A 71,801-nucleotide genomic window follows, 5' to 3' on the forward strand; every position below is an offset into this window, starting at 1 on the left:
TAATGATCAATGGGCTATTGCAAATAGTGAAACTTATTTTGCCTCAAATCATTCAACTGACATATGTCCTGCATTTCAAGATGGTCTAAGTGCTCCAATCGATACTTTTGAAAATTTTTCACCTCAATATCAAACGTGATATGACCCTTATTCAAACAGGTATGATCAAGGATGGTGGGATGATTCCAATTTTAATTATGAACAAAGGCCAATAGATTTTCAACAGCTAGAACCTCAAGAACCGTCATCCATGTTAGGTATGTCTCTTGAAAAAATAGTTGAATTAATAGCTACTAACACATCAATTTCAACAAGAAGCACATCAATTTCAACAGGAGACACATCAATTTCAACAGGAGACACAAATGATGATTAAAGAGATAGAAGAAAGAAGGCGTGAATAGGCATCTACAATGAGCAAATTGATTTCTCCAATTTATGAAGAATTGCCCTCACACACCATCAATGATCTTAAAGAAGATGAGAGTACAATTATCCTGACAAATGACATGGAATTGCAAGAGTCTCAAGAAAAAGAATCTAAAGATGCAGTTGAAAAGGGAATTGAATTACAAGAAATGGAACCCCAATATCAAATGGTTCAAGTGAATGAATCCAGTGAACAATCTCCAAATGCGGTGACATCACCTCTATTCCTTGATCAATATTCTCCTGACTCTTATTTTTCAATTTCTGTTAGTGAAATTGATTTTATTATCCCAGAAGATTTTGAGTTTCATAACAGGAATAAGTTAAGAGCTGCGATGGCAAAAGATCTCGAACCAGTAAGTGTTCGTGATGGAGGAGTGAGTGAAGAATTAAAATCCTTGTTGACTTGTTTGGCGCCATCTACTAGTCCATGGAAGACCGTAGATCGTGTGCTCAAGAATTACTCTATTTACGAGGGCTATCAGGATTACATAGAAGATGAAGCACTAAAACGAGCTACACGATTTTATCCTCCTTGAATAAATATGGCAATGTCTAGCCAAAGATATTAAAGAAAGGCGCTGCTTAGGAGGCAACCCAAAACCTTTATTTTAGTTTTCTTATGTTTTTGAAGTTTTTGTTAAGTGTTAGTTGCATTTAGTGATTTATTGCTTTTGTGGCAGGAAGCTAGCAGTTAGATGTGCCCACGCTAGATGGTCACGCCTAAGAAAGGAAGTTTTAATTTGGCGGACAGAAGACTACCTAGCAGTTAGGCGTGCCCACGTCAGATGGTCACGATTAAGGAAAGCAATTTTTGTCTGTAGTCAGAAGATTCTATAGTAGTTAGGCGTGACCACGCGATTTCGATCAAAATGAAACTAAATTTAGGTAATACCTTAGCTAAATATGCTGTAAACATTCAAATGATGTTGTTGGGTAGTCTTACATCTTCCCTTTATGCTTAGCACAGTTCCACGGTAGTGACAAGAGGTCATTGCCCACAAGGTAAAGCTTTTATAACACTTTGTACATATGTGAGAGGTGTGTGAAATTTGCTAGTTTGACCCCAAAAAACAATCGTCACCACCATAAATTTGGTTAACTTATGGATCTTTGGTAATGTTCGTGTTTTACCATTCATGTTCTTTGTCTCTTTTTTTTCCGGAAGCGTTAAGAGATTATATTGATAAACCATAGTAATTTTACAAAAGTATGGGTAAAGACCCAAAGACACTATACATAGTGTACGAAGACAATAAGGAAACAAACGTTCCTCATCTAACTGAATGTCTATAGCATATGAACTAATCTATCTACTTCTATCTCTTTGTTCATCTTGGAGCAGAAAAATTGAGCATTGCCTAAACATTGATCTGAGGCTATTAATGTCCTCCACATGTGCAAATAATCTGATATCCTTGGATCTTCTTGACAGTAGTTGTCTTAGCAATTGTTGATCCGTGATTCCAATCCTTACAATTGACCAGTGTTGAGCTCTTGCTCTGGCCATTGCCAGTTTCACTGCTTCTGCATAGTCCAAAAGACAGTTTCCCGTGCTCCTTTCTCTCATGGCCCATGTAACTTTTGCCTGGCCGTTGTTGTCTGTTGCAATGACTCCAAACCCAACCACCTGCCCATCATCTTTGTGTGATATAGCTACTTCTACATTGATACCCTCCTCCTCACATGTGTTTAAACCAGACCTGTCAAGTGCATCTAGTGTTTCTAGAATACTCAGACTCCCGTTCCCTTCTATCACCGTCAAGTGTTCCACCCATTCTTGTATGGCTTTCTGTATTACTTGTAATGGTTGCTTTTCCTTTTCTTGGAAAACTCTCTCATTCCTTGCTTTCCACAGCTACCATAGTATGTTGACCGTAAGGCCTATATGCTCCAAACCTTCAAGCCTGTATCTTGCTCCTACTAAGACATTCCACCATTTCTTGAAACATCCTCTCTGATCCTCGATCCCATCCCATTGTACAGGTGCTATATTCCACACGTGTTCTGCCTTTTTACAATGAAAAAATAAGTGTTCCACTATTTCTTCTTCTTCTCCACACCCTGTGCACCTGGGATCTCCCATCTTAGTTCTGGCAAAAATTAGCTCATTAACTGGAAGTGCATTGTTCAAACCTTTCCAGTTAAAAACTTTTAACTTTTGTTTGACCTTCAACTTCCACAGCTGCTTCCACCCTTGCCTACCATCATAACACCCGCTTGAGCTGTCTTCTCTCCTATTGCCACTCCTCTCCTGATCCTGTTTTTTGTTCAGTTGTTTGTGTGCTGATCTCACAGTGTATTGTCCACACCCATTATGGATCCAGAAATTACCATCCTCTCTTCCTGTTAGACTAATAGGAATCTTTAATATCTTGCTTGCATCATCTCTGTTGAACGTCCTAAACACCACTGGTCTATTCCATCTGAAATTGGAGATCAACTGGTCCACTGTATTAAGGTGACAGCTTGGTGGCTTTACTGAAGTTGGCTTCCCTTGTGGAGAATCCGGTATCCACTTGTCCTCCCATATCCGTGTACTTCTCCCATTTCCTATTTTCCTTCGAACCCCTTCTTCCACTAATTCTCTTGTTCCCATAATGCTCTGCCAGATCCATGAGGATGTTTTAGGAACTTTGCAACTGAATATTGACTCCTTGGGATGATATTTGGCTTTGAGCACCTTACTCACTAATAAGTTTGGTTTAGTTAACACTCGCCATACCTGTTTCCCCAAAAGAGCTTTGTTGAAACACTGCAAATCCTTGAATCCCAGTCCTCCACATTCCTTATCCTGAGTCATTTTCTTCCAAGAACACCAGTGATGTTTGCTTTTCCCCTCTGTTTTCCCCCACCAGAACTTGGACATCATAGAACTAATGTCTTTACACAGCTTGGAAGACAACTTAAAACATGACATGGTATAAGTGGGCATTGCCAATGTCACAGCCTTAAGTAAGACCTCCTTGCCTGCAGGACTCAAAAACTTGTTCTTCCAGGAATTAATTCTTTTCTGGCAATTTTCCTTTACAAAACCAAAAACTTGTTCCTTAGTTCTGGTGATCACCATTGGGAGCCCCAAGTACTTCCCTTGGCTGACTTTTTGTATCCTCCCCAACTCCCTGCAAACCTCATCCTTCTTGGCATTGGAAGTGTTCTTGCTAAAGAAAACTGAGGACTTCTGACCATTTGACCTGAACTGTCCTCATATAGCTTTAGAAGGTGCATTAGCTCTCTAGCTTGATTGGGCTCAGCCTTACAGAATATTAAGGAGTCATATGCAAAAAACAAGTGTGTGATTGATAGACATCTTCTGCTAATTTTCATACCAGTGATTTTCTTATTCTCTTCAGCTTTTTTGAGGAGATTAGACATTCCCTCTGAGCACAAGAGGAAAAGATAAGGTGATAGTGGATCACCTTGTCTTATACCTCTTTTTGGAGTAACAAAACCTCTATGCTCCCCATTGATATTGAATGAGTATGTGACTGTGGCAATACAGCTCATAATCCAACAGATCAATTTGTTGCAAAAACCCATTTTCTTCATTACCACCGCCAAGAACCTCCATTCCACCTTGTCATACGCTTTAGACATGTCCAGCTTTAAAGTCAAAAAACCTGCATTTCCTTGCCTTTTGTTCTTAAGATGGTGCAAAAATTCATGTGAGAGAATCACATTGTCTAGTATTTGTCTTCCTGGAATAAAAGCAGCTTGGTTTTTGCTTATACAGATTTCCAACATCTTTTTCAATGTATTAGCAAGAATTTTAGAAATCACTTTGTAAGTCACATTGCAAAGACTAATAGGTCGATAATGCTTCAAATCAGTGGGGTTACCTAATTTAGGAATGAGAGAAATGACAGTTTTGTTCATTGCCTTAAGCATGTGACTGGAATGGAAAAAACTTTGGATGGCCTTAACCATGTCTTCCTTAATGAGGTACCAAAACTTTTGGAAAAAAAAAGGGGACATTCCATCTGGTCCTGGGGCTTTATTAGGATTCATTGAGAACAAGGCTTTCTTTACTTCTTTTTCTTCTACAGCTTTGGTTAAGTTGTTGTTTATTTGGTCAGTGAGTGAGTGTGGAATTCCATCAAGTATTTCCTCCAAACACTGCCCTCCAGAACTAGTGAACTTTCGATAATACTCCTCAACTTCTGCCCCTAGCTCTTGTTCATTTTTAGTCCAAGTCTCATCTGCTCTTTGTATGTTTAGTATCTTATTCCGAATCCTCCTTCCCTTGGCACATGCATGGAAATACTGAGAATTCTGGTCTTCGTCCATCAACCAACTTACTCTAGCCTTTTGACACCAAAACAGTTCCTCATCCTCATAGGCTAGTCTCAACTGATTTTTCAAATCTTTATATCTCTCCCTACTATTTTGGTCTGACCCCTTTCTGATCTCTACCAACTGATTTTTCACCTCCTCAATTCTCCTTCTTGAGTTCTCCTGAAAATTATTCCTCCACTTCAATAACTCAACTCTACAATTGGCGATCTTTTCTTTTATTTTATACATTCTTGATCCTTCACACTCCATATTCCAGGCTCTTTCCACTACCTGACACATGTCTTCCTTGTTTAACCATCTTTTATCAAAATAAAATCTCTTTTTCTTTTTCCCAAATGAAGGACTTGAATCAATTAGCAACATACTGTGATCAGATCCTATATTTTCCACATGCTTACACATTGCTCTATCAAAAACTTGGAACCATTCTGTACTGCACCATTCATGTTCTTTGTCACTAATGAATTTCTTCAGTTCTTTTATAAAAGAACAAAAATAATCAGTCACATCTGGTCTGTGTCAAAATTTCATAAACAAATTTGGACAACCTCGTTTGGGAAAATTGGTTCATATTGATTTTTCTCTCCTTTGACATCCTTTTAATGGATAATTTTCACATTTAGATTAATCTTCTTCAGTTATGCACAATATTATTCATTCCTGTCAATTATTTGGCTAGTTAGTAAAGTTTCCAGATAGTAAATATTGTGAATGTAGGAAGAATTTTTCATGTGTTAAGAAATTTATACAAAAATTGGCCAAAATGAATCGAAGCGTTCTAGGAGGAGCACGATCTTTTTTTCTTTTTTTTTTTCCTTTTCTTCCCTTGTAATTGATCGCTTTCGACTATAGTGAAAAGCATTGTATAAATTGCAGCTTAGTCAAAGGAGAATAACTGAAAAAGTTAGTGCAAAAGAGTTTTAACTTGCTACATATATCTTAAAGGGATGATTGCTTTACACATATATCACGAAATCACCTCTTTTTCTCGCATTTTGTAGAATGTTTGAAATCGTAATATATGGTTCATCGGCAAAACTTAAGTATTTGACTCTATCAGCGTTGGATGAATGACAACTATACAAAATTTGAATTTAAAATTCAACTTTTGTACACATGTCATGAATCAAGCGGTGATATTGTATACACTATCAGTGTATATAAGATTTACTCTTCTTATTTCCTTTATCTACATTATTCACAATTTTACTAACTAGCAGTAAAGTCTGTCTAACCATCAACGTTGGATGAATGACAAATATACAAAATTTGAATTTAAAATTCAACTTTTGTACACATGTCATGAATCAAGCGGTGATATTGTATACACTGTCAGTGTATATAAGATTTACTCTTCTTATTTCCTTTATCTACACTATTCACAATTTTACAAACTAGCAGTAAAGTCTGTCTAACCATCCCATTGCCCTATGAGCAAAGGTAAAGAGAGACACAAAAGTGCAAGTTCTTTTAAAATATGAAGTTACATCAAAAAAATGTCTAAATATAATGAGGGTATATATAATCATACGATAAAAAAGGTATACTAACTAGTATTCATCTAAATCGAGCACCGCTTAGAAAAATCCTTAGCAATATTTAATTTGACTTCAAATTAAAGGGTTCCAAATTGGATAATATTTTGCCAAGCAAAAGAAAAATCAGTTCAATGTATGCAAAATAATCAAATTCAAGCACAAGGGATCATCAAGATAGGAGAAAGAACAAATCAATAGGAAACAACAGAGAGAGGGCATGATGAGAGGAAGATATCTGTAACTGGTTTAAACAAAATGACTCTTCAGGTGCGTATAAATTAAATTGGATTAGTTAATAAAAATACCAATTTTGTACTAGGCATCTAGCTATAAGCTCTTAGAAAGAAAGCACAAAGACATAAGGTTTCTAATGATCTTTACACTACATAGTCACAAATTTACTCCACATAGACTCAATGATCGAATATTATGCTTCTTAAAGTCTTCTTTCCCTACTGTTTCAGAACTTTCTTGTGCAGCAAAGTTCTAACTGCAACTACAAAGAGAGAATTTGGTGTAACATGGTAGATACTAGACAATATCAAAAAGAAAACCAAATTCGAGAACAATAGAACATGTAGGGAAAAATCATTCCAAATTTTCAGCAGAAAATGTTAAATAAATTCTTTAAAAGGCAGAAAATAGTTTATGTTTAGAGTTACAGGACTCAGTATAAATCTCACGCTTTAGTTGGTAAATATATATATATATATATAGATTCTAACTATCCCTTGTGGATTTCTAAGCCGGACTACCATGTAGTTGCAAATTTACCACACCTAACCATGTAAATCATTAGACCCTTTAATTATAATCCTTTTTGCCATCATGATCCCCTGTGTAAATTTTATACCTATAGATTTCTGAAAAGGACTACCATAATGGTTTCTCCCCCCCCCCTCCCTAAATGTGCCAACTGCCAAGATTTGTCATTCCACCCCATAAAACTGATTTGTGAATCAAGAACTCCTACTGATCATAGAAACCTTTCTAAAGAAACCAGTTGCACAGGAAATACAAACACAATCTTGTGAAGATTAAGTTACAGAGCTTAACTGAAAAAAGAAGGCAGGGGGCTGGTAGTAACGAATTTACAATAAGCTGACAAACTATCTTAAAAATGAATTGCCAAAATTTTCTACTGATTGTCTTCAACAAATTTAGATCCAACCTTTAGTTAAACGGATCTCTAATCCAATTAAGGCTTTTTTCACAGATTATACACCTCATTCTACTATTATGCACGCATGCAGGAGATGCAAGCCCCGTAAGAGAAGATATTCACCTAAAACTATCTTCAACTGAGAGTCAGAATCCCATGTCTTGCTGGTCCCTTAGGTCTCTTATTGCACAACCTTCAAAATCAATCAGGAAAAGACAAACAAAGCCTGAAAGGTCACACCAGATTGCGGGAATCTCACATTTGGTTGCGTCAAGTAAGAAAGCATTAGCCGACATTAGCTATAATTCTACAAATGGTTTCAAAATCTCATGTGTCATAGTTCAGCCCGTAATGGCATGTTAGCTAGGAAATCCAATTCCTACTTTTACAATGCCAAGCAAAGGGAGTAACTGTTTTTACTGCATACTAGAAAATGCTAAAACTAAACCTAATTTTTACTACTAGAACAAGAAAGAAAGCTTGTGAGCTCACCAATTTTCTTCTTCTAGTTCTTCTCTTCCTTCTCAGTTTTCGAGATTTCTTGTTTGTTCTGCAACTCTCGCAACTCTCACCACTAAGCTTAACAAGGCTTTGCAACAATATACCCAATTCAAAGTACTCATCAGCAAGAGGACGTTTATTGTTAGGATGACAAGGAACTTCTGTCTCTGGATAACTTACTGACTCACTCTCAAGATCACACCACAGTAGCGGCTGACTAGCCTGTCCCAAAAGCACTCGTCTACCACATTTAGAATAAGCTATTGGCGTGATTAACCACAAAAAACTGTCTTCATTTGACCACCAGATATTGGGTTCATACAGGTCGCATTCTTCAATCGAAATCAAATGAGTCCAAGATTCCTTGACCCCATACTACTTCATTACCCATATATCAATGGTAAAATCGATTGTACGATCATAAATTAGACACATGCATCCTACGAAAACCCCTAAATTCCCAAACCCACACAAAAATTGTTGTCGGGTATCGACAGTAACCTGTATTCCTTTGTTACCAGATCAACTGCAGCAATAAGTTCCTCAGACTTGGGATGTGAAGTCGCCTTTACGACCCAATGCAATGTGCCATTAGCAAGCTTTCTGTTCTTCGAGTACTCAAAATGATAAGAAAGTTCTAGAACCCTTCACCAAGAATCCAACTTCAAACGATTAACCTGAACTATAGTATTATCAGCAGCATTTGCAATCTGTAACATAACAATAACCTATAATCATCATTCACAGAGTCATACCCAAACCCATATACAGGTAGTTCTGAGTGACCAGTTCTTCTAATCTCAGAGAACGGTAAACGTCGATATTCTCTAGTTGATGGGTTCCACAAAATAACATGATTTCATTCCAAAGGTTCTCTTTCCATACGCAAAGCAGTCCATTGGATGAACCCAAGATTTCATCAAACCTGGGACATGGTACTAGAAGATTGAGTTCATTGAAATTGGCGCAGCCTGTTTTGAGGAAAGAATCATAATCTGCAGAGTAAAGGTATTTTTCTTCCTCCTCGTCATCCACGTCCTTGGTAATTCCTTGGATAAGCGTGTAACTGGAGGAATTGGTCAAGTTTTTTCTGATGAACTCTGGGCTGCCAGTTACGGCTTGCCATGGTTTCGATGAGCACCTGAATCTTATGAGGGTCTTTACAGGGAGTCTTGAAAAAATTTCTTCAATTAATTCATCTGGGATCATCATGTCAGACATCGTTCAAAGCTTGTTGCTTTCTCGGGTTAAAGATGATAATCTTGATTAGGGCATCAATGTTTCTACGATTATGCATATGATCAATATATACATGGATGAGCTATAGAAATAAGAAGACAATATGTGGTTCTAGGGACTAAAAAGGGAAAGATTTTTATGGTTTTTACAGAATTTTGGAGTATATTAAGTGGCACCTATACTGATTAAGTACTAATTGATGTAATTTTAGATTTGTCAGCTTATATACAAAACTAACACTAACATTAAGAGTGCATGGAGAAACTATAGAAAAAATGGATCAACTCTTGTGATTGGGCTCGTTTCTCTTGCTGATTTTAAGCCTATGTTCTGAATCTCCAAAAAAAAAATACCGTAGTTTGATCCAATAGGGGAATGGGTAATGTCAGATTTTGAGCTTGTATTCTTGATCTCCGAAAAAATTACCGTATTTTGTTCCAGCAAGGGAATGGATAATGTACAGTTCCTGACAGTTCACATATAACAGGTACCAATACCATAATAAAATTATTACGTAGTATATTAGTTCACATACACATAAAACTTGAATGCTATATATACTTTTTATCGTTAAGAATCAAACTTTTGATAAAACTTATAAAACCTATGTGTAAAGCCAACTTAGTACATATTTTCCTTGGTTGCTGAGTGGTTATGCTAGATTCATGAGTAAAAGATTATGTCTCATATTGATTCGAGGGATGGAGAAGCGTAAGTAAGGGTCTAATACCTAATTACTTAAACTTTTGGGTCAAAGTTGAACTCCTAACTTACATTTTAGACTCTTTGGTGGACTTTCTCAAGATATTTCTCCTTAACAAGTGGTATCAGAGCTTCTGGTTGTGAGTCTGGGTTACTCATGGCCAAGTGGATTCTTCTCATAGTTGAATTGGTGAAAATTCTCTCCTTGGAATTGGGCCGGTGAAAATTCTTTTCTTGATAGTGGACCAAATTGTCAAGGAGTTTGGTTGATGTTGGACTAGATACACCATGGGTTTGGCTAGGGTCCCATTGGTCTATGATTCAGAGACAATACGACCTTGGGTGTTGGTGGACCGAAAAGAGCTTCTAGTTGTGAGTTTGAACTACTCATGGAAAAGTGAATTCTTTTCGAAGTTAGTCCAGTGAAAATTCTCTTCTTGACATCAAAGTATCATGGGTTTGGTTGGAGGTTCGATTGGTCTATGATTGGGAGAAGAGACGACCTTAGGTATTGGTGGACAGAAGAGAGCTTCTAGTTGTGAGTTTGGACTACTCATGGGAAAATAGATTATTCTCGAAATTGGACCGGTGAAAATTTTCTTTTTGATAATAGACCAAAGTGTCAAGGAGTTTGGCTGATTTTGGACCAATGTGCAATGAGTTTGGCTGGGGGTCCGATTGGTCCATGATTGGGAGAAAAGATAATCTTTAAGTGTTAGTGTTGAACCAGATGCGTCATGAATTTTTCGAGGGGTCCGGTTGGTCTATGATTGGGAGAAGAACTTGTAAATTTCGTTAAATATGGATTCAATATGAGGGGTTAATCATGAAAGGGTAGCTGGTGTTGGACTAGCTGGGTCATGGATTTGGCAGGAGGTCCGGTTGGTTCATGATTGGGAGAAGAGGTGACATTAGGTATTGGTGTTGAATTAGATGCGTCATGGGTTTACCAGGGGTTCGATTTAGTTGTTAAGGTGAACTTGTATTAAATATTAAAATGGGTTTGGAGAAGAGCTTGTAATTTATGAGTAAAAGATTATGTCCCACGTTGCTTCAAAAGATGGAAAAAGAACGATTAATATGTAAGAATTGGAGACCTAATAGCTTAAATTTTTGGGTCAAAATTGGGTTATTGACTTACATATTGGACTCTTTAAAGGGATCTCTCGATGTGTTTTCACTAATAGGTTATCTTCTACTAAATTTAAAAGCATTGTCTCTTAAGGAAAGAAGAATGTCTAAGTGCAATAATTATTAGGGTGGAGTTGCAATATACAGTACAACTCCTTCATATGTACATACACATTAGTCGAGAAGGAAATCCATGCAAAACAAACTAATATATTTCTTCTAAACACTAACATATTGTAAAGGAAAAAGTCACAAAGGAACCAAACACACCAAGAGACCTGCTTTGGCTTCAAATGTCTATTTATTTAATGTCATGACCCTTGAGCTGTGTTTAGACTAAGTTGGATCAGCCAATACAAAAACCAACTAATAATATGCATCCATCAATAAACATTTTACAAAACGCAAAAGTCATAACATTTTTTATAATAATTAGATTACATTGTCAGAGAATTAGTTCACATCGATACTCCATAGCTAGATATATTAAGAAAGCTTCTTAATGTCCTCATTCCCAGCAATTTTGAAACTTTCTAATGCAAGAGAACATATCTGCAAGTAAAAACTAGGTTAAACATCGTTGAAGATATCATAAAAGAGAAATTTATTTAATTCACAACTGTAGAATTTTGGAAAAAAAAAAAAAGGTCTTTCCAAATCAGCATCATGAGTGAATAATAAGTGGGCCAGTATCTACTTTGCTCTCACAAACAAAGAGGATGGCTGCAAAAGAGCTTGAATGAAGAAGAAACATTTTTACCCCAAAAAAAAATCGGAAGAAGAAACATTTTAAGAGAGCAGAGCTAAGGAAGAATGGTGGCCAACAATAGGTGGTGCAGGCTGAAAATTCAACTATCACATACAAGCTTAAGTCTCATAACAGTGAAAAGTGCACTGCTAGTTCCGATGCTTTTAAAGAGATCTGATATCTTACTTCCTTGCCTAATGTGTGCAAAAGGAGTAAAAGCTTTAGGTGATAGCCAACTAAATATGTTGCAAACATTAACATAGATGTTTGGACGTCTTACTTCCATTGTGGTTAGCATTGGTTGCACAAAAAGGACGATAGGCCCTTGCTTCATATAATGTAAAGCTATATATATATATTAACATGGATATTGTTTGGACATCTTACTTCCACTGTGGTAGCACAAGTTGCACAAAAGGACGATAGACCCTTGCTTCATATAATGTAAAGCTATATATATATATATAGCATGTAAAGGAATGGATCAAGTCCTTTTTCCAAGATTTGTCCTCAAGTCATATATAATTATGAAACAGATGTAATATTTAAACACGAGAATACATGTACAAACTAACTTCTATTCTTTATTTCAAAGACTGATAGATATTAAGCAAACTTAATGCGAATTGATCTGAGACCAGTGTTAAGATGCTAATGATGTTTCCAGCAAAGGAAATAATTGTTTCTGTTATGTGTAAAAAGAAAAATAAAGGTTTACTGATTACTGCTATGAAAATGGGGCTGAAAATGCAGGCTCTGTTTGGATCGGCGAATTTTTTAAATACTAGTAGTTGTAGTCAATAAACAACCTATTAGTCAACATAATGTGCTCAAAGGTCTACAGTAATACGACATCGTTTGGGTGAGATATACGAAAACACCTGTTTCCATTCTATGAAATGCATTCGGCTAGCAGTTGTATTTCGAACACTTTAGCTATACCGTTGGAACCTCCTGCCCACTTTGGAGTATTTCCCGTCGATGTAATTCGTTTGCCATCACCACTTGTAACCTTTTGAGCTCTACCACCATGTAGCAGCATGAAACACTTCTCAGAAGCTTAGTAGTAAATGATATCTCGGATTCACTAGAGTTGAGCGACGCATCTCCAGGGAAATCAGCAGCAGCTAACACGGGGACGGAAAGGAGGTGGTCTGAAGAACGGTGCGTGTTTACAAATTGTGCTCAATTGGCTTTGTTCAATACCTTGCTCAATACAGCTCAAGTTTAGCAGATCCCCATTCGATCTATAGGAGGTAATTAATTTGGGAATGTTGCCGTACAAATTAGGGCTGAATTTTGACATTCAGTTTTTGGCTTTCTTTTAGAATTTTGAGTACTGAGCTATCACCTATCATACATTATCAAACTTTTACACAGAAGGCACTTGACAATTTCGATACATGTTCAATATGCTATCAGAGAATCAGTAGCAACTTTAGATAACAATTTCATAAAATTGGTTGAGTTGTTGTTTCTATTCTTGGACATTTGGTTGTTTTTGTTTGGTTTTGAGGTTCATACTTTAGTTCATGTCAAGTTGTAGGCTTGTTTTTTCTTTTCTGTAGTCAGTCAAGCAGATTCTCACTTTCTCTTCAATTATTCACGACAATTGCTACAGTAAGAGTATGGTAGCTTATTAGTCACCAGTGTCTGTTTCTCTTCAATGACTAGCTAATGGATTTTCTGTGGTGCTTGTTTGGCTTATCTTGGTCCTGAACTCAAAGGTTATGGACTACTTTAGCCATGAATCCATTTTTACTTTGTCTTAGAACTGATGCAATTTGTTTCAATTCCTACTTTTGTTACGGTGGAAGGATATTTGGATGCACTAGACATAGCAAAAATTTTGTGACTGTTATTATTTGGTCATTAATGACTAGATTAAGTGACATTGGTGTGGAAGTTTAAAATTGCATGGAAATGCTACCTTGTCTATTATGGAAATCACATTTAATCTATCTAAATCCTAAATATTAGACTTTGTAGTGAAGAAGCTCAGAACAAATAATTATAAGCTGTTTGAATATTTGTTGAGTATGTATTGTGATGAATGACAGCATTCTCCCAGTGTGCTTGCCATTTTTATTCAAAATACTTAGCTATGTCACAAAAACTATTTAAAAACTGTAGAGTTTTGGTCTACCTTAGCAGTAATATGACAGACCGGGCTTGAATATGATGTTTTGCAAAGTTTGAGCTGTCTTCATGCTAATTCGACTTCATGGCATTCCATTTGCTTAACGTTGCTGATTATACCCTAAGCTTTGAGGAAAACAAAAGCCTAGTTATGGCATATAACCTTGGTGCAAATGTTACATTGTTACCTTGACTTACATTTACAGCTGTTTGCTGTTCGAATTGCTGTTACGCCTAAATTCCTGGTCCTGTATAGTTACATGTCAGGGCTGCTTAGCAAAAATTGCTGTTAGGGAATCGTTTATGGCACCTGAAGAATGTTTATTGGTTTATGTTCTTGCTTATGCTTTTGTTTCTGATTCTGCTGTCAATTTGGTGTCTTCACCTCACATTCTTCAAGCTGCCTTTTATGTTCTAGTGGCTATAACAATCTAGAACCTTGCAACGCGTTCATATGCACCATTTAGGGGTTATATATCAATTTAGCTCTTGTTTTAAAAGTGTTAAACTGCTCGTTATTGTGCCTCTAAAAGCACTCAACAAAGCATTTGGTATATTGATTTGGTAACTGAGCAATTTGTTGTGCTTTTTTGGCTGTGTAAATCTGCTTTATTAAGGCACACCTAAATCACCGTTATGGTTCAATCACAATTTCTGTTTAATTATGGCTGCAAGCGTAACTGTTGTGCATTTGGCTGTTGACCAAAAGCTTCCAGGATTCTTGCTCTTTCTGACCTTTTTTTTTTTAATATTCTTCAATCTCAAACATGCTCACTTGATCAGCCTATATTTTCATACATTGAATGCCTCACATATTTCATGTTAGGAGGATTAGGGAATCAACTTTGCTACTTAACTTGGCTTTGAGATCGCCGATTTGTTTGATCCACCCTGGAGGTATCCTAGTACAACTATATGCCCCCTTTGACTTGGCGTGCTTGGAAGGGTATCAACTAAGTGCAGCTTGTCTAATTTTTAGATGCATTTTCATAGATTTGCCAACTTTATCACAGCTTTGCAAAGAAGTAGGGGATTCAGTACTTGTTCGTCAAAATCAGCTCAGGGAGAAAATGATCTTCAACTTTGCCTCACCAACTACTTCAAGGTGAGTTATCGACAAGATCCTACACTTAATCAATAAGTCAAGGTTGCCTTCGATCATGATATAGATGAATGGCACTTCACCCTCTGTTGTTGTTTTTTTTTGCGTCACCTCTATTTTTTATTTTGCCATCCAAAAGAAAAAAAAAATGAGTCAATCGAAAGCGAAGTATATGGAACGTAATAGTTTCACCCCGGAACAAGAAATTGCATTTGCCTAATACCTTGTCCAAATGCATAGGAACGGAGAAATTGTGTTTGTGAGGCACCGGGGGTTCCTACCCCAGTATAGACGCTCACGACATCCATTTTATCTTTTTTAGCCTTATGAGATGACATCTTATTTATGTTGGTTCATTTTCCCGTGGATATTATTTGAGGCTTGCTTAGGCATTTAAGTAGTATGAGTTTGTGCACTTAAAAAATGCTTATGCCACTGTATCACGGAACAATTTTATTAGTTTCTTCCATTTTTTCGTAGTTGTGATATGAAAGAATGTTGCCACGGTTGGATGTTCCATTTATCCTTAGCTACCACATATCCCCATTGGATAACTCTACAGTTAAACTAGTTAGCTTGACTGTGCATTTGGATGGACTTGGACTTGAATACTTGTTTTGAATGCATTTGAGTTCAGTATAACTAGTTAATATGTTTATTGTCATCTGTTGTCGAATCACTCATATCCGATATTATATGGCATAACTTTAATATTGGTCCAAATTTGTCTTCTAGATTACAGGTTGTCCGAATAATCTTTTTTTCTTGAAATATGAAATTGGCCTCATGTTCTTGAGTATTCTTGCTTTTATAAATATGGACATTTTTTTATGTATAAAGTGGTGGCTTCTAGGGATGCAGCAGGTTTGACAACTTTTTTTTCTGTATTTGGGACATTAATGTGCAGGGAATCGACCGGGAGTTGTAGAGATAGCTGGTGCCAACTTCATGGATAACGACATCCACATTTAGGGTGGTCAACTGGACGATGAGAGAGATGGTATCGATCTAGACCAGATACTTATGGCGGTTGTGCCATTCGGCATGATTTTTTTGACCCATTCATTAATCCTACCCCTAGAAAAAGAAGAGTTCGTGATAGTGCACTCTCCGGCAGGGATTACGTGCTTGAGCTGATAAACAGCCACCGAGATAGAATTATCGAGAACATGCGCATGGATGTTCCCCTTTTCCTGCACCTGTGCGATCTATTGGTTGAGCGTGGTTACTGGCATGCCTATCCTTCTCAGAGAGTTGGGATTCATGAGTCCATTGCTTTAACGCTAATGCGCTTGACCATGATGAGTGGCATCGGATTCTAGCTGATTGCTTCCAGCATTCAATGGAGACAATTGATCAACATGTACATCGTGTCCTGCGAGCATTGGTGCGACTTGATCGTGATCTCGTTAGGCCAAGAAATTTCAATGACACGCACCCTAGAATTATAAATAATCAATTGTTTTGGCCGTGGTTCAAGGTAAATAACTACGAAATGGTATACATCTTTAACAATTTCGAAATTCGTTTAGAAGATCCTAACTATGTCAATTTGCTAATAGAATTGTGTTGGAGTCTTAGATGGAACCCACGTCTCGGCTTGGGTGAGAGCAGAGATACAAGAGAGGTACAGAAATAGGTACAGTGGGTTATCTCAAAATGTTCTAGCGGTTTGCGATCATGACATGCGATTTGTTTATGTTCGAGTCGGTTACGAGGGCAGTACCCACGATGCTAGAATTCTCCGAAACACCTTGCTTGATCTAAATTTAGGGTTTCCAATGGCACCTGAAGGTATGCCACCCTACTGCTATTTTTCATATGTTGAAGGAAACAACTTCACCCTATGTGGAATTAATTGTGTTGCCTGGATTGCTTCGGCTCAGTTATGTAGTTATGTACATTTAACTTATAACACTGACTCTAATCTTATTTCATGGTTGCTTAGGAAAATATTATGCGGGGGATACTGCATACACTAACATGCCTAGGTTTATGGCACCTTTTAGGGGTGCTCGTGGCACACAGCATGAGCGAGCAGTTAAACTTTGTTCAATCGGCGGCATGCTTCACTTAGAAATATTATTGAACGAACTTTTTGAATTCTTAAGAAGCGATTTCCAATATTCAAAGGTCCAATGCAGAACTATCTAATAGCAACTCAAAACAACATTGTGCTTGCATGTTGTACGCTGCACAACTTCATCCGAGATAATATGCCCAATGATATGTACTTCAACGAAGAAGCAGCCCTCGGTGCCTTAGCAGATGCACAGGATGCAGGGAATGAAGTTCAGGGAGGTCAAAATTTCGATTTTTCACAGTAGGGCATAGACAACTGGAACGAAGATCAGCAGGCAATAGCGGCTCACATGTATCTCAATTCACACAAGTAGCAATTCGCCATTGGACTAGCTACTAATTGTTAGCTACTAGGACATTTAACATGCTCATTCTATCATCCGTTATATTCCTTTGAGATACTTTAGTTCATATGATATTTGGTTGTGTATGGGATCAATTATTTGGACGCTCTCTAGATTATTTCCTTTTCACATTTCAATTTGACGTTGGTAGCAACTCTTGAATTAAAGTTCGCTTCAATTGTTATGGTACTAATCTATCCATTTTTACGAATGATCTGACCATTTATCTAAAAGTCACATATCCTTTTTTGAATACTAAGCATGCAATGGCTAAACAGGGGTATATTTATACATGCATGGCAGGTATGTTCAAGCCAATATCATCTGTAAATTAATGCCCAACTACAACGCCAATTTCCATGATTCGAGGGTAGAAATTAATTTACCGGCGAATGCATTTTATGGAATATCAAAGTGTAGTTGTTTTTGAAATATAGATCAATCCAACCGTAGAAGTTTTTCAAAAACAATGAGTTTTTGAAAAACAACCTATCCAAATGACATCAACAATATTTGAAAAAATGCTACAGTAAAATTTTTCGAAAACACCCTAAAAAATAGCCAATCCAAATGGAGCCGCAGTTTTACCCAAAAAAATAAAAATCTAGCTCTCGCGATTCAAAAATGCAGCAGGTCTAAAGCTTTTTTGGATAATTTCAAAAACCTCTCCTAAGGTTTATAACAATTTCATTTAACTTTTCTAATGTTTCAAAAATTACACCTATTTCCCCTGCTAATTTAAAATGATAATACTAATCTTAATATTTTAATAAAATTTCCTTGTTGCCATCTTTATACAAATGACGGATTTTATAATTTGTTTCCTATTCCCTTCTATTTCATTTCTCTTATATTTCATTAGAAATATAGAAGAACTATCAATATTGTCCCAAACCTCCATCTTGATCAAATTTAAATTAGTAATATTTTTTATAGCTTTTAATATCATTTAATTTTTTTTGCAACTCTTTTTTATATCAAAATTAAGAATAAATCAACAATAATTAAAAACAGTGGATCAACATCACTACCAAACCATGATAGTTCCATCATTGAACTAGTCCATAAACTTTTCATCAAAAAAAAAGTCCACAAGTTAAAAAAAAAAGATATCAGCTTTTTCTCTATCTAAAAATAAAAAAATCTATATCCCCAATAAATAGGGATGGCAACGGGGCGGGGTTGGGGCGGGGGACCCCTCCCCCATCCCCCGCCCCGCTGCCTACAAACTCCCCCCGCCCCCATCCCTCGCTCCCCCCGCCCCGCTTTCCCCGCGGGTGTCCCCACGGGGCTAATAAAAAATTGTTATATAATTTTATTATGGTTAAATTTTAGCAAATAATCAAGTACTAAAATATCAACACATCATCAAATTATTATTCATTGTAATTTTATAATTGAAACTTATAAAAACATCAAATAAAAATTATTTGAATACAATCCAACATGATGAAATAAATATAACTAAAGTAGTCAAGTTTTCACTTTTGGCACAAATACAATCACTAATTCATTATTGTGCTTGTGCTTTTTTTAAGAAAAAAATGTTATTGTATTAAGTGTAATTAGGGATTTAGTATAAATGTATTAGTAAATTTAGTATAACCAATTAATAATTTGTATTAGTACACATATATAATTATTAGTATAATTAATAATATCAATTATATTATATATACTAATAGACATTATATAATACATATAACTAATAATATCATTATCATAAGTTTGTAACTAATTAAATTATATATTATATATATAATTATATACATATATATTTATTTTTTTAAAGCGGGTGGCGGGGCGGGGGTACACTTCTCCCCCCCCCCGCCCCGTTTCTAAGCGGGGGGAAAAAAATTCCCCCTGTCCCCACCCTACCCCCCGGCCCAGCCGCCTCCCCATTAGCCCCCCGCGGGGCGGGTGACCGCGTTGCCATCCCTACCAATAAATAGGGATGGCAATGGGGGCGGGTGCCCGCTGGGGGCTCTCGGGGCGGGGGTTGGTTTCCCCCCGCTTAGAAACGGGGCTGGGGGCGGGGGAGTATACCCCCGCCCCATCCCCCGCCCCGCCACCCGCAAAAAAAAAAAATATATATATATATATATATATAAATATATATAATATGTAAGTTAATTAGTTATAAACTTATGATAATGATATTATTAGTTAGATGTATTATATAATGTATATTAGTTTATGTAATATAATTGATATTAACAATTATATGAATAATTATGCATGTCTACTAATAAAATTTATTAATTAGTTATACTAAATTTACTAATACATTTATACTAAATTTCTAATTACACTTAATAGAATAATACTTTTTTCTCAAAAAAAAGCACAAACACAATAAAGAATTAGTGATTGCATTTGTACTAAAAATGAAAACTTGACTATTTTAGTTATATTTATTTCATCATATTGGATTGTATTCAAATAACTTCTGTTTGATTGTTTTTATGAGTTTCAATTGTAAAATTACAATGAATAATAATTTGGTGATGTGTTGATATTTTAGTACTTGATTATTTAATAAAATTTAATTATAATAAAATTTTATTAACCCCGCGGGTGCGCCCGCGGGGGAAGCGGGGCAAGGCGTGGGGAGCAGGAAACGGGGGACGGGGTGGGGGACGGGGGGAACTAATAGGCTCCCCTGCCCCAACCCTGCCCCGTTGCCATCCCTACCAATAAAGTACTAGGATATTCATTAAATTTTTGACCCTATTTTAAGGTTTGGTTACCAAAAGTGTCAAATTAAGGGTAATTTTTTTTTTTTTGTATAATTTTTAAAACTTTGAGATAACTAAGTGAAACAGTCATAGTCAGATGCCTCAGGTGAAGTTTCTGAAATTTTGGCGGGCTTTTTATGGCGGGCTTAAACCTTAGTCACACTGCACTCCCCTTCTTCATTTACTTCTGTGGTTCCACCGTCCCGTCGATCTTCTGTGGTTTTCCGAACAAACGCCACCGCCGCACGTAGCCCTCCTCCCCTGCTCCTCATCTGCTGACCCTCTCTACCCAGCACGCCAGTCCTCCATCGGAAATTACCTCCGCCATTCTCCTCTTCCTCGGATCGTCTCAGCCACTCCACCTCCTCTGCCGCCGTCGTTGTCTTCCTCCGTCTCAGCTCGTCATTTGCCTCCAATGTCTCTCCCTCATTCATGCTGTTAGCTTGTTATGATTTTGTTTTTTTTTCTTTCTATTTTTTAAAAGCATTTTTGGGTGCCCTTGATAAAAGTGAAGTGCAGACTATTCTAGAAATGTACACTAGATTAATATGTAGAATAGGATTTTGAAATCTGGTGCTCTGAATCAAACTCTAGAATTTTGAAATGTTAAAATGTGATGTCGGCTGAAGTGCAATAGGTTTCTGAATTGTGATCAAAAGCTATTTTTAGGGGAAAATGTCAAAAAAGAAAACTTTGAATTGGGGCTATTTAATAGAAACATCTGATTGTGGGATCGAATCCTTGTTTGCGTTTTGCACGAGTTGTGTGGTAATTGTGCTGCAATAGTTTGCCAATCCAAGAAAAAAATCTATCTTTGGGAAAATTGAAGCTTATTTTATTATTTTATGTTCTTTTATTGTCAATCCAAAAATAGTTATTGTTTCATGGGAAAATAATTAATTTTTTTGAATTTTTTCTGTAACTTTTGAGTTTTTTTTTTTTTTGACTTTTTAGTAGGTGGGAGTTTCAATGGTTAAGATTGTCTTGCTGATTCTATTATCCCTCACTTCAGAAACTCTATTCTTGATCGCCCAAAAACTTTGAACTTTTGGTTCAAATTCTCTTTTGCCCTTTCATTTCTTAGTTCTCACCCTTCCTCTGTTAGATTTTTTTTTTTTAAAGTTCACATTCTTGATCATATATGGTAATGGGTTTTGGTTGAATGGAATCCTAGTAAGCTAATTATTATCACTAATTTGACCACTATTACTCTTTACTAAATTATTTCTTGTGCTTTTGATGGAAGGATTTAGTATCTAACTGTAAATCTTTCAAAAGTAAGAAATATTGGTGGAATTAGAGGAATATCGTACTTGACCAATTTTGAATATAGTGACATATGATTAAGGTTTATGAATTGGAACATAACTTGAAAAAGTTGTCTTACTTGGGGACTTTGGAGTAAATGCCCAAATTCAACATGAATTTATAGAAGGGCACCAATTTCTCACTAGCAATATTGAAAAAGGTTGCCACCATATTTCAATTTCACGAATTAGGTGTTCACTAAATGAATGTTGATATAGTATACTTAGATCAAAATGCAGTTTGTATAAACCATACAGGGATGTACTTAGACAATGTGCAATTGACAGGTGATACAATCAAAATAAATTTCTTTTTTCAACAAAAGAAAACAATTTGCTTTTTTTTTTGGTTGTTGACAAACGATTTGTTTAACAATTTATTTTAAGTGCATATTTTAATCTATTCATTATCTCTTCCATATAAATAATCTATATGCTTCATGGTGTTATTTTGTACTTTAACTTCCTTTGGAACAGTAGTTTTGATTGGAGACAAACTTTAGTACTTGACAAAGGTAGGTGATTATTTAATTTGTAAAACTACTGACATTATAAATTCGTATTGAGACCAAACATTGATGACACCTGTTGATTGTTGTTTATCACTTATTGCTTTATTACAATACTTATACATTGGATCAATATCATGACCATGATGACTTATCAAAAGATCATATTGAGACCATGATGTGTTTTATTGCAAAGTTGTGCATGTGAACTAACACAAACATATACAAGCCAACAACTTTGGAATCTGACTATTGCTACTTCACAGATTTGGTAGGTAGATTTTCAAAAAGACAATACACTGGTGGCCATTCAAAGTGATAATTTTATATAACAATATCAAAATATGGTCTCATAGCCTTGTGAGAATTTAAACCCCAGGTACAAAATTTGGGTTTAACAGAGTTTAAGAGTTTGCTAAGGTTATCTAATAGCCTTGTAACTCTCAAAGAACGTAACTTATTTTTGGGGATTGGTTGGGTATTTTGTTTTTGGGCTTTGGAACGAAGTTTAGGTTCTGCTTGGAGAATTATAAACTACTTTTACTGGGAATGATTTGCTCTTGTTCTGTTGTATGATTAATCTGTTTCAACCAGAGATGGCATGCCTGATTAATATATATTTGTTTGCCTGTGCAGGTTGCAAATGAATTAGTAGCTGAATTTGCAAATCCTAACAATAGTCTTTCATCTGTAGATCAGGTTTGTCGATTTGTTCTTTTTTTTTTTTTTATCATTACATGCTTTCAGTTTCTGCAATTTCTAGTACCTAACACAGATGATAAACATGAAAGGTTCTAAATTTTGTAACCTTCCATCTATGATTGAAATTTAACATGGCTTATGCTTTTTGTTCATTTGAAGTTGCATAGAAATATCAAACAGCAGCTCAATAAAGCCAAAAGGATAAGAAACAAGTATTGGTTCTGTCCACCGTTAAAGATTTGATAAATGAGCAATTATTACCAACTACCTTTGGATAAAATGAAGCAAAGCAACTATCTGTCTTGGATGAAATAAACTATTTGAGTCTACTAATTTTGGAGTACTCAACTAACCTGCTCATTTGCTGCTTGGCAGAAGGAAACTACATAAATGATTTTTTAATAATAGTTACTTGTGGTAATTTATGCTATTTAAAATATTTTTTATCTTACATTCACTGATTAAATGTCAATTATCAGGATATGTTAACCATGTCCTCGCAGCGTCCCATAGTAGTCCTACTATATTGGGGAGGCAAAATTATTTTGTCTGGAGAATCTATAGCGTATGATCCTCCGATTTGCCAAAAAGTTCTCATACTGAATGAACGAATAGGTTATGATGAGTTGGTTAATAGGATCTATAATGCCATGAAACTGGACCGAGATAAATTTAGAGTCCACTTGACATTTAGAAACAGAGTAGAATATGGCAATGGCTTTGCCATATTTTTTGGTATGCCACTGATGAATGACAAAGGAGTTGATGTATTCTACTACCTGAAAAGTTCAACACCAGAATATGCAGCTGAGATTTACATTGATGTTGAGGACCAACAGCATGTTGACCAGACAAACATACAGTTGGCCCTAAATACATATGCACAATTGAACTCCTCGAATATTGCATCCCAACTGGTCCAACCCTTTGTAGGTGGTACAGGAGGCAAATATGCTGCCCAATTTGCACCATCAATCAGTGCGGCCCCTCTAGCATCTAATGTGAATCGTAATAGAAGTAGTGGGCGCTACAATGAGAGCCATACCATCCAGAGGCACTTGTCTTGGTTGACTAAGCTTGCAGAAAATCAGCACTCGGAACTACCTACATTCTCTGCTCCCTCCACAGGTGAGCCTATTGATCTGATAATTGATGAAGTAGATTCTGAACCGGAACCAAGTGATGATGATTCTGGTGATGATAACCTTGCCAATGATGGATCGGGCTATGCCAGGGATGGTCAAGCAAATGATCATATAGCATGTGATGAAGGTTCACCTTGGCCCTCTAATGTGACAACATCACTTCAGGATGATGCCAGTGTTAATGCAACATTGCCGTTTGATGGGGGAAATGGAGGTCATGCAGAGCACTTGAATGTGTGGAACGAGCATACCATGGACCTACGGTTGGGGATGTTATTTGACAGCAAGAAGCATGTTTCTAGAGCTGTGAAATTATGGTCAATCAAGCAAAATAGAGAATATGAAGTTTGTGAGAGCAAACAAAATACGTGGTTTGTAAAGTGTAAGAACCGAAGCTCCCACCCACCTTGCAATTGGCAGTTAAGGGCAACTCTGTGGCATACTCAGATGATGTGGATGATTGTTTCTTTTGTCAAGAGCCACACTTGTGTTCGAGTCTCCAACAGCATTGACCATACGCAGTTATGTTCTAATATAGTAGTCGAGTATATCATGCATCACCTTAAGAGTTGTCCTATTTACGGTATTAAAGAAATTCAGGCAGCAATTAAGGAAATGTTTCACATTGATATTTCATATAGGAAGGCATGGTATGCTCGGCGTAGGGCTATTGATCTGGTGTACGGTGATTGGCCAACATCCGTTTCTCAACTGCCTAAATACATGAAGGAATTAGTTGCAACCAATCCAGGTACTGCTGTAGTGTGGATGCATCACCCTCATAGCCATGATGGGAATTTCATATTTGACTATGTATTTTGGGCTTTTGCTCCTGCTATTCAAGCATTTCCACATCTAAAGCCAGTTGTATGTGTTGATGGGACTTTTATGAAGGGCCCATACAAAGCCAAGTTACTTACAGCCGTTGGAATTGATGCCAATAATCATCACCTACCTCTCGCTTTTGCATTGGTCGATGAAGAAAGTAATCGAAGCTGGAAATGGTTTATGAGACAGCTTTGAGTTCATGTATGTCATGATATACAGGGGATTTGTGTCATATCAAATTGTCACAAAGGCATCATAAATGCCATGAAGACGCTAGATGATTGAAGGGAACCAGTGGCAATGCATCGTTTTTGTTTGGATCATGTGCTGAGCGAGTTCACCCAAAAATTCAAAAACCATAGGTATTAATTTTGCATTGCACTTTTTCTATTCCATTATTTAAAAATGCATCTTCATATGCTTTTTGATGTCATGTTGAAATTGTCTAGATTGAAGAATCTGTGCTGGCTTGCTGGATATGCCCGACAAGAATATAAGTTCGACAAATTCATGAATCAAATATGGGAACTGAATCCCAAAGCCCATGAATGGTTGATGAAAAAGGCAGTCGAACCCAGCCAGTGGGCACTGTCCAAAGATGGCGGATACCGATGGGGCATCACATCAACAAACATGGCAGAATACTTCAACAATGCCTTTAGGGATGCTCGTTACTTGCCGATAAAGGCATGTGTTGAGTTTACATTCAATCAGACCATGGAACTGTTTTTGGAGAGTCGAAAATTGCTAAGTGATTGCCGATACCCTCTGCCAAAGTATTCTTGGGACAAGTATGTCGCCAATCAACATAAAGCAAGAGGGCATGAAGTGCAGATTTTCCACGAGGCCAATGGCTTTTACACGGTTGTCACAGGTCGTCGTCCAAATAAAAGAGGAGGAAATCCACACTATGTCAATTTTCGACTGGGCACATGCAGTTGTCAGAAGTGGAAAGAATTACGATTTCCTTGTTCTCATGTGATAGCTACGTACTATAGTTTAAGTATGAATCCAACAAAGCTGATTGGAGAAGTGCACACGTTGGATGCATATGTGCAGACCTATTCGGGTAAATTTCAACCTTTAAGGCATCCTAGATATTGGGCAGTTGTAGATTGCAATTTTACTATACTGTCCGCTAGATTGGCAAAGAAGTGACTAACTAGAGTTAGAACTGCAAAGATGCACCAAAAAAAAAAAAAAAAATGGACAGCCGTTGTCCAGATGCACCAAGGCGATGCAGTCATTATTTTGCTGCTGGTCACTATGTTTCGAACTATCCATTTTGACTCATAGGGATTATTAAAGGGTGCCAGACATGAGTCTTTTTAACTCGAAGTTTATACATGGTCATTTCTGTTTATATGTAGTTGGCTGACTTTCTTTCATTTGTCCACGGATCATGTATTTTGCTTTCTAATTTAGAACTTTCATCAGTCGATGTTGCTCATACCTCGGGGCTAAGTTATTATGTGTTTACGTATGGCCATTCCACAGTCCACACTAATATTCAATGTTTGCTGTCATGATGTCATTTTTAATTGTATGATGTTGAATGTTTTGTTGGACAGGTTTGTATCTTTGAGGTATTGATTTAAAACCAAACGAAACTCTGCCTTTTTTTGAGTGGAAATTAAGACAATCAATTTTATATTTTGCGTGGCATGATTGTGGTACTTTACTGTATATCAATGTTGTGTGCATCATATCCACTGTTATCATATAAATTGGGCAAATTTCACTTTACCTCTCTGTGGTTTAATATTTTTTTTATATAAACCTCCTACGATTTTAAAAGTTATACATAACCTTATCATGGTTTGGATTAAAGTATTAAATTGACGGAAATGATCATTTGTAACGGAGTCACCTAAAATGTCAAAAATATCTTTATATGAAGTTGAAAATTATTTATTAATCAAGGGGGGTTATGTGTATATTTTAAAAATTATAAGGGGTTATATGGTAAAATATAAAAATCATACGGTATTAGTGTGTTATGTATTTATAAGGGTACTTTCGACATTTTTAAAAGTTTCGTTACGAATGACTATTTTCATCACTTTAATATTTTAATTCAAATCATGAGAGAGTTATGTATAACTTTTAAAACGCTATAGGAGTTATGTAGAAAAACACTAAACTACGAGGGATAAAGTGGAATTTGCCCTATAAAATTAGCTTTGTTAATTTTCCATATGCCAGCAGGCCATTGTATTTTCAGATTTTGTTTGGTTTTAAAGGTAGTTTGTCTTTTCCAAATGACTGACATAGACAACCATCCAAGTTTAACAAAGTTATTTTCGCCTTACAACAATGCTCAAGTTAAATACAAAAACTATAGGTGCCGGCCTCTTCAGAAGTTTGTTTTATGTCAAGTCGGTTTATCTTACTCTTACTTCTATTTTCATATTTTGACAACAGACTTTTCTCCTTACTATTAGAGATGGAAGTCAAGCTTTATTAAAATACTTGCAATTATACGAAAAATGAGCAAATTTTTAATTAGGGAATTGGCTAATCATAAATCTGTCCATTTTACTTATTAACAAGAAGAAAAAGAAAGATCTGCATGATATATATACATTCCCTAAAACAACAAAAGGGGAAAAAAAACACATCTTTATAAGCCCTTAATATGGATTTTTCTCCCAAAAATTAAAATAGGGTTAGTAAATTTTGTTTAATAACCAAAATTGGTATTAGTGATCAATAGAGGAGAAGTGATTTAGTTGACTATTAAAGAAAACAGGAAGCCTCTCTAGTTTGCTTGAATGGCGAGGCAATTTTGGTGAACCAAAACAAGTTTTAATGGAGGAAATAAGAGAAAAACGAAAGAAAGTTATATCTAAACTTTTTGCTATATTTTATGATGAGTCTAGCATACTTTCTCATTTAGTCATGCTATAATATATCCTTTTGAAAAGTTGTAGTGTTTTATCTCAGCAGATTACAATGCAAATTTTTTGTCCATGAAGAAGCAAACTTCTATATAAAGTGGGCATGTTAATCAAGTTTAGCATGCCAAAGTAGGAGTAAAAATGGGTCGATTAATTCTCTTCTGGGCTGCCTTAATGGGGTTGTTTCTCCTCTTCTCAGTTTCTAGATCAGAAACAGAAGAAGTAAGGCAAGCCTTAGTCAGATTCATGATCCAAATTTCTCCTGGAAACATCAACAGGGGTGCAAACTGGGGCTGGAATTTAACCTCAGACCCCTGCATTTGGCAAGGAGTTGTTTGCAACGCAATGTCGAAGAGTGTCATAATTATACATCTAGACAAACTCAATCTCAGCGGAGTTCTTGATGCTAATTCTCTCTGTGTAGCAAAATCACTAGCTCTCTTGAGCCTGAATCACAACCAAATCGTCGGAAATTTACCTGAAGGGATATCAAACTGTAGCCAACTAAGGCGCCTATTCATAAGAGGAAACAATTTCTCAGGTATCCTTCCAGGTTCCCTTTCCAAATTAAGCAAGTTAATAATGCTTGATATCTCAAGCAATGTCTTCTCTGGGGAGCTACCTGATTTGCCGCGAATCTCAGGCCTAGTTGGCTTTCTTGCTGATAACAATGATCTAAGTGGAAGAATTCCTGAGTTTAACTACTTGAATCTTCGAGCATTCAATGTCTCGTACAACAATTTTAGCGGTCCAATTCCTGATGTCCATGGCCATTTCAATGCAAGCAGCTTTTCAGGTAATCCTGGATTATGTGGAAAGCCACTGCAAACGCCTTGCCCAAGCCCTCCTCCATCTTGATGAGGAACACCTGATTTGAGTTCTTTACCATGCATTTTTGGCGAATTAGTTCTTGAAGAAATTTGTTAACTTTTCTCTTGGACTAATGCCTTTGGCATGCAGCACGGTTAAAGATCACTATGGTTATTCTTGATTTGATCTTTTTAGCCATTAATTCATACAACAATATTGAAACCTTCTATGCAAGGTGCTTGGAGTTTTCAAATATATGATTGTTACATCCTTCAAGTATGATAAACAAGCATGTGGATGGACAAAGTCCCGTTACCAAAATTTGTCCTCAAGTCATACAATTTTAAGATTATTTAAACATGAAACATCATGAATTAAAGTTCTATTCTTTGGTCTTAATTGAGAAAGCACATCCAGATGTTACTCTTTATCATTATTATAAGGTGGCACTATGATTTTCATAAATCTTGCACCTCTGCCCGGTTTTCTATTGAATGGAGCGCCTGATTTCAGCTATATCATTAGTGTTGTATCAGCAGCCTTTTGGGGTTCGACACTCCCTTGTTTTCAGTCTTTCATATGAGTTGTCAAAAAATACATACAATGATGATCAGATTCTTTCACCCAATTTCAAATGAGTAATTACCAAAATATAAGAAGTAGATGAACTATTGCATCATTATATAGACTAATTTTCACGCTCAAGTAGGCTTGAATTTATCAGCACTTCCTATGTAGACGTACTATCCCTGTAACTTTTGTTGCTTGATGATCAGTGGTAGAGCCAGAAAAAAAATTCTCAGTGGGGGCAAAAACAATTTCAAAATTTTTTACCTACTCTTTTTATAGTTTTTTAAGCAAAAAATAAAATGAAATGAAATTCACCAACAACTATAAATGATGCATATATTCCATGAAAAGCATAAAAAAACTCAAAATTATTAATGTAATAATAATTTTATTTCAAAAAGCAGACTAAACCATTTACAATTGCTCACGACAAGTTTTCATATTTTGATAACGGTTTACAACCTTCTCATTTTAAATTTCAAGAAGTATATTTTTTTCAATATAAGTAATTAAATAATCATTCATCCAAGTATCTCCCATTCTATTTCGTAACCGATTTTTCACTATATTTATAACTGAAAAAGCCCTCTTTATGGTAGCTGTAACAACAAGTAAAATCAAAGATAACTTTAGGAACATATAAACTACTAATGGATATACAAAACTTCAAGGGACACAATTGAAATTATATCAAAACTTTATGAGTACTGTAGAGATTTAAAGAGCCCCTGGTGATCCTTTTGTCATTGATTGAATAAAATTAACTTGCTTACCTAAGAAAAGTCAGATGGGATTGTTTTCATTCCATGCAATAGGAAATGCTATTAACTAGAATGGATCCCAGAGTTTCTTATTATTCGTGATATGTTTGTTACATTTTGGGGGTGTTACTTTTCTTGTATTTCCATCTCAGAAGCCTTTGTGTTATTTTTGTTTGTTAAACTAAAGATTCTTACAATTGTGGGATCACTATAGTTTCATCTGTTCCCATTGGTACCTATCACTGTTGGAAATGACCATATTGGGAATTTGCTCAAACCAGAAAATATTAACATGTGCAACTAAAACAATAATGTTACAAAGACCATATGGTCTTGAGTGTAAGATTTGGTTCCGCTGAAGCGTCAAACTAGTTAGATATTAACATGTGCACTTGGATTGCTTGTTTTCGTCGGAAAATATTGTCGTTTTCCGTGATCACATTTCCCTATCACCTTTTTTCCTCACATATATCAAATCGCTACAGTAATTTTTCCATGAAAAATGACGGAAAATGCAATCCAAACACAACCTAAGTTTGAATACGAATTCAGTATGTTAAGATTTATCCAATCATATGTCAGGTACTCGAAAACTCTGCTTTAATGAAGAACAAAAACACCTGGTTTGAAAGATGAAATGTACCACAAAGATCAAACCATTCAGAGGAATACATATTGTTACACAATCTTTCCCTTTGTGGGTACTTTTGATTTCTTCTTGCTGTTTTATATCTCCAATGTACATAAACTTTTCCTGTCTGCTTTAAAAAAAAAAAATTTCTAACAGGGGAGGGGTGAGATTTACAACTACTTTGGGAGTTTAGAATAGAAAAGAAAAGAAGAGAAAGCTCTGAAGTTATGAAAAAAAGAGAGAAAAGAAGATATTTAGTTTTGATGTTATTTGGGAGTTTAGGAAAAAGATGAAATGATATTGCATACATTATGTCAATAAAATTTTGTTTAATAAACAGTTAGGTATAAAAGTGGTATTTTAAAAAATTTTATAAAAATTGCTCCAAGTTTTTTGTTGTTTAAGTATAGCTGCCAGAGTGATCCATCCAAATCTTTCCATTTCCTTTTTTTTTTTCAATTTGCTCCACAACTCCCGAACATCAGAAAAGAATTATCTTCTCTCACTTGGTTTTCTTTTCCCATCAAATCTAAGCATTCAGAAGCAGGAAGGTGATAAGGAGAACTTTTTTTCCCTTTGAAGGAAGGTGATAAGGTGATTAGAGTACAAAATTTTTATTTCTTAAAATCTTAACCTTCACTACTAGAACAAACTCTCCTCGGTCAAAATACCAAAAGGGATTGGATCTGGTAAAGAGATTCGCAAGCCAGCTGGTCTCCGTGTGGATCTGGGCCGAACTTATTGGGTCTGGGAACATGCTTTAAAGGATATTTGAAGATCTAAATATGAACCACGTGCCCAGATTCCTCCAGATAACGGTGCACTTTAATTTGGTAGGCTCAGACGGCCCAGATCTGCTTTTGGGCTGTTGGTGTCTGATGTAGGCCAACCCTTGTGCCCATTAACACTAATGAAAAATCATTAACGCCAATCATGACTAGAGTTAGGAACTGAATCTGAATTCTGAAGTCTGAATTCTGAAATTTGAATACTGAAACAATTAATTTGCTGAATTTTAAGCACTAAAAAAAATATATGATAAATATTTATAACTGAATGCTTAATAAGTTAAATTTGACAAATTTGCCCTAATATCTTTTCATCCAAAAAAGAAATAGAACCTATGATTTAACTAGTTAAAAATGTTAGGTATAAAAATGACAATATTTATTTTTAAATCAAATTAATATAAAAGATGAAATTTATTATATGAGGAGTATGGAGAAGATGTGAAAATCGTTCAAATGGGAGAAAAAAGAAATAGAAAATCATTACATAGAGAATATTAGATTGTTTAATTAGATAAGAATTTTGAACATAATTAACAAATAAGGGTAGATTTGGTAGATAAGATAAGGTAATTGAAGTAATTCTATTGATTCTTATCAGAATTAAGCATGTAGTTAAGATTCTTGTGCTGAAAATAATACATACAAGTTCAGCACTACTTAACAAATTCATCAAATAGATTTTCATTTATCAAACAATCAAAACATCTAAATGTCTGAAAAAACTCAGATTCAGCACTTTTTTATGTTATCAAACAGACTCTTAGTATTTCTTGTCCTGTAATCTGAAAGGTTAAATGCTGCTTTTTGAAAAAAAAAAAAAAAAAGAATTTTACCCTTCCACCCACTCTCACATTCTTCCTACTCCCAACTATAATTTGATAACGAAGAGATCTCTAAAAGTCCTACTCTGATCACAGGATTAAATGCTGCTTGAGCAGAATTATCATACAAGAATACTCATTATGAGAGGCATGATTCTGTCTCAATTTAGGGGACAAAAAGAAAAAGTATGAGGATCCTCACATTCTCTCCTTAATGAGAGATTATTCTTAAAACACACATGACTTGACCTTTGTTGATCATTTTAGTTGATCTTAAGCAACTGATTAATGAGCACTTAGCAATTAATTATGAATCCTTGCACTTGAAGATGCAATAAGTGTCATCTTGAAGGTATGAAACATACAATTACTCCTTAGCCGTTGGGAGGAGTGGTACTTGAACTTATGCAAAATTTAACGCCTTCCATGAGATGGTCATTCAAGCTTTCAAAGGCGTGGTATCGGCACGGGGTTTTGTGTAATTAGTGTCTGAGAAGACAGATAGAAGGCGTGATGTCTGGTAGGGTCATGAGTACTGCAATGCTTTCCATACGAATTACTTACCCCCTCTGTGGAGTTCCTCTCTGGCATTTTTCTAGAACCACGATAAAACAAAAACTATAACATCTTATTATTGTAGCTTCTTATTTCTTTTTTTAAAAACATACTCCTAAGATATTTTCTTGGATTTCTTTTCAAAAAAGAAAATTTCTAGGATTTTAAGCAACTATATAACTCAATTACATTGACTAGAATTTTCTTTAGAAATAATTAAAATGCTGATTCAATTAGGTACGGTTTTGGATGAATTCTTTCATTTCGCAATTTGTTAGTATTTTGGCACACCATATTCGTAGGAGTTTTGGATGGAATCTTGGCCTTCTTACCGAAATAAGAATATCAGTAAAGAAACATTTCTTTCTCGAAATATCCAAACAATATAGTGTTAAGAATTCTTCAAAGAAAAGTAGCCAAGAAAATCTTTCACACTACTTACTCGTGTACTTTGTCATTTTTGATGTACATATATGCAAGAAAGATGATTCTAACCATATATTATATACATGTTTTGTGTTTCCTAGTTGGAAGATTATGGCTCATCTCATAAACAAATGCATATTTCTTTTTGGCCATTCCTATTACCAACTAGATCACAATTTTGCTAAATTAGGCTAGGTATAAGTAGAAAATTTTTTGAGGGTTTAATTTGTTAGCAAATTTAACAAACTGCAAATTCCCCCTTTTGAAGCAATGAAGAAAATTGCTTTCAGATATATGCTTAGACAAGAGTTCATCGGGCACATCAAATCGAGTGGAAATTACTCTATTTTTAAAATTAAATACCGGATCATGTGCAAATTCTGTGGTAAATAGACCAATATGACTCTGAGATTTATCCATCTCAATCTTGAAAATGAAATCTCATCCTATATAATATAATTATACCTTGAAATGATCCCAAAGAAATTCCTAGAAAGGTACATTATTTTTTTCTTTGTTATCAAGCAAAGCAAGAAGCCATGCATGTGTTAGAAGAATAAACAAATAGAGTGTAAGACAACCAATATGTAGTTTATTATCCTAAATCACATATTGCAATCTCAGTTTCGTTGAATCTGTCAAACTCCAATCTTAATTATTTGCTTGGCGTAGATCTCAATGCATTTCGCCTCTGATATCATCTTCTCTTTCTACCTTTCACTCCCACCTTTACCCAAATTTTTGGAATGTTTTGAAGCCATTTTCAAACTAAGGTGGGGCTTTAGGGCTTGAACTTTCTTGGTTATGCATATACTATAATGCACAAATCAGTGGAATTAAATTTGCAACTTGTTAACTTGAAGGGCTTCTACTTTGCTGCCTTTTATTTTTTTTTTCTTTTGTTTCTTGTTTTTGGTTAATTCAATAGATTAGATTAAAGACTATATACATTGTCCAAAGATGTTAATCTAAGTCAACAGTTTGAGCTGTAACCTTAACTGTTTGCACACGGGCTTCCTGATTTTGCATAATATACTTATAATCAGATTCCAAATATGAGTCAAATACATACAAATGTCATTAATTGTAGACCTACGGTCATACAAATTGCTTTGTTTCAATGTCAAGATGCCTATAGGCATCAATATGAACTACTTCCAACTCTGCATTACACAAAATAGATGAAACAAGGATACCTTATGTGTGTGTGTGTCTATATACATATACATGTATATGTATATATAGAAACAAAACTAAAACTTTGTTTGGATTGCATTTTTCTGGATTTTTTGTAGAAATATTATTGTAGCGATTTGATATGTGTAAAGTAAAAAAATGATTGAAAAATGTGTTCATGAAAATTGTAACAATTTTTTTTAAAAAAATTACTTTCCAAACAAAGCGTAATATTTTCAATACCACAAACGTTAGTAGGTGATAACAATATCACAACAAACTTGACAGGTAATAAAATTTTCCTTTGATCGATACAGTGTACGAGGAAAAACAAGCAAAACCAGCATTTTATTTGGATAGAAACAAATGGGAATAAAAGAAAGGTTTAAAGAGAAAGGAAAAACTTTGTAATGCCATCAACATTTAAGCTAGTTTTTTTTTTGGGGGGGGGGGGGGGTGGGGGAGAAAATGATTCTTATTCAATGGTAGTTCTTATAAATTCTTCTCTTTGTCCATCAAACAAGTGTAATAATGGTATATTACGCTTGTGGAAGTGTAACAAATGAATGCTCATAACCTTTTCTTGCTATTCTTTTCCAAAAATCCCAATAGTCGAATACATTTTTGTCTTTTTTTCTTCGTTTCTTTTCTCTCGTAACTTAAGTTAATCTTCCTTTTTTTTTAATTTTTTTGCTTAGCTAGCTCCACTATACTCAGAAAGTAGGCATTAAAAGGAAAAAAAAAAAAAAGAGAAATGTATGATTCTCAACATTGCACCACTACATATATTTTCACCTTTCAAGTTTCAACCAAATGGAATTGTCATTCTCATTCTAGACCTTTGAAGTTAGAACCCTCTAAACCAAACCACCATCCATTTTCATCTACCAAAAGATTGGTTTCTTGACTTTGATTCTCACTAAACAGCTAAACAATCGTATTCATTAATTCAAAGTTGCATAATTTGAGGAGCACTTTTCCCTTTAATGGTTTTTTAAGCTTCTAGAGCACATTACCAACCAACAGACCGGGAGACATGCTATCCCAAATAATAACAGTTGACCTTTATGAAGGTAGCAGATTCAATGTACACTTAAACCAAATTATGGAGTAAGTACTTAAATAATATCCAACTTCCGAGGACAAGCTACTCCATAATTAAGGTTGGCTGATTAACATAGATTTTTAGAAGCCATTGGTAGTTGAGATGAAAAGAGATTATTAGTTTTAATCAATGAATCACTCCCAAAATTTCACACACAAACAAAAACAAAAAAAAAAATTTGTTAGAACCCGCATGGCCTGCAAACTTGAATAGCTAATTTGGAAATGTACAAATAAAATCAGACTTTATCGTTTCTTTGCTTCCATTTTCTGGTGATTCGTTTTGGACTTCTTTTCTATTTTTGCGGGGGCTTTTAGTTGTTTGTTTTCAAGATGGAATCTAAGAATTTTATATGATCATAGAAAATTTTACAAGAAGCAGACAACCAGTTAGGACATATTTTATGCACAACTCAACTTTTTGTCTGTTATCTTTTCAAGAATTTTCAATATCCTTCCCCAAATTAGAATCTAAACCTTGAACGAATATTCTCATTAACTTATGTTTTTGTTGATAATTCATTTAATTAATAACCTATAGAGCTGTTCTAATACGATCACACATAATCTTGATACGAGAGAAATAATTATTAGGTGTTGATTTGAGCCTGGACTTGCTCATAAACTGTTTGTGCAAGTCTAGAATATATATCAAACTACATAAACCAAAAGGTATTTACTTTGTTAGGAAATTATTAAAGCAATTCTTAATGATGACAACTATTTATTTGTAGTATTTCACATCCAAATACTTTCAGCCAACATGGTAAAAATTGAATGTCCATCCAAATTAACTGATGCGAATTATAAATGATAGGACTGCAATAACCATATGGAAGGGAAACATAAGTTGGAGTTCTTGTTTGAGTTAGGAAAGCAATCATTTGTTGTAAGATATTAGCAAAACTGAAGATGATGATGTACAAATTTGACTCAAATATTGGACCAAGAATTGCCATCTGTTGTACAAATTAAGTTAACCTCAGATTCCTTTTCTGAATAGATGGATAACAAATAATGAAGCTCGTTGATTTGTACTAGTAGTTGAAATTAACTTCAAACTGTAGATGGAACAAAGGGAATAGTAAAAAAAAAAAAAAAAAAGTAAATCTAATGCTGCATTCAACTAGTAAATGAAAGGGTTTATGCAAGAACAATACCAGTGGCCTATATTTATAAATTATATCTCATAATATGACTATTAAGGGTAAATTTACCTATTTATTACATGAAAAGTTAATCTGTATTTAAGAGTTGGAAGAACATCTACAGTCAAGGCAACCAGCTTTTTAACAAGCCCGGATGAGACAAGAAGTTGGCATACAAAAATGACATGCACATGCAGGAAGTAGTTAAAACACACAAATCATCTCATTCTGTGATTGGACACCACATGCATTTCTATGAGGAAATAAAGACAACGAAAGTAGAAATAATACTGAGACAGTCCTTGAACTACTACAAACATCTTTGCAATATTCTTTTTTTTTTAAATCAAGAATTGCACTTGAAATTCTGAAAAAGCAAGCAAAACTTCACAACTTGTAATCTAGAGAAAAGCACTTGCAAGGGCCTATTCACATTGCCTCTCTTTGCTCACACTTTGAAACAACACAATATAGCTTCAGCTCAATCTCTAAAACATCATAGATAGACCCCTCTTGGTATCTGGGGGTTTTTAAAAAAAAAAAAAAAAAAAAAACTCTTCAGAAGCCAAGCTACAGGCATTGATTTTTTTTTTTTTTTGGTTTATTCTGGACAATGAAATTGATAACTTCAGTAGATCTCAATGCATAGGAATTGATCCACCAGCTCCCAAAACTTGCTTCTCCAGCTAATAGAAAAATATATGATAATTGTAAACATGAAATTATTAATTCTGAAAAAAAAAAAAGGGTTTCACATGGTTACCTTGAACATTGTTTCAAGCTTGTTCTTCACAAGGGAGTACTCATGCTTTACTAGTTGCAGGCATCTTAAGCACCTATAAATCAATATATTTTATGTTCCACTGTTCATTGATCATTGAGAGTAAACGTTGGTAAACATTAAGTGATGGTCGCTGTTAAAATTCAAAAACAATAAAATTTTCTCTTAAAGTTTTTCTGTGGGCTGCTAAGAGTAAGGACAAGCAATACTAATCTAAAAAACTAACCCTTCAGTGTTCTGTTCTTCACAATAGTTACGGAAGGCAATGCATACTTTTTGAACCCTTTGCGCACCAATGCTGCAGAAAGACAAAAGTTCATTTTCTTCAGTTAAATGATGACTAGGAAGGCAAGAGATCAAGAAAGAAATTGTTGAAGAGATCAAATTATCTGATGTCCTTTGGCCTTCTACAAAATAACCAAATTTATTCCTTAATTTCTCCAAAATAAAGAGTCAGATGAGTACAATGTCATTTCAGATAATTCAGCATTAGTGGTAGAGAAAACCTTGAAAAGTACCTCAAATTCATCATTTGAGGACTGAATTTTTCTAGATGTATTTAGTGGCCTACAGTTCTTTTGTCACATATGGTTCTGATGTATAGAGTTTGGTTTGAACAGGTACAATTACTGTACAGACACAGATGCAGAAGAACTAACTGAAGATGCATCAGTACTCCTCTCCATTTCACGCCGAAGGTGTAGATCAAAAAATCACAACCCTTTGTCTTGAACTTCTAAAGGATCAGAGAACTTAAAGAAGGAAATCCATAAATACATGAGAACTAGCAAATGTTACCTGGAGCTGCTACCCTTCAACTGATGAACATGTGCGTCAACCTTCTTGAAGTCCACAATTTGTTGGCTCCTACACAAAGAAACATCAGATTTAGCAAACATCTGCTAGAAAATAGAACCTCATTGAATATGTTAACAAGCGAAGGAGCAAAACCATTGAAAAACGCCCGGAAAATGTAGTGCTTACAGAGTTTTGGAGAGTTCATTGAGAAGCCTCTCAGAATCTTCAAAGAAAAGATACACAACTTCAACCACAAAATCTGGATTGCTTTCATCTTGCAGTTGCTGAAGCTGTTTGAACTGATCATCAAGAAATCCCTTTTCAAAAACAAAACAGAAATCATAATCAGAATAACCTGATCCAATCAAAGAAGGAAGGCATAATCATGAAATGATCCAAATGATTAAAATGCTTGCTTACCTCTTTGTAGAGGGAGGTTGAGTAGTCTACTAACTGCTTTTGCAACAGAATTACACCATCCATTCTCGTTCTGGCTTTGCAACTGAAGCTCACAGGTACTGTGAAGTAGTGGTTGGAAGCTTATTGAATGAAGACTATATATATAAGCTGTATAAGTTAATATGAACTTTTCCTCTTGGAGCTCTTTATTTTTTTCTCGGAAAAGCTCAAGACACTGAGAGGGCAGGGCAAGATTTGATGATGAATTCAATGAACTGAGGGGACTGAGTACATTGATGATTGATCCAGTATTGTCTCTGTGTCTGTAGGATTGTCTCCACCCCTTCTTTTTCACACTCTCTCCCGGATTTGTTTTCTGTTCTTTTCCTTCCTTCCTCTCTGTCTCACCTCATAATGTTTCGGTAGCAACAACGAAGTTCGAAATATTAAAAGCTGTTTTGCAAGATCCAGAATATGATGCCATCATGCCACCACTTCTTTGTTTAACATTTTCTTTTAACTATTTCCTTTTAGCAAATTGAAGCCATGAACCCATCATTGGATATATAATAATTAATTTTATATTAAATTTGAAATCAAATTTTATATATATACGATTGTCAGACAATATATATAAAATTAACTCTCAATTAAAATGCAAACTATCTGTCCTTTTTCTCTCACATTACTTTTTTTTTTTTTTTTAAGAATTTTTTCTCTTAATTTTAGTTCCCAACGTCTTAATTTGTCTGTACATGGAGGTATGGGCATGAATTGCCAAGCGTGCTAAACTATGTCACATCATATCTCCAAGATTTTCTTCGGCAGATTCTGTCTTTACGGCAAAATTCAACAACTAAAATGCTGTGAAAGTGAATTTTTGTCTTTTCAATACTCGAACATATAATGTGGTGAGTAAGAAATGTAAATCAAGTGTTTTCTGCAACCTAATTGGTTGAATTTTTTATTTGACCCTTAATACATCTAAATCAAGTTGGAGATTTTTTTTTTTTTTTTACATTAAAATGCCATTTGCTAAGAATGCACATATATTTTAGGGATAATTTCAGAAACCTCCCCTGAGGTTTCTGACAATTTCACTGACCTCCCCTGAGGTTTCCACAATTACACTAACCTCCCTTGAGGTTTCTGATTTTGTAACAAAATCAGCCCATGACCACAAAAGTAAACATAAAAAAGTGTTTTCAGGAAAGAGAGGAAATTTTGTTCCCATAAATGCCCTTAAGGTAGGTGTACAAGTTATATTAGTGAATTAATGAAAACTAATAAAAATCAGAAATAAATAAGAAAAAGTGAGGGGATGGGTATGGGAATCATAAAATTTTACTTATGGATATAAACAATTGGGTAACGCAACCGACCCAATTAACCCATCTACCACCACTCAGGTCATTTCACAAATACATTCATCAGACAAAGCTTTCCTCTTGTCACAAAAATTCAAAGCAATGTGGTACATGTTCACAAGCAAGCAGGTTAAAATCCCGCCTGCATAATAACGTTGAAACCCGCAAGCGGGATTCTGTGTTTTTTCTATTTCAAGGTTAGCTCGCATGCGGGTTAATGTTATATTTGAGCGCGAGAAGAAAAAATTGGTAATTAGGCTCTTTGGGCATTATAAGTAAATATTTAAATTAATGGCAGTTTTATTACACCAATATTATTGTATTATCATTATTATGATTATTGTATTATTTCTTATGCAAATATAACATTTAATTATTTAAATTTGATTTTATTTTTACAATTTATAAAATTTTTATCACTTATATAATATTTTTAAAACCCTAATACATCTAAATTTGATTTTATTTTTCAAATTTATAAGATTTTTATTTAAAAAAATGGGATACGGATAAGATATCCGGTTGGTTCGATTTGCATAGGTGCATATGAGAATATCCGAATACTCTTTAAACCCGCATGCGGGTTTAAGGAGATTATGGCAACTCTCTGACACACTAGTTACCCGTCCAACTTGTGTGTATTAAAATATATTTAAATATTATATTTCATATTTTTGTTATTTAGAGTTTAACAAAACATTAATATTGGGTAGATTTGAGGGATATGCATAATTTTGCATATTTGTAGGAATATTAGAAAATGGAAAATTTGGGTAAATTCCCAAATTTTGGAGGTAAGGTGTAATCCAAGAACTAAAACAGTCATTTATAAAACATTAACAGTAATAAGGTGCAAACCAAAACTGCAATCCAAGAGTAATATCATTACAAATTTCATAACCATACATTAAATAAATAGAAATGCAATCCAATACTATCCAAAAACACCATCTGCCTTATCATATTTTAGTCCTATAATAACACAAAATGTCTTGGGTATAATAGTAATTTTGCATTATATGATGTCAGCAATTGGGTCCCAAGTTCTGCCAGGGGAGGTCAGTGTAATTGTGGAAACCTCAGGGGAGGTCAGTGAAATTGTCAGAAACCTCAGGGGAGGTTTCTGAAATTATCCCTATATTTTAAAGCATAAACTTAGAAGTCCTTGATTTTACACAAACAGTACATTTTGATCCATTATAAATGTGTGTCACTTCACGGACTCAATTTTCAATGTGCAATCTAAACACTTTGATCCAAGAATAACTTTTTTTTTTTTTTTTTTTGCGTAAGCTAAGTTCCAGTTCCAGATGAGAACCGTTTCTAATTATATTAAAAACCGATTCTATACTAAATGTTCTGGAACTTCCATCACCATCAACTCAATTTCTTAACAGACATGAATTATGTTCCGTTTACCTACTCTTTCTTTTCATCTTATCTCTTGACATTTTCACAAAACGCCTTTAATCTTTTGGTAGCTAGCTTCCTTTGTGGTTTATTGGTGTTATGTTTTGGTTGGTTGGTATTTGGTATATGGATTAAGCGGTTGGCATTTAACTTATCCTGAGAGGGACTTTTGCTATATAAGATGGCCCCCCCAAAGGCCACTAGCAGCATCTGGTTTTGGCTTGACACTTTCAACCAGGGTGTAAAGTTAAACCCTTCAGTTTCATCATATTCATTTTGGTGTTGATACTTTTTATCTTCACATTCTGTAGTTTTGTCAGAAGTGAGAACGTGTCTTATGTTGAGTGAATTGTGTAGGGGACATATTACACATATGGCTAATGCCTGCCAGTCAGCCACAAGGGTTGGTTGCATTTTGCATTCAAAGCAGAATGATGACAGCAATTCTGATTATGGATATAACTCCCTATGCAAATGCAAATTAGAGCAGTTGGCTGCAAATCCAAATCCCAACCCTGAAATTGACAGCAAATGCAGTACTATTCTGACTTGGTCTCATTACTCTTCTTACAGATTTGTGTTTGTTATTTTGTTTCTGTTCACATGTCAATGTTAAAGAATGTGCAAGAGTCCCTCTTCAGGATTTACTACAGAAAAGAACACTAGGTGGTCCAACTTTTTTTTCTTTTGTTTTATTACTCACCTTTAAAGTCTAAAAGACTACTTTCTGGATTTTCAGAAAATGTAAGGGAGTAAAAAGTGAAATACATTTCTTGACACCACAGAGCGATCAGCCATTTTAGTAAAAGAAAAAGGGATTGTTTGCGAATAGTCATCTTTTACTTTTCGTGAAAGAGTTACTTCAATCCCTCTATTTTTCCGTCTGTTTCTTGCAACCTAACAAGTTAGAAAGAAGTTGAAATGTGGGTAATTTTGACTGAGGCCAAATTTGCAATCCAACTCACCTATGTCCACATCCTTTGATATGTAGTAACCACTGTCCCACTGATTTGAGTGAATAGTAAATGGCAAGTTTGTTTGGAGCACCTATCTTGGATACACGTAGCCTTTCTGGGCAGTTCGATTGGTCACAGGAAGCCTCTTAAGGTCCCATTGTCCATTCTCTCCCACCAGGAATCGAGTCCCAGTGATTACCGATTCGAGGGAATGGGACCTCTCCTCTCGGGTCTCAGGGGGATTAGTCGGGTCCGGCATACTCGAAGCCCGGATACCCCCTGAGTAGAAAAAAAAAAAAAAAAAAACCTATCTTGGATACACGTAATATGAGATTAGTAGAAATAATTCTCCTAATTTACAGTGCAAGTTCTCAGGGAATTTGTACAGAAACTGAAGGAGCATTCCTTTCACTAGTGTTGAAAACTACAGCTACATAGCAGTACTTCAAGCAATACAACTCAAGATCATTCATGTTTTTTCATCTTTAAGTAAGCTTGAAAGTGGTATCTAGTCTTAAGATGAATTTACATAATTTTAGTTTTTACATCCGATGAAAAAAACAAATGAACCCAATTTAGCAAATGTTTTAAGACCATTAAGAAGTTATGGAGTACAAAATGGCTGGTCTTGCACATGTAAGTATCTTTTCTACCCCTTTACCTAGGAGGAAAAATCCCTCCATTGAAGAGGCCTTGGATTCATGGATAGCCAGAGATCCATTAATGACTCTGTACCTCCAGTCAGATATAGGACTACAGGAGTTTAGGGGACCACTTCTGGTGTTTGTATGTTAAGTCTTGCTACTGGTGTGATATGAAGGGCATCTAATGGGACACCAAAGAAAGAAGATGTGACCCAGTTAATGTAGGAGACACCACTCGAAGCCAAAACATCACAGCATTTTAGGATTGAGTAGGTATCCTAAGCATTCACCACAGCATAAAAGCCATAAATAGATTATGATGGGCGTTCCTAATGGATACAAAAATGTACAGCAAAAATGGCTGTTCATTCAGCATGCGCAGCCAACATTTTTCAAGCTTGTGGCCATAGAAAATGTGGGCGTCCAAGGGTGAATGGGGATATAGGAGTGACGACAGTAGAAATTTGCCTCTCTTTTATTTACATCATGTACATAAAATATTTGAGTGTGATTGGATATCAATTTTACTTCAAATATTATTTTACTTGCATCACAACAGACACGTTTTTCAATCATCTTTTTATCATTTCAAATACTTTTGCATCTCACATATATCACATGTTAAAAAATATTACAATTCCATGATTAATTATTCCTAATAATAATGTTTCAAATAATCTCCTAGCCAGTTGGACAATCCTTTAAGCTTAATACGAATGCTAGTGTTACTTCGTCTGGACTCTGGAGCAATTGGAGGGGGTCTTCTACTATGTTTTCAGAACCGGACCGGATAGCGACTCGGCCGAGGTCAGGGGTCAGGGGTCAATGGGTTCGACCTGGGGTCGATAGGGGTCGAACCGGATGACGTCATAAATAAAAATTATTTAAAAATTAAAATATTATATATATAATATCTAATAATATATTGATATTAATAAAGGTATATTCATATATATTTGATGTTTCAAATATATTTAACAAGAAAATACAAAGAAATTAGAACAATCAAGTAGCAATTTATATTATTTAATAAATATTAACAAGTTTAGAATTAAAATTATGAATTTAATTGAAAAATAACATCAAATTTTAGGACAATATTTATAAAGTATCAAATATTTGAGGTATATCAATAAGTTTTAACAATTTAGGGGGCCAAAACATAATATTAAAAAGTTTGAAAATTTTTTTAAAAAAATTACTGTTGAACCGGAAAAATCGATTTTTTCCCGGTCAAATCCGGTTTTTGACCGGCTTTGACCGGGTCTTAAATTTTCGGTTTTTTAATGTGACTCGGACCGGCTACCTGGCCGGTTCCCGGTTCGACCGCCCGATCCGGTCCGAGTTTGAAAACAGAGGTCTTCTACGGTCTCATGATGACAAGTTAGTTTTTGCTTTTTACAAGGAGTTTGGGGAGACTAGTGTTGTTTTTGGCTGAACCTATTGTCATTTTTGTTTTTGCTGACAAGTTAGTTTTTCTAATATGTCATTATTGGTTGGTTCGATCTATTGCCAGGAAAGAAACTTCACAGGGTTTATGGCCGAGGTGGATTCGAAATCATTAGTTACAATGGTCTCGTCTGATATTTTGGCACGTTGGCCTCTTTGCAATGTGCTGCGACTGATAAGGGCTCTGCTATCGGGTCTTGGAGTTTATCTGCATCATGTCTTTAGGCAGGCTAATTCGGCTGTTGATGCATTAGCTTCGTCTCATTTAGGGTTGTCACGTCGGAGGACAGTCTTCCCAGCTATGTCAGATCAGCCATTCATCTCGATATAGTGTCTCAATTCCTTCGGTTAGGCTCCTTTCTATCAGGAAATAGTAAACTTTCTTATCGTATACAGGTCTTATTTGGTCCTCTCTAGTTCTCGTGCTTTGATTAATAAAATTAGGGCTGGCATCTCTCCTCCGTATATGAGATTTGCCAAAAAAATAATAATAACAATCTCTTATCCAACTTAAAAAGAGATTTCTTTCCCCCATTCTTTAAAGAGTAGAAACTTATCATTCAACTTTTATTTAATATTTACATGAGAGAGAGAGCTTGGCCAACAAGTATCCCATGGCACTCATTAAGATAGTTTTAGCTGTTAACTTTTTGGTAAGAGACTGATTCGGAAAAATATCTGAATGCAAAGAGACAATAATTACGTGTGTGTATTTACATGATAAGTTAAATGTAATTTAAGCATCTTAAAAAGTGCTTCAAGTTTTTGCCAAATTTGTCTGCTACAAGTTTTTTAAAAAACTTTAGCTACAGTAATCTCAAAAATTTTCTCAAAATTTTTAAATTATACATTTCAAAATATTCAAAAATCTACACATTTCAAAAAAATTTTTAAAAACTTCTACAGTAAGCTACAGTAAAGTTTTAAACAAACTCCCACAAAACTCGCCTTCTAAACAAGGCAGCACAACCTTTTATGTCACACACTACAGGTTGAAATTATCTACAAACCAATTCATTAAACCAGCTTGAAGACTAGTTGTTGATCTGTTCAACCAACTTGATAAGCAACCTTGATCACTTGTTAGTATATCAACCTTGAATACAGTTTGGTTTTTTCACTTTTCAGATGTCAATTTTCATCCGAAGCAACTTAGGAATCCTTAAAATTATGAGCTTCAATAACAAGGCATTGTCGACTTCCATCAGACCTCAACATGATCTCCTAAGAATTTCTTGTAGAAAGATGTATAGCATGGTTATAAGGAGAAATTCTGTAAACTTAGGGAAACATACATAAACAGTGGAGTTTTCTGTCAACGAAAGCATTATTGTGCGTACCAAAAACTATCTATTCCGCCATGTTTGTTTGTTTCACTTCACTTTCCCAAGATCACCAATCTTCTATAAGAAGAACTTGTGGAAGATAAAGACCCTTCAACCTGCATTTCTAAAAAATTCCGAAGAAATATGTAAATGTCACAACTGGAAGAAGTTGTCTCAAAATGAAAGAGCGCAACCGAAAAATAAATAAATTGCGAACAATTTTCAAATAGGGAAATGCAATGTACTGTAGAAGAGTACCTTTTCTGTCTTTGGTTTTTCTTTTTGTGGATACTTCTTTTATTTTCTTTTCTTTGAAAGAACAAATATTGTTACACCGGGGGAAGAAAAAGAGAATGTTCAGACATCATTTGCATCATGAACTTAATATACAACATATATACACAAGAACTCCCAACCAGGCACTTTCACTCTGCCAACACAAGGGGACGCCAAGAATAAGTCATACATTCACATCAATATGTTAGTAAGCATTTCTGGGGAGCTGTACTGGAAGAACATCATTCTTTCGTCTGCCAACCTTCTGCTCAACATTGGGCGGTGGCACAAGGCTGGCATCATCAGGTCATGCATCAACCTACGAAAAAATTGGCGAGCATGTTGGCTTTATCAGAAACATAAGAGTAGAGACAGCATGCAAAGAAGCTTCATCTGTGAAGCACCAAAAGTTTTCAGATTACCAGCTGTGGCTGGTCCTATCACTATACTAGCAGTGAAACAACTTAAAATTTGATAAAATTGACAAAACAGACAAAACAGCTTTTCAGATTGCACACCTTCTTCAGAAAAGGCAAATACACCTCCAAGCATACCATCACTTTCCACATCTTCCTCAGTTTTCTCTCTGTCACAAGGACTATTACTGCTATCAATATCAGTAACTCCTTCACTCAACTCATGTGAAACATTAGTGGCTGATGCTTTACAGTAACCCTCCTGGAAGTACTGTCCAAAATCTACAGGGTCATGCATATCTTCATGCACTGGCCCCTCATCAATAATCTTCATACTCGCATCTGACCGATTAGAGCTTGTGTTTGAAAGCTCACCAGTGATGGTGCTGTTTGGAGACTGAACAAACCCCCTTATAGTGCTTCCTTCAGTAGAAAGAGGCCCGTTCTTGGGAGATGATGGTCTATTTACAATGTAACTTTCTTCAAGAGAATTCATGGTTTTAGCAGATGATTCAGGGGAACTTGAAGACCTACGGTTCAAAGAAACAGAACCTGATCTCCTTACACCATCATTCTCATCCACAGTTGAGCCATCAGAACCAGAATCTGATGCACCCATGTGATCCAAGCCATGAAGAAATGCTGATGCTTTAGCAAAACCTGACAAATTTTGACCAACATCTATCAGTAACTAGGAAGTAAGTCAAACTATCATCACAATCAAATCACGTCAGTGAGAAAAATGATACCTGCAGGTATCTTTTTGGTTGATGCAGGCGAGATCTGTTTAGAATTAGAGACTACACTATCTTCTAGTTTATCTTTACCAGTATGGGAACCAAATGATGATGATCGAAACCTGCAACAGGCAAAATCCAATTCAGTAGCTTGAGCCATTAAAATGTCAATAATTTGGAAGGAATGGAGTCATACAAAGATGAAAATTTCCCAACTTACCAAGACAACACCATATCCTTGTTCATGAGCAGAAAAGAAAAAAGAAGCAAAAGAATACAATGGTATATATTAACAAGACCAGTGGGCAATGCAATATGTTGAGCAACATAAAAAGCATGTGCACATATCCTTCTTTCATTGTTTAGTGTGCTCAAAGAGCTAGAGAAGCAAACAAAAGAGAAATATCTGTTGTCAATAATCCTACGTGGATTAAGATCAAATGTTATGTTCCAAAAGAAGAATGGTACAGCCACTTCACAGCTTAAAAAAAGATTCTCATAGACTTGATTAATAATCAACCAAGAGGAACTTGCCTCCTAGATCCTTAATTGTTCAGGAAATATCACAGGTCAACCTCAAGGATCAACTATTACATAATTTTCACTAGGATGGACGTCAATAGTAAAGGTAGAATGCAACATAACAAAGGGAAATCAAAGCCTAAAGCCAATCTATCATCAAAAAGTTCACTCTTGTTTAAAAGAACATGCTATACCAGTTTCAATGAACAAATTAAATCTCACTGATCCAATCTCAAGTACAACACTGGGGTAGTTTAAGTTACAAATTCTTGTGAAGAAGATTTTATTTTTCCACCACCTTAAAAAAAAAAAGAGTAAAGAACAAAGGCTAAAATATGCTTCTTATTCACATTATCAATAAGAAATCACTTTGCAAGGTACTTGATCATAATTTATAAAAAGACACTGCACCTATCACGCAGCATTTTTGGAAACAAAGTTTTGCTTTTCACTACAGGTATTGGTTTATTGTGTTTCCAATCATTCAAAGTGCAAAAGCCAAAACCTTCCAAATACCATACTTGTTCTATGTAACTTTGGAATTTATGAAGAAGAAATGATACAATATCCAAAACTTTCCAAAGACCATACTTGTTCTATGTAACTTCGAAATTTATGAAGAAAAAATGATACAATATGTGAATATACTAGATGTATCCCAAAGGAAAGCAAGGTGTTTAGGGATGGTTTGCAGCCAAATGAACACAAAAAATCCTACTTATGAAAGTTCTATAAGACAAGCAAATTCTCACTTTTCTTTTCTCTTTTCTAAAAAATAGAACACTCTAAAATTTAATGCTTCAACAACCACTACATGTGGAAACCGCCTACTACTAGTTTAGCATAAAACAAATGAAAATTCAAATGCACCTGAAATGCAAAACTAATTTGTCATTTGTTAATACTTTAAGAAAATGAGAATGTCAATAAATCTCACACACATCAAATGTGCCATTATCACTAGTTTTCTCCAATTATTCTAAACCATATCAGCAACTCTATCTGAGTAACAAAAATTTTTATAAATAAAATTCTTTCCCCAGCCCCAAACACATCTTTCTCCAGATTTCCACACCACATACACCTCAACAACCCACAAGAACAAATTCTATGAAGATGCAACCAATTGGCAACATTCAAAGACCTTTAAATCCTTGATTGATCAAGTATTTGAAGTTATCCCTGTCTTTTTATAAGTACCTTGTACCTTTCCAGATGAAAAAGTAAATTATCCAGTTTCACCAAAACCTTTATTCTATATCTGCTTAGCATTGAAGATTTACACAAAAAATAACAATCTCGTTCTTAAGATAATCTTGCAGGCATTCATTTAATTGAACTAAAGATTAACAGTTTCAACATGCTAAGTTTGCTACTCAGGCCAGAGAAAGTAACGAAGTAGCCACTTCATTACCTGTCATCTCTCCAATCAGATTGGATTCTGCGGAAATGGTCAAATACAGGCAGCAACTCTCGGCGCCTTATTTCAACCTCAGTAGCAGGAATCTTCTCAATCTCAATTTCTCCACCAGTATTTACATCCACCAAGTTCTGCTCTTCATATCCACCATGACTCATTGTATAGAAGTATATCTAAAAAGTGAAGTAAGCATCAGCACAAATTATAATAGTAATATACTTGCATGATGATAATGAATACCTTCGATTTTTGCCATATTGGCATCCTCCCAGACCTCAACTGCACCTCAGCATTGGAGAGATACCAATGAGATCGGTCATGTGGTTTCACAGCATCCTTTTCTCCAATCTCGTTATCTTCCGGCTGAGCAGTGTCCATGAATGCCTCAGGAGCTTCCCGTCCCCCAAGTGTAATACCCTGAATATATTCCTCTTTTTCAGGCCAATTTGCTCTTCGACAAACATCCCATCGCTGGACAGGTTCAACTTTCACTCCCAAATCATCCTCCTGCATCTGCACCATTGAACTTGTCCCATTTTTCAGAGAAGACTCGCTCTGTTCTCCCCCAAGAGAGGGCATCAGTTCATATTGAACTAGATGACCAGAAGGTGAGTAAACTAACAGGTGCTCTAGAGCCTTCCCATTTGGGGAAACAGATTGGCTATTTTGGTGTAGCAAACTGTGAAACACAGCAGCAATAACCCCAGAGGTTGGAGAAACCTTCCCTGCAGCAGAAGATGCAGCATTGCTTACTGTATTCAGCCAATTCCCGCTTTTTATCCTGCAAACTACAGAGAGAGTGAGAGGTACTGGTGGTGGTGGGGAAGCCTGCTGGTTTATCAGGAATGATGAAGTAGACCACCAAGGCATCGATAGAACTGGAGAAAGTGTGGGACCATCAATATGAGAACTTTGTAATCGAAGACCAGTCTCACCACCAAATGGTGAGAGAACAAAAATATGGCAAGTGCCCCGTGATGATACAACAGCAACCCACTGACTATAGTGACTAAAACAAATGTCTTGTATTACCTGTTACATAAAATCGAACACAGGAGAAGATAAATAAATAGAACAATAACTAGTGGTAAATAATCTACAAGGAGAACATGTTGCAGAATTCTTATCAATATGCACAAACAAAAATAGAAAAACAAGATACATACAGCTGAAGTCATGCCACGATGAAGTTTGTAGAGATGCACGTGAGAAGAACTCCAATCATAGTTATCAGCGCCTAACCCATTCTGTGTTTTAGAAGGCAGAATGCGGAATATGTTTATGTTGTTCCCATGTATAGAGGCTGTAACAAGAAGAGTTCCACTTGGATCAAAACAGAGAGCAGATAATGGACTTGTATGTGCCCTGAACTGTGATATGACTGTTTTTGAAGCAAAATCTTTTATAACAACCTGCATTTGAAGATTCAAGAGAAAAATATTATTCAACAAGTTAATTAATATAAAAGAGTACAAACTGCTCTTCATTATGTCACCTATCCGCTACTTACCATAATAAGATCCCAATTTAGGAAAACAATCCTACTAATCAGGTAATGGCAAAATACTATCCAGATATTTATGAGATAACAAAGTAATTACAATCATTAAAAATTCAGTAATTTCAACTATTCCAGTATGCTCTTTAAAACACTCACCATCCCAGCAGCATCTGTCTCAGATGAATGTGCTGTAGCCCTTCCACCTTTCCAGTTAGAATTAGATGACACCGGCGAACTCGAACCATCAGGAAGGAGCTCATGACAGTATTTTGATAAAGTTTTGTAGCCCATGTCACCCAAATTGATTAATCCAACTGCTAACTGTTTACTCGACTCCATTGCATAACGAGCAACCAGGTTTCCACTACCAGGTGAGGTAGAAGGGCTCACACCAGGAGAAGGACTTAGACTTTGAGGACTTAAGCGTCCTGTATTTGACAGCAAGGGATTATTAGAAGCATAGGCTAACCACCTGGGGCCCACAGCCATTGGACCGTAGCCAATGTTTACCCCATTAGTACCCTGCCCTCCCAATTGAGGTACTGGATATGTTAGCACGCTGAACTTGTTCTCTAGAGTAAGTGCATCAAAGCAATATATCTGCCAGGAACAGTAAAATGTAAGTCAAACAATTGTGACTGTATAATGAATGAAGTAACAAATTCTTAAAAGCTATTTACGTTTAATAAACAAGACTACATGGGCTCATGCTACCATTAAATTGAGTTCAATGTACCAAAATGAAAAACTTCGCCTTTGAGATCTTCTAACCAATTTTCTGAAAGCCTATCTCATTCCTTTGGCACCATAATCAAAGAAACTTGCAACATCATGGGAGAAAGTTAAAATAATTAGATATTTTAGTTCAAACTATCTTCAGCAACGAAGAATGATAGCATCGTATCTATAAGGCAAAAGAATAACCTTATCTAGTAGAGCCTTTCAATGTATAATTGTGAGGGACAGATTATAGCATCCATGGATGCCATAACTGTCACTCTCTACAACATATGACAAACATTTGCTACATGGTCATCTCAAAACTAAAAATCAATCCAGAGCAGAAAACACGTATATAACACAACTAGATGCTTACCTGTGCTGCAAGACCCACAGCTACTATCTGCGGACTGCACCTAACCATATATACAGTTGACCGAAATCTTAAAACTTGGACATAGTTGTGAGACCTTAAGGAGTAAAACCGAACAGTTGTAGGAGACGCCAAAATGTTTGCTGACTGATGATCAACAAATCCATCTCTGCCATTCTGAACTGGACCTGGATAACTTGCTTCATCACTTGCCACAACCAACAGCATCGGATGTGAGGCCCTGTATCCTTCACGCTCAACAGACTTTGCAGGCATAGGTTGAATCTGCAAAAATGTGACTGGATCATCGCGCCTTGAGACCAATTCAGTGACACGAGATGCATCATTGACATCAAGAACTTGAAAACCATTGGAATAACCAATAAGAAGAACACGTCTTAAAGAAGAACCAAGTTCTATTCCGTCAAAGGAAGCCCATAAAACCTGGAAAGAAAGCAAAGAATGTTCTGGTCAGAAAGAATGACAGAATATCAACCAAAAATGTCACTTATAAGATCATAAACAGGCATCATTTAAAGAGAAAAAAGAAGCATTATAGACTGTAAGAGTGTCTAAATGAGAAGGGATATCAAAAGTTCAATATTCAATATTAACCAGAAATAAATGCAGTTACAAACATCTAAAACTTTGCCAGAAGAGTTTTTTCAATGCCAAGGATTCTGCAGCAATGGCAAAGTAGATGTACTTCGACAGAACAACATTCTGATGCATGGGAGTTGGCCCTCTTCTCTTAGAAGAAAGCTCGTCTACTCAGCACTTATGAACAGTGAGGTCTGGGAATCACATACACTAGTTTCGACTATTTCTTCAATCTATCTTTCTCCAACAGGAAGCCAAGCTCCCAGGTGCAACAGTAGCAAGCTTGCTGATGGAGCGAGATGTGCAAATATCCAATATTATCTGTGTTTACTATGGCAGTCTACTCCCCAAACATAAAATACTAATGTATCATATGATAATTTGAACAACATAAACAAAGAATAGGTAAAAAATTAAACCACCTACACTTTTAATCATACAATTAAAATGATAATTAGAAGGATTTGCAGCCACCACCTACATAACTTTTCCAAACCTATCAAATGATACAATTAACGTAAGATCACACACAGCAGAACAGCACACGCATATGCATCCATGATCCTCTAAATTAGCAAAATTTGAATACAGATTACTTCATATCCAAGCATCATCGGTTAGAGAAGTTCAATTAGCAAAACTTGAATACAGAAATCCTCGCAATCTGAGGCAGGCTGACTACATCGTGATCAAGTAATCATTGAGATTTCAAAGCTAGATTGAGATTTGATATGGTAGGACTTAGGCATATGAAGTTGTTCAAGTTGTCACCCATTTCAATTACACCTCTATTATCATGTTTTCTCTTCTAGTCTTAAGCGAAGTTAACGTGGCATATAAGGTAGTCCAAGTTGTATGTCATTTCTATTATAGCCTCTAATATAACGTTTTCTCTCCTAGTTTTAAAAGAGGATATCGTCAGCGAAGTTTATGTCAAAGGCAATACAAGAGGAGGACAGCAAATATTTGAGATGGCAAGTAGATGACGTAAGGAGGGACACGATTAGACAATCAAATCTGACAGGTTTTCAATGCAGATCAGGAATACTTGCTTGTCAAAAAAAGAAAGGGCAGAAGCCTGGCAAGACATCCAACATAGTTAAACAACATTTGGAACACGTGTTATCCATTCACTGAAACAACAAAGAATAAAGGATCAGATGATTTACACTCCTTCACGGGAATAGGACACTCATTTCTAAGCTGCACAATTGCTCCAATTGGACAAGCAGCATCAGGACATATATGAAGAACATTCAACAGATTCAAAATTATCCAAATTTCAAAAATTAGGAATCTCAACCAAGGTAACTGTGGATCAAAAGGGAAAATTGTAACAATCTCCAAAATTCTACTTTAGGCATATGGTATCGCCATCAACCCTTTGGCGTCTGGTATTTGAAAATCATTAATCTCGTCCAGCCTAACAAAACAAGGAACCACTAAACAATTAATCACTTCATTGCAATGCACTAAGACCAGCGCTAATACACAACTATCCAACCACTCAAATCAAAATGTCACCATTGTCACTGTCGGAACCAATACAATCTTTTGAGGATGTAGTTAACTCTAGTTTTCTAAACAACTCATTTGCAATATTTCTGTTTTCTTTTCTTAACAAAGTTTTTACATTTAACTATGAAATCCTATTCGTACAATCTTCCTCTTAACTACATCGTTTTCACTTCAATCGCTGTTTTACCTACTTGCCAATTTTCCCCAAGTTCTCCCACCTAAAAATATCCTCCTAACTACTTAAAAAACCTAGAAATGTGGGTCAACTTCAAAAAAAGTCAAGAGCTTTTACCAAAAAGGCGATCACAATCCAAATACCTAGTGCACACAAACAAATACTGCATACCAAGAATAAATAAATATTTAAGTTTCTCCCCAAAAAAAAAAAATGAATTTTTTTGACAGATGAGCAGAAAAAATACCATACCTGGTCTTTGTGGAGATCGTCTGACGAATCACCGGCGATAGAACCAGCGACGGATACACCAGCAGACTTCACATTAGACGACACCGTCTTGATACAAGACGAAATAAACTTTAGCGAATTCGGTACAAATCCATTGGTCCGAGGCGAAGTCCCATTCTTGCCATGATGATGATTAATAGCTTTGATATTATTCTGATTATTGATGCTATTCGAGGCTTTCTTCATAATATAATCACCGCAGCAAAATCTTACCGGTCACCGGCACTTCACCGGAACTGAAAAATAACACTAAAAACACCAACAAGTTTACTTCTCCTCCTCCTACTTCTTTCTTCAGGCCCTTGAGGCCGCCGCCTCCGCCGTCCGATTCCGCCTCCGCCGTAGACTCCGCCGCTGTCCGCTGACGAGAATTTATTACGATCAGATTATTAAAAAGCATTAATTTGAAGAAAAATCGGTGTTCAGAACAGAGAGAGAAAACCGCGGCGAAGAGTTTTTGCGGATGTTTTTCTTGTTTTTGTTTTAGTTGTTGGTGGTGGTGGTGGTGGGTGGTGGTTTTGACCTCGAGGCTTTAACAAGAAAGGACGTGAGAGACGGTTGCCATTTTTTTTTTTTCGTTTTTTACTTTTAGCTTTTCTTGTGAAATGGCCCATCAAGTCTTTGTATTCCTACTACTGCCCAACGTTAGTGCTTTACTCTCTTGTGTTTTATCTCTTTCATCTTCTCTTTTCTATGTTGAGGAGTGAATCTGTAACGTGTTATAATTATAACTATGGTAAATTATTAGTTTTATTGTTTTTAAGAAATTCAAATTCAAATTCAAAATAGATATAGTGGTGTTTGCAATATATAATATGTTATTACTAGACGAAAGTGTGTTAGAATATAACTATTATTTAGCTAGATAATTAAGGAACATTAATCATTCAAGTTTTTTTTTATTGGGTGGTAAGTTATTTGACTCACACGTTGATAAAAATGACTACCGTCAATGAATATTCAAACATACCCCTATATTCTAGGAAGGAAACAAAAAGATCCAAGCTAATGATTGTTATACAATGAAGCTTTTACATCTATTATTTAATGACAAATAATTCAATTAGCATAAAACGCCCTATGTATAATAGAATATTTCTTACAAAAAAAAAAACTCAAATGCTTAAAAGCAAACTAAATTTCATTTTAGGTTTCGCCTAAAATGATAATTAAGGTTTCACCTAAGGTGAAAACTCAAATGGATAATTAAGGAACATTAATCATTCAAGTTTTTTTTTTTTTTTGATTGGGGTGGTAAGTTATTTGACTCACACGTTGATAAAAATAACTACCGTCAATGAATATTCGAACATACCCCTATATTCTAGGAAGGAAACAAAAAGATCCAAGCTAATGATTGTTATACAATGAAGCTTTTACATCTATTACTTAATTACAAATATTTCAATTAGCATATAACGGCGTATGTATAATAGAATATTTCTTACAAAAAAAACTCAAATGCTTAAAAGCAAACTAAATTTCATTTTAGGTTTCGGCTATTATTTCTACACTACATGTCTTCCACTATCAATTACAAACACTATTAAAGAAGCATGTTATCATTTTTTGGGTCATAAATGGCATTTTGAGAATTTTTTAATGCCAAGCATACGTAACATACAATATCAACTATTTTTTTCTTTATAATTGTAAATAAATGTAATGTATGTGGTTTTACATTTTTAAATCTTCTGGTTGTTCAATCTATGGATACTTTTGCTACTCAACAATCAGCCCTTATTTCTTTTAAAAATTATTTAAAATTAGTAAAAAAAAAAATTAACAACTTGATTATTTTGATGATATGAAGTCGTTCGATAATTAAAAAAAAAAGTTATAGTAGCTTAGTGCACTCGACCATTTAATAGTACTGTATATGAATCTTTATTTGAAGTCGAATAAGTTCTATCGCATGAAAATTTTACTAGTAATCTCTAAATCATTATTAACTGTGTTTAGTGAAGAAATGATAATTTTCATGAATTGCTTGTACGTTACAAGTCAAACAAAATCATCCGGTATTAATGGGTCAATTTTCTAAATTTATTAAGGAAAATTCAAGCTTTGACAACTAATGGATTTTCAGTCAAGAAAAGAATATGCCATCATAAGTAAGAACTGAGAAGTTACCTTGGCCTAGACTTCAAATTGTCAAAACCAGAGACGTTAGTTATATCACACCAAAGGCTGGGGAGGTTTGAATATGGGAAATAAATATTTGGGGTCAGAAATTGAAAGCGTGAGAAAGTTAGGTTACGTCACGACACGGACTGAGAATATCTTAATTTAGATGCGGAAGCAAACATGGGATTTACGGGAGTTCGTATGCTTACGTTATACGGATCATTTGATGGATAATTGATAGAAATTTGAAAGCATTAAAAAAAAAAAACACCCAAAATGGAAAAGAAAAGGCAAATAATAATAATTTTTCTAAGTATTTTATACGAGTACAATGATAATTATACAATACAATGTACTATGTACAGATGTTGCCATACTTTGACATAATTTATTTACGTAGTAAATGCTACCTTAACGGGTCCATTCCCCAATCCCGCAAGACACTCAAGCTACATAAACAAATGATTACTCTAATCATTTTCTTTTCTTTTGTTTTTGAGGAAAAAATTTTCAAATAACTTTAGTTGCTTTAATCAATTGCTAAGGGAAAAAAATGATCTACAAATCTCGAATTCGAGTTTTACTATGATATGTTATTTTAACTTTATATAAATTAATTTTACATTGTTAGTATAAAATTATTTCTTGCACTACCAGGTGTTAGTGTATGATACATAATTTATATTCAAAATTTAAAATTTCCTTTTGAAAACATGCTGCTTGTAGCCAAGTCCATTGACTTTCAAAAAAAAAAAAAGTTCCTAATAATATAGGAAAGATTGATCCTATCTAGAGTTCATTTTATTTTTTTTTAATTTCCAATTAATGTCATTTTTGGGTTAAGAAAGATAATGGCTTTTTATTTTGTGGTTATCGTAAAATGAAGAAGTTTATTCAAAAGCCAAAATGGGTATAAAACTATAAATTTAGCCAGGCAAAAAGGCTTCTACTTTCTTTTCCATTTTCTTTTTTTTTTTTGGTGGTTGCAGATGGATAATTTTCCATAAGAGCCTCTAAAGTCCTAAGTGGTGGTATGACTTTTAGCAGCTACATCTTTAGAAATGTGACATCTCTAAACACTTCCCCCATTTTTGGTTGGAAATCAATCCCATGAATGGGCTATTTTTTTTTATTTCTTTTCAGTTACATGAATGGGTGGTCAATTGAAAATGAACTTACAAGTTTTATAGCTTAAGCATCATAACAACTATATTTTATATGACGTTTGAAACTCAAGTCATGCATAATGGAATTTAATAGTGATAGTACCACCAACATGGTTGTTCTATTGACTTCATGAGAACCTAGGCTATAGAAGTATTGCTAAAATCATCCATGATAACTCATGCATCCTTTCTGCTAAGCAAAAGTTGAGTAAACAAAGCCTTCAAAGGAAAATGGTATCATCAAATTGTTTGCCAATGTAATAGATTCACTGCCCGCTTTAGCATTTGCTATTTCAGCTCCGACAGCACCATGATATTGCTATGGTAGATCAGCTATGAATTCGCCCTATAGAAGTAAGTTGACATTTTAGTATGGGTTTTGCAAAAGATTGTTTGGGAAACATGGCCAAGGGATGAATAACAATCTATCATTTGCTTGGTCAAAAATAACCATCATTGCTAATTATCCATTATCCACTCCTTGATCTCCATATAAGATATTATGGTTTGGGATCCTCTTCTATTGTTAGTGACAATTACATTAAATAATATAAGAATAACATAATAAATATAAACACGAAGATATTAATACGCAAAAATTGTATTAGTGTTTATGTACGAGTAAGAAACTCTCGAGGTCAAATTGTTTGAGCCGAACTTCTTACCTGCGGACACAAAGAGATGAAAGCGGCAAAAGAGTTAAGGCCCATCCCCCAGGGTAACTCCATTGCCTAAGTTAGAGGGCGAGGAAAGGTTGGAGTTCGGGAATTAAAAGAGCTAAAAGGTGGATAATTGTGTGTTACCTTTGAGGGTGAAAATGGTTGTATCTATAGCCCAAGGAATGAGTATGGATTTCGAGAAATCGAGATGCATTATTGACATTGCGAGGAGTAATAGATTGATTAAGCACGTGATTTTTTGCTGCAGTCATATCAGGCGACAGAATATTACATCAACCACAGTTTGATTAAAGGCACAAATCGGTTATGTCGAGTTTTCAGGAATGTCACACTATCGTAGTATAAAGTATTGTTAGCCGAGGCGGTGGCTTGGAATCCCACGACCTACATTCCAAGTTAACATTTTTACACGTTAATGCTTATAGTTTTCATGTTGTTGTTATTAGTGTATACCGTATATGGAGTACATACTTTGCATTAGTATATATTGTATGCTGTAATTGTCACCGCAATTGCAAAACCCTTGGTGCCATATAAATAGAGGCTAATGTGAGTGACATCTGAGCAAAAATCACTCCTTTTTTAATTCATCGTACAAATTGCCAACCTAAAATACTGTGGCATTATTGGACAAGCCATCAAGTTGAAACAATTGACTGTCGTCATCTGGATTAGAGATAGCAATCAGTGAAATTCATTGGCTTTTGATCAACTAGTTATTTTAAAAAAAAAGGCATTATAATATAGGAATATAAAATGAGTAAATCTTATATATACTGACAGTATATATATTATTACTGTTGAATGCGTGATATATAGGACTATAGGAATATAAAATGAGTAAATCTTATATACACTGACAGTATATATATATGAGCAAAGTTTGGAATTCAAATTTAAATTCTGATAAGTTGTGATGTATTCAATGATGATGGTGTTTATATACTGTCTGTCTGTCGGTGTATAAAATATCAATTAGTTCATGTAAAATTCCAAGAATTCAACAACAATAAACTAACAATTAATGATTCTGTCATGGATCTGCAGGCTTCCAGCGTGTGGGAGATGGAGTTAGTATGTGGATATCCTTATCGAATGATCCTTCGGAAAGAGACAGCTAGTGGGCTTAGAACATGATCGACAGGAAGAAACAAACAATCTTTGATATCACAGCTATTTTGTTTCCTCCTGCGGCTTTTTGGTTTGGACTGAAATTGCAAATTGATGTTGTACCTATGCAGACCAATTCATTGCAAAAAAAGGCAAACGCATATTCATCCACTTCTCATCAAAGAAAAGACAGGATCAACAAGTTATGAATAGTGGGAAATTCTTTAACAGTGTCAAGCTTCAAGAGATCCACTGTTGGTTTTCTCAGAAATAAAGCCAAAACACTTGTTCTTCTACCATTTTTTTTCTTCAAAATTTAGGTGATAAAACCCTAGTAATATAATCAACAATGATATAAATCCATCATTTTTCGATATGTATATGTGCTTCTATGTGGGCATACATGAATCTATACATGAGGCAATCAAATATTTCAACAGATTTTCTTCAATTTTTTTTGTTTTCCAATTACAGCAGTTCCACAATTTTCTAAAGAATGTGTTAATCTGCATGTGAAAAAAAGAAAGAAGAAAAAAGTTGCAATTGCATGCATTTTTTTTTCTTTTTTGATGGTTCAATTGTATGAATATTGTACCCGAATCAATCGTTCTCCCAGAATATGTTTTTGAGAGCCCAATGGTTTCTTACTTTACGCCAATTCCCATCATTCAATAGATTTGTCAAAACGTAGACAGTAAAAGGTCTTCAAATTGAAGGCTTACACTTAAATAGGGTTTCTTATTTCCTGTTCCCTTCTTGACTTTTTTCTAAATATGTAGAATCAGGATAAATTTTTAATGCTAACTGACAAAATTTTAGGCAATGCGTGGGGACTAATGAATTTAAGATAATTAAATTTAAAAGTTGTGATAATAATTTTTTAACTTAAGAAGGGAATTGCATATATATATATATATATATGAAACATCAGAGGAAATGTGAAAATATCATAAGTTGTTTTATTGATCATATTCTTTTACGCCAAATCTTCTGATTTTGTTGAATCCCTCTCGAATTCTCCCCCTGCTTTTGTCAATCATTTTCTAAAGAACGTGTTAATCTGCATGTGAAAAAAAGAAAGAAGAAAAAAGTTGCAATTGCATGCATTTTTTTTCCTTTTTTGATGGTTCAATTGTATGAATATTGTACCCGAATCCCTCTCGAGTTCTCCCCCTGCTTTTGTCAATCATTTACTGTTGGACGATTTCCAGCAATCTTAGTAATGAAAATTCTCTTTTTATCAAAGAGAATGAAAAGTAAAAAAATAAAAAGACAGCTTGGCATCCCCAAGTGATTTTTTCACCATAGATATGAATATGATGCATGAAGATGACCAAAGAATAAGACAAATAATCTTTTTACTGCAGTTGCGGAGTAATTAAAAAACCCTGAGCACACTTAAGCACTGAAACTAAACAATGGAATGAGAAAAATGGAACTCCACCAGCTCCAAGAATGAAGCTATAGCAACCAATATGAAACTACTAAAGAAGTTGTCAAAGTTTCAAAGCAAAAACAAATTAAAGTCTGAAATCATGTGGTCATCTTGAAGTTCGGCCATTTATTTGGTTCCTATCTTTTTCGTAATAGGGCTACCAAAATTAGCTGAATTCATTGCCTAATCTTAAAGCAAGAATCAATGCATCTAAAGACTTAAGCATATTAAAGCAAGAACAGAAAGTCATAATCTATTCATAGTCCAATATTATGGAGGAAGATTGGATGATTTGTGATGGTTTTATTAGTGCTAGTTTGGTACCAAATTAGCACAAAGTGGCTATAGAAAATTAGCCCCTATTCTTCTTGAGAATATTTCAAGACGTAGTGAAGAAGATTAAAGGGATTTAGAATAAAAAATGGTCGCCATTGTACTGTTTTAAAATTATCATTTCTAATCTTGGATCTGGCAGTTTTGGTAGTGAAGACTGAACTATTTAATAGGTTTTGGTCTTAGCCTCTTAGCACCTTTGGATTTCGCATTGCTGAAAGCTTTCTCCCTCCTTTCGTTTTAACAGTATGAAAACAAGAAAAACGATTTCCAAGAGGGCCAAAATCTTGGGGCACAATAATGTGCTGAGATCTTGTTAGAAGTTTGACTGCGAATACTGAAGTTGCTTGTCAAATGTCAAAATTAGAAAACCACGTTTTTTAAACACTTAAACAAAATTTACCCACATAATTAGCCAAATAATATCACTTAAACAAGTCCTTGTCTAATCTCCCCTCCCCACCAACCTAGAAAATCATTTGTCTCTTCCCTTCATTAAAAGGCATTGGCATTGACTATGAGCCAGCTTTTAAACACACACACACACACACATATATATATATATATTAACAATTAAGCTTCATAATCCAAAATATTTGTGCACCCAGAAAAAGTGGAATCTAATCATTGAACAACTTTTACATGAAAAAGAGATTGAGGGCTATCCTTGTGGGTTTTTAAAAAAAAGCCTATTGTAATTCTTAGCTAATGAATTCTCATTTCCTCCACTTGCCAATCCCGGAAAAAGTTTACAACTAGAAGATGCCTTTCCATACACTTTCCTCAATCAGCTGAAACATGTTAACCAACTAACTCTAGAGTAGCTGACTATCAGGGAGAGGTTTAAGGTTCTCATTGGGTGTAGGTCAAGGGATTCTTCTCCAGGATTTCCTGAACAAATTCACCAATGACGGTTCAATCCCTCTAAGTTTCTTATTAATCCCCTTGAATTCACTTCTTTCCCTTAGTGTAGAGTAGGAGTAGAAGTAGGCGTAAAATCTATCGTGTCGCCCAAAAAAAAAAAAAAATCAACTGAAACATGTTGAAACTTTTGCCTACTTGTTAAACAAGTTAACAAGGATCGTGAAGGACCAGTTTCAGAACTAGGCATCATGAAGTACTAGATTCTCACATGAGACTTTGCCTAGAGTTCACTAAAATTCCACTTGTTGAGCAAACTTGGAACAAGTATAGCCATCTGAGTTTTGGATGGCCAAAGGGATCCAGTAGCTCAGTACAAATTCCTAGTTGTTGCCAGAAGATACTTAGATCAGCCCTGCCAGAAGATGCTTGGATCATCCCTGCTTACTGCATCTGATTTGCTCAGTGCAATGCAGCCGCTAATCAGGTACTCGATCAGGGCCTAGATAATCTCATCAACTTGGACAGACTGTTTTATTTATGTGCAAGGCCACAAACCATTTAGAAAAAAGCCTACCATTTTCACAAATTTTAGAATTGGCTCTAGAGGCAGAAAATGACTGACACTAAAGATTCAAGAAGAAGACTTCAACCTGACTATTGAAGTTGCTGTTTCAGGGGTTCTAAGCAGGAAAACAGCTACATCAGACATGCACGTCAAAAAAAGCGTATTTACGGATCATCAAATTTTATATGAACAGGAATGTTTCTTAGTGCAGTTTGAATAACAAAGTTTACATGGCATTTGAGTAATATTTGCTCCAAAACCTTGGTGCTTTCAACTGCCACATAACAAAAACTCCAATTCTGCAGGTTTACTAAGTATAAACACCCACCAGAAAATTTCCAAACTGCAGCAAAGGCTATATACAACAAAATGGTATGGGCCATACATTTGTCTCAAGTCTCAAGAATTCAGAGCAGTTTGCGTAAGTTGATTCACATCACTTAAACACTTGGTTGAGTTGTATTCATCTGCGTCCAATAGTTCTTCTGAGTATGTCCTCCGCAGACATCGATCATGTTTTTCCATCAGAGATGCTAAGGAGTTAACATTACCTCTCAGCAGTGTTACCACCTGCGAAAATTGAAATATATATTACTCGGGCAGTGGCCAGATTGATCTTTCTTAAAATTTACTTAGTACTGCTTTGGACGTATTTAGTGCATTTCAAAGTGGTCTGAGGATATAGACTGACGTGTTCTAAAAGAAAAGAGATATAAGGAAAGAAAACCTATTCAGTAGCATGCCATGAAAGTTTGCTATAAACTAATATGAAGAACTATATATCAAGGATGCCATGTTGCTGATGTTAATTTCTTCATATGATCAAACTAGTAAAAGAAATTAAAGCGTGTTGACAAATTCACAGGTGCTAGCTTCCACCCTTCCCAAAATACAGCTCAACAAAGAAGAATTGGAAACATTGATCATATACACAAGCAAAGAAGATGAAATTATCGTGATTATGCTTCATTTCATAAAGACAAGAACGCAATTCCTTGACGTTTACCATTCATACATCTGATAACGCACATTGGCATTTTAGCATTATGCTTTACCTTGTCCACATGAAATACATCATAATTCATAATTCCAATTTGCAATCTGGATCCAATAAGAAGTTGCCATACATGAATGCCCTCAGATATTTCTTCCCATTTTGGTCGTTCAGAACCATTTTCCTTTTCCAAGTCTCTACTTGTTTATTGATGAGAAAAAGCCATATGCATAACTTGCACATCTTTTTGCTGAAAAGAAGAAACTGATAAAAGAAGCTCTACTACTTGAACTTAGGGCAGGCATAAACCTCTTCTGATGAAAGACATATAATATATGAATCTCATATAGCTTTGTTGGATTGACTCATACGTAATCTTCTTTTTCTTAGCTATACTGCAAATATAATAGTCAAAAACCTGTAATTTTACCATGGACTTTGCTTATACATAGAAAATTTTCATCTGCAGACCCACATTTTGCAAGTTATCGTTTATAATGTGAGGTTTATTTCTACACAATAAGCTTACAGAGAGCACCAAAAGAGTGATGTTATGGTGACATGTTTGAATAACAGATCAACAAAGATGCCCAAGGTTAAGACATACCAAACATTCATTACTTTCTATCATGGCTGATTTGAGCAAGTAATTTTACAAGCAAAACTGCATTTTCAAACGTTTCAGTGGAGGAACACAATATTAGTTTGACGAAAGACTACTTGCCTTCCTCATTTGAGGCCGCTCAATGGGATTCTGTTCTATGCATGAAGTTGCTGTCAGAATGACACGATCCATCTCTTCTGGATTGTACTCATTACCAAGAGAAGGATCGACAAGCTCACTAAGATTGTTGTTTTCAAGCAATGGCTTTGCCTGCATTTAGAAAAACATAATAAATGCAAAAGATTAACATGAATAAATGTCCTCTACCATAACAAATTTACATGATAATACCCAAAGCACAAGGCTATTCTGTGATTCATCCAGGGCTTTGCGTCCTGTTATGAGCTCCAAAAGCAGCACTCCGAAAGCAAATACGTCAGTTTTCTCATCCACAATGCCATTCATATAGTACTCTGGAGCAAAATAACTGCCAACAATAAATAAGAGCATAAGTTACTGTGCCCTTTCATACTCAAGATGTGATTAACTGTTCAAAAAGCCCTTAATTTTAGACTTCAGAGCTTACAGACCCAAATGTTCCTTCGAACTTTGATACATTGCAATGAGTCCACTGATTTGGAAGCCATTTTGCTAGCCCAAAATCACAAATCTAGAGTGAAAATGGCTGAGTTAGTCATTTAAATATTGAGTTCTAAATAAAGAAAAGACAAATATAGTAAATGATTAGTGAGTTTGGAAGCAGGCTATGGAAACAAACTAGTCTTATTCTAATTTTTTAAAATCAGATGATACGGTGACAAGTAAAGAAGGGTTTCCAAACGGGTTGCATATATATACAATGAAGAGAGCAGAACGGTTGTTAATTGCATTTTAGTCATGGTTAAACACAATGGTGATAAGAATTAAAACCAAAACTCTGAAAAATGGAGCCATATCAGATTTAATATCTAATAGTGGGTCAAACTAAAAAGCACTTCCAGATTTAAAGGAGAAAGAATATGACTGGGATATGCTGGAGGGAGGCATAGGTAGGCAATTTCTACTTGTTTTTGAATTTAGACATAGTTGTACAGACAACGAAACTATGCCAACCCCAGAACTTAGGAACTAGGTGATTACTTAGCATAAAGGAATCAAAGTCCAAAAAGCTCCAGGTGATTTCAGGGAGGTTTTTAACAGACTCTTTAGACTTTTATGATTGTTAAGTAATGGACTTATAAGGAGAATTTTAAAAATTGGAAAGTGAAAATTAAATAGGCTCATAAAAGCATAATCCAAATGGAAAGGCCTATGAGGCATAAAATGGTAGTGTTCTGAAAATTGACTTTATACAAGGAAAGACTTTCTTATCACACTAGTTTCATATGTTCAAGTATAGCTGTGCAGATAGAGTGGCCTAAAAGGTACTCCTTTCCTGAAAAAATGGCTACTTGGACTTCTACATCATGCCATTTAGCAAATCAAAGTAGCTTGCATGGTGCCAAAAATGTAGGAAAGTTGAGGGTTTCCTGTGGAAGGGAGATGCTTAGAAATGAGAAAAGCTGAAAAATGGTAAGATTCCAATAAAAAAGCAATTCACTTGATGTGGTGAACTCTTTTGGTTCAAGAACTCCTGAAACTAAAATTACTAAACGCATATGATTTTCTAAGTGTATCTCCATTCACCCAAATGGTTTCTCTAATTATCCCATGAAGGAGGGAGATTCATCGTAAGATACACAATTCTACTGTTTGTAAGAGAAACTTTATCTTTAGATACTCCAAAAACTTATACTAGTTGACATGAAAGCAAGGTATTGCACGGAGATAAGGATATTTTCGAAGTGATTCTAAAACCTTTCTTTAAGCTGTCAATCCCCAATACAGCAACAGCTCCTAAGGTCTTCCCGTCCAAAGAGTGCAGAGGAGTATGCCAAGATTAGACGAGTAACAACCCTTCGACCATGCACTATTTGATGAAATAAAGAAACATAAATTTGATACGTGGTTGCAAGAATGAACTCCACTGGACAAATTAAAAGAAGCAGTATCTTCAGACCTTTACATACATTATTCAACAATGCACGGACCAAACCCTGACTGTCTACACAATGCATGAAAGTCAGCAGCCGAAGGTAGGTACTATTTTACAATCCTAAAGGATTGTACATGACAAATATCAAGAAAAAACAAAAGTAATTAAGGCATTGGTGAATATGATAGTTCTTAGCACAGAAGATCCGCAAACAGGGAAAACCAAATCAAGAATTAAGACACATCCCATCTTAGAATCTGCCAATAGAAAAAACAATTTAAAGCGTGAAGTCCATGATATCGGATTAAAGTATCATATTGAACACCCTAATCAAATGGGGATCCAAATAAACCTTGAAACCATGTTTTCTGAGCTACAAGAGGAGTCCTCTTTAGAAGTGTTCAAACCATGTTCGTTCCACAGGTATGAAGCACTGAACCAGGTAAGATAATGAGGAGAAGCAGATGTTTGTGATAATGATGATCGTAAACAGTAGATGATAGAAAGAGAAATTGATGCCTTGATCATTTGGTAATTTGAATTTTTATTCTTCTATTGCTTTACAAGATGATGATCTAAACTTTACTATTAATATTTGTTTGACTACATTTATTGCCAGATATCCTCAGGCTATAGAATTGACCACAACTAAGCAAATTAGGAGAAAATAAAAGCTTCATATATGCTTGCATAACATCAAGCAAACTTGCCTATTCTAACATCACTTATGCGACTGGTTGGATTTCAATACTAGCAACTAAAATCATATCAGTGCTTCTGCTATTTAGCAGGTTGCTAGCGTATATCAATGTAATTTTGAAGTTCACCGCTACAGATATATTCATATCTCATGTTAGCCACACTTAGTGTGCTAGTGAAAGCATCAGTTGAAGTTTCCTAAACTTCCAACTCTTTGATCATCTGTTATGGAAAGCTGTGTTGACCATTATAATCAATCAGAAACATCCAGAGCAAGGTAGTATAAATTAAGATTATCAACTGGCATCAAACATGGTAAGTTAATCAGAATTCCTCAAGATCACAACAGATATGCTAATCAATTGTGCTTGCTTCCTCAGCCCATTGCTTGGCTCCTGAAGGGTGACGCTTAACTCACGTATTTGTGTAATAAGCCAGATTAGTTGGACTTATTTCGTACATTAGAACTAAATAAAAGAAGACAACCCTATAGTACTCTGAAGTTATCTCAGTCTATCTGCAAGTTCAGAAGTAGAAATGTACCTGAGGCTCAAAATCCTCTGTAAGCAGGATATTATCAGCTTTGATATCTCTGTGGATAATTCTTCTTTGACAGTTTTCATGAAGATAAAGTAAGCCATCAGCTGTGCCCAGAATGATCTTATGCCTAATACCCCAATTTAACTTTTCCTTTGAGCCTGGAAAAAAAATTAATAAATGGATGAGAAACCTTAGGAGCATATGGGAACTAAAAAGTAAGTAAAGAAAATTTACGAACCATGAAGCAGCGATCCTAAACTCCCTTGAGAAGATAGCTGAAGAACAAGGTAAGTACCTCCTTCAACTCCATACCCAATCATCTTAGCAGTATTAGGATGATTGACATGTGCTATGATGCCAACCTCAGACAGGAAACTTATTATCTGCTCCTCCGGTGTTCCCTTGTTAAGCTGTTTGATTGCTACTAGCTGCCCATCTGGCAAACATCCCTTGTAAACTTCAGCATATCCACCCTTTCCAATCAGATTCTCTACATAGAAACATTATTTTACTTAAAGACCATTAGACTTACAATTTGTAATAATTATTTTAGTGACATATTACAATGAACAGTAATTAGTAAAGCAGAAAGAGAACTTTTGTGTTAAAGTAAAAAAACAACTCCGCATGTATATTAGAAAAAAAAAAAAAAAAAAGTGGAGACCTCGGCTAAAGCTATTAGTTGCCTTCTGGAGGTCTGCCAGATTGAAGTTTTTCCATTCAGACTTGACAGGGCAGCAATCATTATCTACATGGTCTCTTAAAGTTCTGCTCCTTCTTCGCGAAGCTAAAGGAGGGAAAGAAGGCAATCTCTTTATTGTACTCTTTTTCCAGAGTTCAAAGAATTTGTGCCAGCGAGAACTCATGCTTGAATTTGATTTAGAAGCTGTGCACCTAGTCCTGGGAGAACCTGATTCATTGTCCAAATCTGTAACACATGCTTCTAAAACTCCTCTTGGAGAACTCTCATCATTGTTTTCCCCATCCATCTCAAAACGTCTCAAGTCTACAGAAAAGACCAATGACCAGCAATTAACAAATGCTAGATGGACACACTATGACGAAGAATGATTGACTTGATTTGATTGTACAACAAGGAGTAGACAAAACCATGCTACCTTGAGCAGAAGCTGAAGGAAAGAGACATGTGAATTTTCCTGCCATGGAACCTTTGCGCTCTAAGGCACTCTCCAGTGTGGTGCTAGGATCCTCACCACTTTTCCTGCATAAGCGCCGCCAAGAAATAAATTACCTAAGATAAAAAGTATAGATTTCCAGTTTTCTAAGAGCATAACACATGTAATTTTGCTTCTGTAATGGGACTAGTAGCTTCACATTTCAGAAAGAAAAGTAAATCAAAAGGAAATATTCCATGAAACCATGTCTATAGTAGAGGTGAAAGATGACATAATAGGTTTCAAATAATGGAAAATTACCATGTCTATTGGGAAAGAAATAATAGGTTTCAAATAATAGAAAATCCTATACCCACTCAGAACCTGAGAAAAGAAACGCACTGACTTCCAATTTTGGCTTTGTCAAAGTCACAGACTGTCTAAAAGGAATTGCTGATACCATAAGAAAAAAATTTGGAAGGCACATCGGCTTAAACAGAGGTTCCAAAATGAATTTGTCAGGACCTCCAAAGTTCTTGTTCTTCTCCTTTGGAAAGAAATCCAGAACCATTCATGTTAACAGAGAATCATAAATGAGTAAAAAATTACTGAATTCATAATTGAAGTTAGTATTAAACACTGATAAAGATCCCAAATGACTTCATAGACATTCTAAACCAAAATAAAAAGAAAAAACTCATAAATCTTGTCCAGCTGCAAAGTTCTTAAAAGTGACAAACACAAAACACACACACACACACACACAGAGATAACATCACAGAAGATCTTGAAAAACTCACTCCAATGTTTCTGAGAGTCAACAAATTCATAAAACCGACTCCTTACCAACTCGAAAACTCTTCTGCATTTATGCTTGTGTGGGTGGTACACTCACAAAGACATTACAGACATAGGACAAATTCTCATTAATGCAGCAAAAAATTTCCCAAGAAACAGAAGCAAATAAGATAATACTAAAATGTGCGAAAAACAAAGGCCTAACTGAAAATGCACCGGATTATATATATCCAAACCATTCCAACACACAATACAAATTGCAGTAAATGTATCCAAACCATTCCAACACAAACATACAAACTGCACTAAATATATCCATACCATTCCAACACAGAATACAAATTGCACTAAAATACCTTGCAGCAAACTAGGTAACAATAGCCAATGTCCTAGAATACCAAAAAAAACCCCCCAAGAAATTAACAAAATCCCAGAAAGATGGAATTAAAGGGCTACTTACAATTGTGGACGAGGAGGCAGCAGTCCAGGGGCTAGAATATAATTAATCATGAATCCACAGGCGACTGAAAAATGTGCTATTGATAAACATAAGTGTGAAACATATAATTTACAGTGAGATACAAAAAGGGTTCATTTATTATGTGTTTTCAACTTGAAAAAACAGAATCCAAAACGATTCTCTCTTCTTCTTCTTCTTCTCATGTAACAGCAGTACCATCCCAGCATTGCATACATCTTATACTATCAAGATTCTTTTGCATTTCTCATTCAAGTCACTTTCTTGCAGATCCCTTCTTTTCCATTTTTCCTCATCTCTCACTCACAAGCACACACAAGAAACGAAGAAGGAGAAAATGACCCTGTTGAATTGAAACACTTGGTTGGCGGTACTGTACAAAAATGGGGTCCGTTGGGAAGGGAGAGCGATGGAAACAGAGGGAAAAGGAGAGAGAATTTTCAAGGCATTTTATTGTAGGATAAAGTGGATAAACTTTTTGCTAAAAATTTGCTGAGAAGTCCGATTTGTACTCTTCACCTTACAACAAAAATAAACTGCTGCATTGTTTTAAAAAATTCTTGCATACTCCGCAGAAAATGGGAACTGGGAAGACACTGAAGTGAAAGTTAGTCCCCCAACGTTTATGTGGAAGGACACGAGTCAAAGTTCCATGTTTGCTTGTCTTTTTTGTCTTTTTCTAAATCTTTTTTTTTCCTATAAAAAACCAAAACCAAATTCATATGGGCAATGTCTATTTCTAAATTTTGTGATTAGAAACTATAAATTTGAAATTTAAGTGATTATAGATTAAAAACATGAAAAATAAATGAAAACTCAAATATAATGTAAATCTAATTCAATCACCATTTGCAGATAGTTCACTAGATTTATCGATTACTAATTAGTGTACATGTGTGTATATATGGAGTCTGGGTCTAAGTTGCGCTTAAATTATATAAAATCAAATACTAATTATATCCTATTAGAGTTTAATACCATGGTAACTTTGGTATATGCACAGTATTGATACTGTAGCTCCTTTTTAGAATGTATATATATATATAAGGTAAAAAGATAATTGAAAAAATATGTCAAAAAATATTCATAAAAAACATAAAATTTTTCCTAGAAAACTGCAATCTGAACGGTTAATTTTTCAAATAAAAGAATAATTACCTATCTTATTCGTGGTTAACATGGATTTAGTTTCCTACTAGTACTCCATGTCAGGCAATAAAAAAAGAAAAAGAAAAAGGGAGCATTGTCAATTAGTAATTACTTACCGGAAAAGTATCATGAATAAAAAAGAATGGTCCCCAGTTGCAGTTGAAATAGCACAAGAGAATTTATACTTCAGATTAATTTTGTGTTTGTAGTGGTCTAGATTAGACCACGTAAAACTTATACTTGAGTTGATGCAATTCAGGTTCCGTTTGATAAAACTGAATCTGAATTCTGAAATCTGAATACTGAAATAATTAATTTGCTGAATTTTAAGCACTGAAAAGAAATATATGAATGTCTGAATTTTAATGCTAAACCTATTTATACTGTTTGATAAACATTTATAACCGAATGCTTAATAAGTTAAATTTGACAATTTTGCCCTTATATCTTTTCATCCAAAAAAGAAATAGAACTCATGATTTAATTAGCTAAATATGTTAGGTATGAAAATGACAATATTTATTTTTAAATCAAATTAATATAAAAGATGAATTATATTATATGAGAAGGATGGAGAAATGTGAAAGTCATTCAAAAGGGCGAAAAGAAAAATAGAAAATCATTAGATAGAGAATATTAGGTTGTTTAATTATATAAGAATTTTGAATATAATTAATAAACGAGGGTAGATTTGGTAGATAAGATAAGGTAGTTGAAATAATTCTATTGATTCTTATCAAAATTAAGCATTCAGTTAGGATTCTTGTGCTGAAAAAAATACACACAAGTTCAGCAAATGGATTTTCATTTATGTAATTGTATTTTTTTATTTTTTTCCTTCCAATAGGTGAAGGATGAGATCTAAGAAGTAGAGAAGGAATACAGGAATTTCTACATTCTGAGTATCAGATTTAGGAGTCTTGAGTATGTTATGAACAAGGTAATTAGTTTTCTAGAAGTAAAAATCTCCATTTATGCTAAATTTGACGTCTTGAATATTTGTTGCTATTCATAATAATTGTCCAAAAAGAATAAGTACAAACTTTCCTTTTGCCACGGGCTTTAGGTTTAGAAATGTGGCATGGACAAGAAAGGA

At 35.1% G+C, this 71,801-nt stretch overlaps 7 protein-coding genes across 7 annotated transcripts; 4 read left to right on the plus strand and 3 right to left on the minus strand.

Annotated features, from left to right (window-relative positions):
- Positions 1-16,329: 16,329 nt before the first annotated feature.
- Positions 16,330-17,314, plus strand: LOC140036437 (uncharacterized). Its single transcript, XM_072077849.1, has 4 exons — positions 16,330-16,467; positions 16,550-16,781; positions 16,936-17,027; positions 17,132-17,314. Exons 1-4 carry the CDS (start codon positions 16,330-16,332, stop codon positions 17,312-17,314), a joined length of 645 nt encoding a protein of 214 aa, XP_071933950.1.
- Positions 17,315-23,170: 5,856 nt separating this feature from the next.
- On the plus strand, positions 23,171-26,083 carry LOC113729389 (uncharacterized). Its single transcript, XM_027253691.2, has 2 exons — positions 23,171-25,004; positions 25,092-26,083. Exon 1 carries the CDS (start codon positions 23,320-23,322, stop codon positions 24,835-24,837), a length of 1,518 nt encoding a protein of 505 aa, XP_027109492.2. The 5' UTR covers positions 23,171-23,319; the 3' UTR covers positions 24,838-25,004; positions 25,092-26,083.
- LOC140036438 (uncharacterized) lies at positions 25,048-25,800 on the plus strand. Its single transcript, XM_072077850.1, has one exon. The coding sequence runs from the start codon at positions 25,048-25,050 to the stop codon at positions 25,798-25,800; it is 753 nt and encodes a 250-aa protein (XP_071933951.1).
- A 1,600-nt stretch (positions 26,084-27,683) lies between the features above and the next one.
- Positions 27,684-28,400, plus strand: LOC113729390 (pollen receptor-like kinase 1). Its single transcript, XM_027253692.1, has one exon. It carries the CDS (start codon positions 27,684-27,686, stop codon positions 28,398-28,400), a length of 717 nt encoding a protein of 238 aa, XP_027109493.1.
- An 8,243-nt stretch (positions 28,401-36,643) lies between these two features.
- On the minus strand, positions 36,644-38,634 carry LOC113732762 (histidine-containing phosphotransfer protein 1-like). The gene is made up of 6 exons (XM_027258711.2): positions 38,335-38,634; positions 38,101-38,231; positions 37,915-37,983; positions 37,343-37,414; positions 37,099-37,171; positions 36,644-37,021 (listed from the first exon to the last, which is right to left on the minus strand). Exons 1-6 carry the CDS (start codon positions 38,395-38,397, stop codon positions 36,974-36,976), a joined length of 456 nt encoding a protein of 151 aa, XP_027114512.1. The 5' UTR covers positions 38,398-38,634; the 3' UTR covers positions 36,644-36,973.
- A 7,089-nt stretch (positions 38,635-45,723) lies between these two features.
- Positions 45,724-54,561, minus strand: LOC113732763 (autophagy-related protein 18h-like). Its single transcript, XM_027258712.2, has 9 exons — positions 53,975-54,561; positions 51,433-51,873; positions 50,493-50,936; positions 50,002-50,247; positions 49,076-49,867; positions 48,830-49,008; positions 46,906-47,015; positions 46,259-46,816; positions 45,724-46,059 (listed from the first exon to the last, which is right to left on the minus strand). Exons 1-9 carry the CDS (start codon positions 54,197-54,199, stop codon positions 46,055-46,057), a joined length of 3,000 nt encoding a protein of 999 aa, XP_027114513.1. The 5' UTR covers positions 54,200-54,561; the 3' UTR covers positions 45,724-46,054.
- A 7,895-nt stretch (positions 54,562-62,456) lies between these two features.
- LOC113732764 (receptor-like cytosolic serine/threonine-protein kinase RBK2) lies at positions 62,457-70,125 on the minus strand. The gene is made up of 9 exons (XM_027258713.2): positions 69,539-70,125; positions 68,284-68,387; positions 67,830-68,171; positions 67,404-67,655; positions 67,169-67,323; positions 64,482-64,561; positions 64,243-64,378; positions 64,012-64,161; positions 62,457-62,863 (listed from the first exon to the last, which is right to left on the minus strand). Exons 1-9 carry the CDS (start codon positions 69,586-69,588, stop codon positions 62,693-62,695), a joined length of 1,440 nt encoding a protein of 479 aa, XP_027114514.1. The 5' UTR covers positions 69,589-70,125; the 3' UTR covers positions 62,457-62,692.
- Between the last annotated feature and the right edge of the window lie 1,676 nt (positions 70,126-71,801).

This window comes from Coffea arabica, chromosome 2e (genome assembly GCF_036785885.1).
Source record: "Coffea arabica cultivar ET-39 chromosome 2e, Coffea Arabica ET-39 HiFi, whole genome shotgun sequence".
In the NCBI taxonomy this organism is placed as follows: domain Eukaryota; kingdom Viridiplantae; phylum Streptophyta; class Magnoliopsida; order Gentianales; family Rubiaceae; genus Coffea; species Coffea arabica.

What these genes read in the sequence shown, in the direction of transcription:
- LOC113729390 (XM_027253692.1), top strand. Translation starts at nt 27,684, where the DNA reads ATGGGTCGATTAATTCTCTTCTGGGCTGCCTTAATGGGGTTGTTTCTC.
- LOC113729389 (XM_027253691.2), top strand. Translation starts at nt 23,320, where the DNA reads ATGAAACTGGACCGAGATAAATTTAGAGTCCACTTGACATTTAGAAAC.
- LOC113732764 (XM_027258713.2), bottom strand. Translation starts at nt 69,588, where the DNA reads ATGATTAATTATATTCTAGCCCCTGGACTGCTGCCTCCTCGTCCACAA. An exon ending in CTGCCTCCTCGTCCACAATT is followed by an intron (nt 68,388 to 69,538) that starts GTAAGTAGCCCT and finishes GCGCTTATGCAG; the next exon opens with GAAAAGTGGTGAGGATCCTA. An exon ending in TCCTTCAGCTTCTGCTCAAG is followed by an intron (nt 68,172 to 68,283) that starts GTAGCATGGTTT and finishes TCTTTTCTGTAG; the next exon opens with ACTTGAGACGTTTTGAGATG.
- LOC113732763 (XM_027258712.2), bottom strand. Translation starts at nt 54,199, where the DNA reads ATGAAGAAAGCCTCGAATAGCATCAATAATCAGAATAATATCAAAGCT. An exon ending in AGACAGATGCTGCTGGGATG is followed by an intron (nt 50,248 to 50,492) that starts GTGAGTGTTTTA and finishes CTTCAAATGCAG; the next exon opens with GTTGTTATAAAAGATTTTGC. An exon ending in ATCGTGGCATGACTTCAGCT is followed by an intron (nt 49,868 to 50,001) that starts GTATGTATCTTG and finishes TTTATGTAACAG; the next exon opens with GTAATACAAGACATTTGTTT.
- LOC140036437 (XM_072077849.1), top strand. Translation starts at nt 16,330, where the DNA reads ATGGAGACAATTGATCAACATGTACATCGTGTCCTGCGAGCATTGGTG. An exon ending in GTTTCCAATGGCACCTGAAG is followed by an intron (nt 16,782 to 16,935) that starts GTATGCCACCCT and finishes ATGGTTGCTTAG; the next exon opens with GAAAATATTATGCGGGGGAT. An exon ending in GCACACAGCATGAGCGAGCA is followed by an intron (nt 17,028 to 17,131) that starts GTTAAACTTTGT and finishes GGTCCAATGCAG; the next exon opens with AACTATCTAATAGCAACTCA.
- LOC113732762 (XM_027258711.2), bottom strand. Translation starts at nt 38,397, where the DNA reads ATGGATGGTGTAATTCTGTTGCAAAAGCAGTTAGTAGACTACTCAACC. An exon ending in TTGAAGGGTAGCAGCTCCAG is followed by an intron (nt 37,415 to 37,914) that starts GTAACATTTGCT and finishes GTCTTTCTGCAG; the next exon opens with CATTGGTGCGCAAAGGGTTC. An exon ending in AGCTTGAAACAATGTTCAAG is followed by an intron (nt 37,022 to 37,098) that starts GTAACCATGTGA and finishes TTTTTCTATTAG; the next exon opens with CTGGAGAAGCAAGTTTTGGG.
- LOC140036438 (XM_072077850.1), top strand. Translation starts at nt 25,048, where the DNA reads ATGCATCTTCATATGCTTTTTGATGTCATGTTGAAATTGTCTAGATTG.